The sequence below is a fragment of the Chiloscyllium punctatum genome, chromosome 28 (genome assembly GCF_047496795.1).
Source record: "Chiloscyllium punctatum isolate Juve2018m chromosome 28, sChiPun1.3, whole genome shotgun sequence".
NCBI classification, from domain to species: Eukaryota; Metazoa; Chordata; class Chondrichthyes; order Orectolobiformes; family Hemiscylliidae; genus Chiloscyllium; species Chiloscyllium punctatum.
This window is the reverse complement of record NC_092766.1, coordinates 57677802-57749890: the sequence shown is the minus strand read 5'-3', so window position 1 is coordinate 57749890 and position 72089 is coordinate 57677802.

The window sequence follows — 72089 nt, the reverse complement described above, 5'->3', positions numbered from 1 at the left end:
GACTGAAGTTCTTGAAGTCAGTGGGTACTATTTCGCACACAACCATGGAGATCCTGCTTTTCAACTCAGGTCTCGGTTCCTAATCATTCTTTGCTGGACCTTTAACTCCTCTTAAGGATGTCATTCATATCAATGTGTATCACGACCGCTATCTGTTCACCCTCCCCCTTCAGTATGCCCAGAACATGCTCGGAGACATCCCTGATCCTCGCACCAACCGCTCTTTGTGTGAAGAATTCATAGAATCATAGAATCACTGCAGTGGGAAAACAGGCGATTTCACACAGCACGTCCACGCTCACCCTCCGAAGTGTAACGTACTCTGACCCATTCCCCTACTCGATTACTCTGCATTTGCCCCTGACTAATGCACCTAACCGGCATATAGTTGAACACTATTGGCAAAAAGTAAGCAACCTAGACCCATTCTGTTACCCTATGTTGAATCTGCTTTCTCACAGCAGATACTTCCATAAATACTGAGCATGACCATCAACTTGTGGTTTTGTCACCGATGATATTTGCATATTGACAAAAACATACACAACTCAGACTTGAAACAAAGCTGAATTTAAACTCTCAGGAGAAAACTAAATATTTGGTCATTCAATGATCCCAGTAAAGCTTTATTGAATTACTCCTGTTCTGTCTGTGAACGTCATTTGTTCACTCTCCCAATCCTGAATAAAGGAGATGTTTGCATCTTTTTTTAAAATCAGAAAGTTCGTAAAAGTTGCACATTTACTTCTTCATATGGGAATGTGATTGCATCTCATTCGTTCATCTCATTTCAATTACAGAGGATTATTCACAAAACACACACAATGTATCACTTTGTCGAAGAATACCAGTAACATTGTAAGCAATTAGAATAATAACTGGAAAGAAGGATTTAGACAAAGGAAGGATGAGAGAAAGTGGGTCTTATTTTGAAAAAAAAAACTATTACGTGAACTTAGGTGATCAACTTCATGGAGAACTACATAGGGCTGGTAAACGATATTGATATTGTTCTGAAAAAAGTTAAAATATAACATTTGACTGTGAAACAAATAGTGAGTCTGAGTTGTCATGGTACAAAATCAAATTCAAATTCGGCCAATCAGTTTAACTATGCCCCAACACTCTGAAATCCAATGGAGTTTAAAATATAATGTATTTAATGACATCAAAATCAATTAAATAATCCAATGTTTTTAGGTGTAAAACTGGACAGTTTGAATATTTAGGGAGAGAACTGCCAAGGGCATCCACAAAGATAGACTGCAAGCTGAAGATCTTTCTGAAAGGTATCTGTCTGTAAGACGTTTGCACAGCAGGACATCAAAGCCAACCGAGATAAAAATCTACAGAGAAAAATCTACAAAGGAGAATTGACAAAGCTGACTGGTTTTGAAACGTGATTGTATTTTTTTCTAATCTTATTTTGTTTTGTTTCATCGGACCAGTATTGTAGAGTGGGAGGTAAAAGATAGGTTTAACGAAACGAGTTCTAAATATTTGTTCATTTTAATATTCTCTGGTGGACTTAAATAACAAAATTGTTAATTTTACTTTAAATAGTGACCTCTGTAAATGGACCTTTGCCTCTCGAAATTTAACAGATTCCAGCATGAGGTACACTTTTTTCTTTGTGGCAGGTTCAGATTAGGAGAGGGGTTTCCCCTGTGTCATAACAGTTTGGGGCCTTTTGTCTGCGATTTGAACAAGTTTAGACAGATCCAGTCTGAGATTTGGGCAGAGTTAAATGGGTCTGGGGTATGAAAATGCACAGTAGAATTAAACATTTACACGTTATTATCCAAGAGCTTTAAATAAAAAGTAGATGAGTCACTTTGTTTATTATAGGTGACTTGTGGTTGGTTAAATTTAAAGTGAGAGAAATGGCTCTTTAAAAATGTTAAAGAGATTCTGGGGTTTTAAGATGATTCTCACATTTGCCGAAGGCATTTAGCAGGAAAAATAAAGGCCAAACATTTAGAATTAGCAAAGAATTTAGGTTTGGGTTTAACCAAAAACAAGAGTAAAGCTGAAATTGTCAGGAAATTACTCATACAATAAGGTGTGCCAGAGAAACAGACAAGTGCGGGAGATTTTAAAAAACTTAAATTACAATTGAAGAAAATGTAGTTTTAAAGATAAACAAAGGGAGAGAGAAAGAGAGAGAAGAAAGAGAAAGCAAGAGGGAAGAGAGAGAGGGGATTAAAAAGAGAGGAGAAGGTTCTTAGCTGAGCAAAGGGAGAGTGTATTTCAACTTGAGAAGTTGTGATTTAGTAAGCAATGTCAAGTGAACAGGCTGGAGAGTGAAAGGGACATTAGTGATGTATACAACTATGTCAAAATTCTGCCACAGTTTGGTGAGAAAGATGTTGACACCTTCTTTATTTCATTTGAAAAAAATGGCTAGGCAGGTAGAGTGGTGAAAGTATTTATGGGTAATGGTAGTTCATGCTAAGCTGGTAGGCACAGTTAGTGAGGTATTTGCTGCCCTGCCAGTTGAGGGGTCAAGAGTTTATGAAGACATGAAACAAGGTATTTTATGTGCTTACGAATTGGTACCGGAAGCATATAGATAGCAGTTCATAAACATAAAGAAGGAACAAGATCAGCCTTATGTTGAGTTTGAAAGAATTAAACATAGGCATTTTGATAGATGGGTGCAGGCTTTAAAGATAGATAAGACCTATGAGGCTCTAAGGGAGATTATTCTGCTGGAGGAGTTTAAAACTTCACTTCCAGAGATAGTAATAATTCACGTGGAGGAAAAGAAAGTTCAGAAATTGAGAAGGGCAGGAGAATTAATAGATGAATACATGCTGCTGCATAAGACAAGTTTCCAGCCAGAATTTTGTCCTGTGAGGGATAGGGTTTGGGAGAAGGGGAGATGCTACACTATAAAAGAAAGAGTAGAACATATGAGTTTACCACAGGTTAAAAAGCTGCCCAAGAGAGTGAAAAGGAGGTGAAAGGCCTCAGGTGTTTTCACTGTAATGGAGTGGGACACAGAAAATTCCAGTGCCGGTGGTTTCTGAAGGGCATTGGGAAAAGGCGTTTTCACCGACATAAGGAGGTTAATGTATGGTCACAGTGCTGATTGTTAAGAAAAGGACTGTGGGAAAAGATGTGGTAAACGAAGCTAAGCCAGTGGCATTAGTGAAAGATTTAAAGGAAACCCCAACAAGACCGAGGAGCTGCAGGAAATTGCACAGCCAAGGCAGGGGCTGGGTATGGAGTTAGTACCTGAACTCTATAAAGAATTTGCGTCTGTGAGTAAAGTTTGCTTAGAAAAAACAGGGGTAGAAGAGCAAGAAGTTATCATTTTGAGAGATACATGATCTCACCAGTCGATAAGAGGAAGAGATGAATGGATTTGCAGTCTTTCTGATCTGTTACGCGGGAATGCATTAACTTATGGGAAAGATCGACAGAAATTTAGCATTTCCCTATGTAAGGTCAGGTTGGAGTGCCTAATCAAGACTGGGGAAGTTATAGGGGGAAAGATTGACAGACTGTCACATCCAGGAATGCAGTTTGTTCTTGGTAAGGGTTTAGCAGGGTCCAAGTTGGGAGTGACATCCCTTGTTGTGGAGAAGCCCAAGGAAGACAAAGAAACGGAAGTGTTAATTTAGAAATATCCTGGTATTTTCCCAGGCTGTGCAGTAACCATATCCCACTATTATAAGTCACAGCACGAAGGACAAACTATAGACAAAGTTGAAGGAGTTGAGATTCAGTTAACGGACACCCTGTTTGCCTTAATGGTGTAGGGAAAACCTGAACAGGCAGTGGGTCAGACAGAGGTGTTTTGTCCTGAAAGGCTAAGGGACTTGCAACAGACAGACAAGATGATAAAAGATATATATGTGGAAGTGTACTCTGAAAAGGAGGCAGAGGATATTCATGAGGGTTATTATCTGAAAGATAGATCTTTAGACAGAAATGGAGACCACATCAGGTTAGTGCAGAGGAGAAATGTGCTGAGGTGCACCAGATTGTGTTGCTAGTAGCATAGAGACAGGAGGTTTTACAGGTAGCATATGAAGTACCTGTAGGAGATCCCCTAGGGGTCCGAAAGACTCGGGCTAAGGGTCAAAAACATTTTTATTGACCTGGAGTGCACAAAGATGTGGTTAACGTTTGGCATACATGCCATTCATGCCAAATGGTAGGTAGGCCACGGACAGTAATGAAAATAGCACCTCTGTTGCCAATTCCCACATTTGAAGACCATTTCATGTGACTTATAAATGAGTGTGCAGGTCCCCTCCTGAAAAGTAGAGGAGAGAAAGAATTGGAGAGACAGGTGTTATTTCCTCCCCCACAGAGTGAGGAATCAAATCCAAATGTCGTGGATTGTGATGTGCCTCAAAATATGTCAAAAACGTAGAAGTCCTTTAGCAGTGGGGTAGATTAGTAAACTATCTGTCTCAGGAGCATAGAACACAGTTGAAATGTTTGTTATTGCAATATGAGGACATTTATTAGAATCATATGGTGGGGACTATTGTATATGAAGTTGTTGTAGAGAGTACTGTTCCGATAAAACAATTCATATCGGCTTTATCCCTCAAAGCAAGACAGGTCCAGAAGGAGGTGGAGGATATGCTCAATGAGGACACCATCGAGCCAAGCCCGAGCGAGGGGATCTCGCCGATCATCTTAGTTCCCAAACCGGATGGGACTCAATGATTTTGCTTGGATTATTGGAAGATCGACACTGTTACAAACTCAGACTTATATCCAATACCGACATTGGAGGACTGTATCGAGAAAGTTGGACAAGTCATTTACATCAGGAAGTTGGAGTTAATGCGTGGTTTCTGGCAGGTACCTTTATCAGAGACAGTGAAATAAATTTCTGAATTGTAACGCCAAATGATATGTATCAATTCAAAGTGATGCCCTTTGGAATGACAAACACACCCAACACATTCCAAAGTCTCATTAACAGAGTTGTGGCCTGATTAATAAACTGTGCAGTCCATTTAGGCGATGCAGTGATCTTCACTAAGTCCTGGAAAGATCACTTGGTACAGTTGGCAGAGCTTTTTGAACGAATACGAGAAACAAAACTGCTGATAAAATTAAACAAAACACAATTCGTGAAAGCAGACATGATGTTCTAGGGACAAAATATCTGTCATGGAAGGTTGATCCCATGGAACGCAAAGACAAAAGCAACCGAGGAATTTCCACAGCCAACCTCGAAGAAAAAGGTGCTTCGCTCCTTCGGAGTCAGCGGATTCTATCGGAAGTTTGTTCCATGTATCAGCAGTGTAGTAGCACCGTTTACCGATTTGCTGAAGAAAAACACAAAGTATTGGTTGACAGAACAATGCCAGGAGGCATCCGACCATTAAAAAGAAATATTGAGCACCAAACCAGTCTCAGCTACACCAAACGCTTCAAAACATTTCAAAGTTGCCGTCGATGTGAGTGACATAGGAGTTGGAGCTGCACTGCGATGAGATGGGATCGTCCTTTTCAAAGAAGCTCAACATCCACCACAGAAAGTATTCCACGGTTGAGAAAGGACTATTGAGTTTGGTACAAGCCTTATAACATTTAAATGTGTATTCACAAACAGCGTGTTGGAGATGGTTGTGTACACGGACCCAAATCTGCTGACATTCTTTGAACGCTTTAAAGATTATTTCATTGGAGTCTTATGTTACAGACTTTTAATTTAAAAATCGTACACGTAGCGTGTCGTAAGTATGTAATCTCAGATGCGTTCTCACAGATTTAACTGATAAAGATTAGACGAGATTTGTAATTATCCAATGTTAAATATAGGCAAAGGGGAAGAAGTTAAGGTGAACTTAGATTTAGGTTATCTGTATGTTATGGTAATGTGTTGAAAGAATAGAAAAACAAATGAGACCGTATTTTCATTATGATTGTTCTTTTTTGAGAGAGAAGGGGTTATGAATCTGTAAAGGGTATTATACCTTTAAGAGAGTTGAAGGGTTTCCAAGCACAGTGAGTTCTGGAAAATTTACAATGTAACATGTGGTCCAGCAGCTTGCAGTACCTGGGTTGCTATGAGACAAAAAAATAAAATCACATTTGATCAATCCATTTAAATTATGTCCCAAGAAGTTAAACTACAATCGAGTTTAAATTTGGCATTTGGCAATATTATAAAAAAATGGAAATTACCCAATGATTTGGGATAGAAAGCGGAAAAAAAAATTGACCAGTTAGGGGAGAATTGCCACGCCACCAAAATCGGCAGACTGCCCGGAGAATAGCTCTCCGAAATGTACCTTTGTTTATCAATGACCTGTGACACAGAACTCTAAGGAGAAGAAGCGAAGACAGAGGACGATACAAAGAGAATATTCGACATCTGGCTGGCTCTGAAATTTGAATGTTTTGGTATATCTTAATTGGGGATGGGTGGGATGGGGGGATTATCGGACCAGTATTGTAGAAGAGTAAGTAAAAGATAGGTCAGAGAAAGGAGTTGCAAAAAGTTGTTAGTTAATTATTCCCTGTTAGACTTATAAAAAAAAATGTTAATTTTTGCTTTAAGTATTGACCTTCAGGATGGTTATTGGCCTTCTGAATTTTTACACATTACAGCATGGGTTAAATCTTTTCTGTGTTTCAAGTTTAAATTAGCGCTGGGTGGTGGAGATGGTAGGGGAGGGGGCAAGGTTTCCCCCGTGTTGTAACACATTAACTCAGATTTCTCTGCACAGATGCTGCCAGATCTGCAGAGCTTTTCCAGCACATTTCTGTCTTAGTTTCTGGTTTACGAAATCTGAAGTTCTCTTGACTTTCTTATGCGTATCATTGACAGCCACGGTTGAGGTCCTGGAGGACAGGAAGACAGCTAATGTTGTTACATTATTTGTAATTTGGCTGCAAAGAAAACCCAGGGAACTACAGACCAGTGAGTTTGATGTCAAGGGTGGAGAAGTGTTTGTAGGACATTCTGAGAGGCAGGATTTACATGCATTTGGAAAGGCAAGGACTGATTACAGATATTCAGCACGGCTTTATGTCTGGGATTCCATGTCTCACAAACTAGATTGGAGTTTTTGAAGAGGTGATCAGCAAGATAAATGAAGATAAAGCAACATACGTTGTCTACGTGGACCTTAGTGTGACCCAACAAGGTTCCACATGGAAGTCCATTTAATAAGGTTAGATCACAGGAGATCAGGGACATCTATCCAATTAGATATAAAACTGACTTGACTGTATGAGACAGAATGTGCTGGGAGAGATATGCTGTTCCAATTGGAGGCCTGTATCCAGCGTTGTGCCACAAGGACCAGGCTGATGTTATTCATTGTTTTTGTAAATGGTTTGGATGAGAACTTTGGAACCGTGGATAGTAATTTGGAGATGAAACTCACAAAATTGGAGCTATGGTAGACAGTGAAGAAGGGTATCTTAGGGAAAAAAAGATATCTTGATCTACTTGACAAGTGGGCTGAGGATTGGCTGATGGATCTTCATGCAGATAAATGTGAGATGTTGCATTTTGTTAGACAAACGAGTGTCGGATTTATTCAGAAAATCGTAGCGCGCTGGGGAGTGTTGCCAAACAGGGAAATCTAGGGTCCAAGTACATAGTCGCAGATTGACAGGACAGTGAATAAGGCATAAGGCAAGCTGACTTCCATCGGTCAGAGCATTGATTATAGGAATTAGCACATCACATTGTGGCTGTACAAGAGAATGGTCAGGCCACATTTGAAGCAATTCTTGTTGTCCTGCTATTGAAAGAATGTTATAAACTGAGAAGGGGACAAAAGTATTTAAAATGATGTGATGGAGACGGGAGATTTTGAGATATAAGGATAGGCTGGGATTTTTTTTCCATTTGCGTTGGAGGCTGAGAGGTGACCTTTATTACATCATGAGAGGCATGGATTGGATGAATAGACAAGATCATTTCCTCCGGGTCGGTGTGTCCAGAACCAGACAGGATAGGTTTAAGGTGAGAGAGAAGACATTGAAAAGAGATCTAATGGAGAGTTGTTTCTCACAGAGGGTGGCGTGTATATGTAGCGATTTTTCAGAGGAAGTAGCATTGGGGAGTACAGTTACAACATTTGAAAGACAATTGGATGTGTACATGAATACCAAAGGTTTGGAGGGGTGTGCACCTAAAGAAGAAAAATAGTAATCATTCAGTTTAGAAAACCAGGTGAGTACGGACGAGTTGAGCCAAAATGTCTGTTTGTATATTGTATGATTCGAAGAGTCAATGACTTTTTCACTCCACCTTCATCTCTAGTCTTTCATTGCATTCAATTCATTTCCAAGTCAAAGCTGATCTGCAGATATTTTAAATGACCTAACTCTCCAAACTTTCTTAAATAGAGAATTCCTGACATTGATGTGGTTCTGCAGACCACAGCAGCAGCAGAAACAGAATTAAATTCAAGCACAATCTGTAACGTTTTTCCTGGGATAATCCCTCAGTCTACCATTCCAACCAAGTTGATCTATGGTTCAGTGATGTATAGGTGAACGTGCCAGTGTCCCAATTGTGTGTACCTAAACCTGATGACAACCCGTTAAAGTTACCATAATTGACTGTCTGCATTCCAAACTGCAGAAATAACATATGATAGAGAGGGTGTAATGAACCCAACACCAACAAACCAACAGTACTGTCACATCCTGCCATAAGTGGTGATGGACGGTTAAACAATTTCATGGAGGAGAGGGCTCACTATTATCCCCATCCTAAAGAATGGAACAGTCCTGTACATCATTGTAAAAGATAATGATGTAGTTTTGGCAAGATACTCCGCCAGACATGTTGAGTGGATGATCCACCTCACCCTCGCCATGATGCCCACAGAATCACAGATGCCAGTCTTCAATCAATTCAATTTGCTTCAAGCGAAATGAAGAAACAGCTGAACACAGTAGATACGACAAGGGCAAAGGGCCCTGACACGATTCCTGCAACCGGACGAAGACTTGTGCTGCACAACAACCGTGTCCCTGGGGGAAGCTGTTTCATTCCAGCTCCAACTCTGACATCTTCTTGGCAATGTGGAAAATTAATCAACTATGTCCAGTCCGCGCAGAGGAGAATAATTACAATCTGATCATTTGCCACCCCCTCAGTCCCATCACGATAGTTAAACTGGTAGAAGTTCTTTTTGACAGATTTGTCAAACGGGACAGAAATAACCAACTCAGTGTGGTTTCCAATAGTGGAGATGGTGCTGTTGTGGAAATATCACTGGATTACTATTCCAGACCAGGCTAATGCCCTGGCAGCTGATGGAATTGAATAGCAATTAACAACATATCGAGATCTAAAATCTGGTATCAGTAACGATGATTCTGAAATCAATGCCGATTGTAAACTCCAATTTGCTTCATCAATGTACATTCAGGAAGTGAATTCTGGCCTGGTGAATTCCATGCATTCCTGGTCTGGCCTAAACGATACTCTATACACACATGCATGTGATACACCTTTCAATAGTCTCGAAAACGGCAAAGTAGGACACGAAATTGTATCAAACTGCTCTGAAGTTTGGAAGGATAAAACTGACAGAACTCCCGGCACCAGCCTCAGTATCCGAAAAGGGATTGGGAAACACATTCCTGTTGACCCTGCAGAGGCCTCCTTCCTAACGTCTGAGAGCTTGTGACAGCCATACTCCAGATGCCTCCCGCTCCCTTTCGTGTCGAGAAATCCTTATTCATATTCACTTCCTTGTGTTCCACAGCTTATGTGGGAGAAAAATTCCCAGAGTCACCAGTCACTGAGTGCAGACATTTATTCTCATCTCAATGCAGAGTGGCCTGCCTGTACCTAATACTGTGGCCTCTTGTTTTAGACGTCCCAGGCAGGGGAATTATCATCTCACACTGTCAGAGTTTTATATATCTCACTGAGATCCCCACTCATTTTCCTGAAGCCCATGGAATACAGGCCCAAACGCCCCAAACTCTGCTCCCACAACAAGCCTGTCATCCCAGAGATCAGTCTGGTCATCCTTCACTGCTCTCCCTCAATGTCAGATTTATCCTTTATTAGGTAAGGAGACCAGAACTACACACAATACTGCACAATGTTCGAGATGGGCTCTCACTGAGGCCCTGTACACCTGCAGTAAGACACCCTTAATCCTGTCAGTCAATCCCCTGGAAATTAAGGTCAACACACCATTTATCTTCCTGCCTGCTTTCTGCTCTTGCAATATTGCTTTCAGTGACTGGTGTACAAGGAGATACAGATCCTTTTAAATGTTACAGCTCCCCACTTGCTGGGTTTGTGTACACTGGTCAGCGTGCCAATGCCATTCCCAGTATTGACTTCTGGGTTCAGAACTCACTGCCCTGCACTGACCTCGGAGGGCTGCGCAACAGGAAAAAAAGAAAGAACATAAATCCCTTTAAAGACCAACATGTTTCATGCAATCCCTTTTCAAATGATAGGTTGCTGTTCTATTGTACCTATCAAAGTGCACACCGTCACATCCACCCCTATTGATCTTCATCTGCCACGTATTTACCCATTCACTCCACTTGTCTCAATCACTTTGGAGCTTTTTAAAATCCTCCTCACCCACGAATAATCTGACATCATTTAGTGCTGTCAGCAGACTGAAAAATATTACATTTGATTCCCTCACCTAAATGTTTGGTATGCATTGAGAATAGCTGTGTCACAATCACTAATCCCTACGACACGCCATGATCCTTTAACCTCAAAACAGATTGTTTTATTCCTGTTCACTGTTTCGTGTCAGTTCTCCTATTCTAAAATCATGTTCATATTTTAGTCCCAATGCCATAACCTTTGAGTTTTCACACTCGGCCATAGTCTTTATCAAGATCTTTCTGAAACTGTAAATGCATTGCATCCATTTCTTCACTGTATGCATCGACCAATCAGTTTGTCAAATAGAATTCCCATTTCATGTTGACCCATTACATAAGAACGTACAAACTAGGAGCAGGAGTAGGCCATCGGGCCCTTCAAGCCTGCGCCACCATTCAATAAGATCATGGCTGATCATTTCATGGCCTCAGCCCCACTTACCCGCCCACTCACCATAATCCATCATTCCTTTAATCTTCAAAATATTATCTATAAGAGTTCAAACACATTCAATGACAAATCCTCAAGAATTCCACAGATTCACAAGCTTCTTGGTCAAGACGTTCCTTCTCAATTCTGTCCTAAATCTGCTCCATATAGTTTTGAGGCTTTGCCCTGTTACCTAATTTCACATGCTTCTGGAAACATCCTTTATATTTCTATCGTACCTACTCCCTTCACAATTATAAATGTTTCTATACCTTCCTCCCTCATTCTTTCAAATTCCATTCAATATATAATTCCAATCTATTCAGCCTCTCCTCATAACCAGACCCCTCACCTCTGGAACCAACCTAACGAGCCTCCTCTGCATACATTGTTGTGCCAGTATTTCCTTTCTCAGATGGGGAGACCAAAACTGCACGTACTACAGGTGTGGTCTCCCCAGCATTCTTTAAATCTGTAACATAACCTCCCTACTTTTACACTCAATCCCTTTCGCAATGAAGGACAGAATTCAATTTGCCTTGTTAATTACCTGTTGCCCCTACAGACCAGCTTCTGTGATTCATGCACAAGGACACCAAGGTCCCTCTGCACAAGAGCATGCTGCATTTTTTAAAAAAATCCAATAAGAGTCCTTTTTAGTATTTTTCCTACCAAAATGGATGATTTTACATTTATTATAATTGTACTCCATCTGCCAGACCTTGACCCACTCATTTCAACTCTTTATATCCCTTTGTAAAGTTTAACCATTCTCTGCACACTTTACTCTGCCACTCATGTTAGTATCGTCTGCAACCTTTGAAACACTATACGTGCTCCCCTACTCCAAATTATCTTTGTAAGCTGTGAATAATTGCAGTCCCAGCACCGATCCCTGAGGCACTCCACTAGTCACTGATCAGCAACCAGAAAATCAATCATGTATTCCCACTCGTTGCTTCATGTTAGTTAACCAATCCTCTATCCATGCTAATACATTGCCCGTAATGCCACACCTTACGCAGCAGCCTTTTTGGCGTCACTATATTGAATGTCTTTTGGAAATCTCAGTACACCACACCTACTGGGTCCCTGCAGTTGTAATGTCTTCACAGAATTCCAGTATGTTAGTTATACGTGGCCTGCCTTTCATTAACCAACACTGTGTCTGCCCAACAAGACAATTTCTATCAAGATGCATTGCCATTTATTCCTTGATTATGGATTGAAATATTTTCTCCTACAGATGTTCGGCGAACTGGTCTATAATTCCCCACGTTTTGTCTATCTCCCTTTTTAAACAGTGGTGTCTGAACTCCTGTATTCCAATTTGCTGGAATTGTATCAGAGTTCAGTGAAATCAGAAAAATTTCCACAAGTGAATTTGCTATTTCTCTCATCACCTCTGTTAGTACCTTGGGATACATTCCATCAGGGCCAGGAGACTTATCTATCTTTGGCTCCATTAGCTTGCCCAACAGTAACTCTCTCTTGGGAATGGTTGTTTCCAGGTACTCACTTACCTTCCTGCCTTTGAAAATTACTGACATATTATTACTGTCCTTCATTGTGTAGACCAACTAAATAACTCTTCAATTCCTCGTCCATTTCCTCATATCTCATTACTGGATCCCACTTCTCACCCTCGAAAGGACAATTGCTTACCTTAGCTATTCATTTCGTTTTGTATATTTATAGAATATCTTGCTTTCTGTCTTTATATTCTGAGGTAGTTTACTCTCATAACCTATCTGATGTGTCTTGATAACTTATTTGTTGCTTTATTTGACATTTAACGGTTTTGACATTATTTTGACATTTAAAGTTTTCCCAATCTTCTACTTTCCCACTGGTCTTTGCCATTATTTATACCATTTATTTTAATTTGATAGACTCCATTATTTCCTGAGACATTTATGGCAGATTACCCTTTTCCTACAGTCCTTCCATTTCACCATTATATGCTGTTGCTGAGAACGTTGAAAAATCGTTTTGAAAGCCTTCCACTGTTCATCAATGGTTCCACCGTAAAGTCTTCACTTCCAGCCATCTTTAGCCAAGATCAAAGGGTTGTACAAGCCATGCACATGAATTGTACACACACCTAAGATGACTCTTAAGTACTTAATCAGTTAGAAAGGAGATGCGAGTTTGATTGATTAAAATGCAAATCACTGCCTGGAGATACCTTCAGGTACTATCGATGTAAATGAAGTAACACCTGCGGTCAGATAATGTATTCTAAGCTTGAGGCCTTGTTTGGACTCTGTCTGTGTCTTGCCCTGGAGTCAGACTGGTTTTATTTACAAAGTAGGAGTAGCGCGTGTGCGTGTGTGTGTGAGAGAGGGCGTGTCTGCGTGAAGGGGAGTGAGAGACACATTCTGTATGTGAGAGAGAGTGAGATGGATTGTGCATGTGTGTGCGGGAGGGAGAGAGAGAGGGTCTGTGTTCATACGTGTGTGTGACAGAGTGGAGTGCCTATGTGGAACGTGAGAGAGGGGCAGTGTGAATGTGTGTGAGGGGAGATAGGGAGAGTGTGCATCAGTGTGTGTAACGGGGAGAGTGAGAGTGTGTCCTCGTCCAGACTAAGACACAGACACTGATCACTTTCCCCACACACACTCACTCCGTGGTTTCAGAGCCTCCCCTCTCTGTCGCCTCTGTTCCATTTGTTATTCATGTTACAGACCCAGATGCTGAAAAGACAGTCCCCTTGTTCCATTCAGAGTTGGGTCACCAAATCCTCAGATTGTCCGGAATGCCTGAGGTTGCTCACAGCACAACCTCCAGCAAACCGTCCCCAGCAGCTCCTCTAACTTTTCAATAACAGGGGTCAGTCACAAGCCTCTCAGCTACAAGTTAGATGCCTGGTCCTTTACGATTATACTCAAGGGTATTCCTCGTTTTGCTGACTGCACAATCAACTGAGAGAGACAAACAGAGGCATTCCGCCATCAGGCACATACCAAGTTTCAAACACGTGAGTCAGAGATGCTGGAGCACCGCTGTCCATGGAGCACCATTTGGGACACATCGGGAAGTGAACAGCCTGACAAACACCATTTCAATGTTTCTGAAGTTCACCATGCCAGCACTCGATACACGAGGGAGTCAAAAGCCAAGGCCAGGGAAAGATACAGAAAAAAACAAATAATTAATTAACTGATAACTTGGTGAAAATGTGGATAAGGAGATGGGGGGTTGGAATAACTGGATAAGTGAGACAACAGTGGGCCCAATCACAAGAATGCATACATTGAAGAAAGACATTGCCAGATCAGCTGGAATGGTCCATTGCCTCGAATTTTGAATCTGCTTCACAGAATCAGCACAGACACCATAAACTGGGGTAAGGTAATGGCTAAGATTGAGAGCTAAGCAGACCGTGCTGGTGGACTACTCCATAAAGCGGACTATCTGCACAGCATGAAGAACATTGCAAACTTTGCCAGGATATTGCAACCTTCTACCACCACCCTCGGTCTCCGACCTTTGAACCAATTTTGTATCCAAATGGCTAGTTCTCCATGTATTTCATATGAACGAACCTTGTTAAACAGTTGACCATCCACAATGTTGTTCAACACCTTACTGATGTCCATATCGACAATGTACACCTCTCTACCTCAATTAATCTTCTTAGTTGCTTCTTCAAAAAATTCTGTCAGGTCTGTGAGACACAATATTGCTTGCTCAAAGCCATGTTGACTATCCCTGATCAGTCGTTACCTTTCAAAATGCGTGAAAATCCAATGCCTTGTAATCCTCTCCAACAACTTACCCAACACTGACATCAGGTTCACTGGATTTTCCTTATTACCCTTCTTCAATCCCTTAAGTAATGGCACCACGTTAGCCAGCCTCCAGTCTTCCAGCACTTTACCTGTGGCTATTGAAAGATAGCACGGGGCTCAGCGATCACTTCCCTAGCTTCCCACAGAGTATAGCGTACATCTAATAAAAGCCAAGACATTTTCCTTCCTTTGCATGTTTTAAGACCTCCAGCAGCTTCTCTGTAGTACAGACACTTTCCAAGATGTCACTACATATTTCCCAAGTTCCCTCGCTTCCATATTCTCCTGCACAGTAAATACTGATACAAAATATTCGTTCAGTACCTCCCCCATTCCCTGTGGTTCTGCACATGGGCAGCCTTGCTGATCTTTAAGGATGTCGTATTCTCCTCACAGATACTCTTCGTTCTTGACGTATTTGTAGAATTCCTTTGGATTCTCCTTAACTGTATTTGCCAAAGCTATCACACGTCTACTCTTTGTGCTCCCAATTTCCCTCTTAAGTATACTCTTGTTGACTTCAGACTCTTCTAGTGATTCACTTTAAATCAGGAATTAAGAGGCTAATGATGACCATTCCGATGTAAGAAAAATCCATCTGGTTCATTGACACCCTTTAAATGAAGCAAACTGCCATCCTTACCTGGTCTGGCCTACGTGAGACTCCAGACCCACAGCAATGTGGATTACTGTTAACTGTCCTCTGGGCAATTAGGAATGGGTAATAGATGCTTGCCTAGCCAGGGACGCCCTCATCCCATGAATGAATTAAGAAAACAAAACTCAATTCCTGCTGTCAATACCTGACATATCCTTCCCTTTTTTCCGTGACCAGAACCTCAACTTCTCCAATTCTCCACCATTGCTTACACCTACCAGCCTTACCCTTCACCCTAACAGGGACATACTGTCTCTGTACTCCTGATGTCTCATTTTTGAAGGCTTCCCCCTTCTCTGCGAATATTTGCCCCAATCGACTTTGAAAATTCTTGATTAATATAAAAATAATCTTTTCAACAATTTACAACGTTAAGTTTTAGACCTGGTTCATCCTTTTCCATCTCTATTTTGAAACTAATAGAATTATGATGGCTTGCCATAAATTGCTCCCACACTGATACCAAAACCACACCCTCCCCACTGCCTTATTCCCAACGGTAAGGTGATGTTTAACTCCTTCCCTGTGATGAAGAGCATTGGACAAACAGCTGCAGCGTAGTAACTGGGAATGGGGTCAGCAGATTCTTCGACTCATTGGGTTGATTCTAACAACAATTTGTCTCAGTGACATTTTCATTGTGTGTGACAGAGGGATTGTCAGCACGAGGCTGAGCTAGATTCTTGGAACTATCTTATCGAATGCACCTCATTAACTACCCACCCTACCCCATGGTGACCCTCTCATCATGGCTGGAGGTACTCATCATTTCCCGGGTACCCCTGGATATTCCCTAATCCCTGACATTGATGCCAACTTTAAACGTCCAATGGGCACACGGTTGAGCTTTCTCAGTTTGGAGCTTCCCTGCACGTTTTACTCCGAGAATGGGGGATAAGGGGCAATCACACCACAGTTTGTCGACAGGGGCACGGAGGTACAGAAGAGGATTATTCTCTTCCCAGAGGCGGCCACATTACCAGACCCACCGAGCATAGTCTGAGCTCACCACCAACTCAGTGCAGTATCTGCGGTCTGAGGAAATGCCCAGCAATACAGGACAAGCATCAATAACCTTCCCTGCTCTGTCAGGATAAGTATGACCGTGTTCTCTCTGCTCCCTCACAATCACTGTATATCTGTTATAGCACCGACACACGAACAAGACTCATGCTCCACTACTCTCACTGCTGCAAATCGCACCATCCTTCTCTCTCTCTTTCCCCTCCACTATATCTCCCACACTAATAACACTGTTTGGATACAACACTATGGACTGACTCCCTCTGGACACATCATCATCTCACCTCCCTCCTCACCCACACCAGCACGAACAGCAGGTACCCCCACTCCCACCTTCACTCCCTCCCTCCATTTCTCGCATTCCAAGAGAAACAGCCTGGAATAGGATGGAAAGGGACAAGCTGGGTGGTGGAGTGCCCAATATCCATCTCTCCACTACCACCCAATACTGTGTGTCTGTATTTGACTCTGAGTATCTGTATGTAAGTGCAGGTCTGACCGTCTCTGTGGTGCTGAAAATGAAACAATCTCTCCCTCACCTGGCCTCCCCACCCGACTGCAGTGACAGCGGCAGAGAGTGACAACCCTCGAGGATTCAGTCTGGGTGGGGGAGACAGTGAGAGAGCTCATAGCACGATGAAAACTGATAGCACCTTCAACACACACACACACGCACACACGTGCAGGCTCGCACACACAATGCTGGTACATGGAGGGTTGCAAATATACTTGGGCCTGTCAGAATGGAAATGCTCACCTCCAAGTGAACCATTTTTCCAGACGGTGCCATGAATTGATTTTCATATTCTGTGAGATGCAATCTTAAAACTTATTTGAGAAAGTATTGAAAAGTCCTGAAAAAGGCCCAGTAGTGTTGCTAATGACGCAGGAACAACACTGCTCAGTATCGGACAAAACAGCTCTATGCTTCCAAAGATATTATTGGAAAATCAAACGGCCGTACAATTTGAGAGATTCACAGAAGATTTGTTATCTTCTGAGAGAGTAAAAACTCTGCCATTGATGCAGTGGTGTGGAGAGTCCAGCAGAGGGTAGTATTGTATGAATCTATTCACCAAACTCAGAGGCAAGCGCTGCTGCCTCACAGCGCCAGGCACCCGGGCTCGTGTCCACCCTCAGGGGGATTGTCTGTGTGAAGTTTCACATTCTCTCCGTGTCTGCGAGGGTTTCCACCGGATTCTCCTGTTTCCACCCACAGTCCAAAGATATGGATGTTTGGTGAATTGGCCATGCTAAATTGTCCATAGTGCCCAGGGATGTGTAGGTTAGGGGCATTAGTCATGAGTAAACATAGGATAGTATTTCAACGGGTCTGGGTAGGTTATTCTTCGAAGGGTCAGTGTGGATGTATTGGGTCGAAGGACCTGCTTCCACACTGTAGGAATTCTATGAACTCTGTGAACAACAGAGACAGACAGAGAGGGAAGAGGGAGACTTTGATCCCAATTTCCATCTATTTACTTCAAAAACAACTCTACACAGAGATGCAGACAGAGGTACACACAAACTGAGATACTGACACTAACACACATAACACAGGCCCACAGAGATACGCACACAGATATGAACGTTTACACACAAACACACGAATATAACCCCACATACAGGCACACACTGTCTTTAATACAGAGATGTATACGTTTTCATAAATAAGTTATCAATGGTCAGTCGAAGAAGGCAGGAGAATGGGGTTGTGAAATATTTTAGCCGTGATCAAATGTCATGGCAGACAAGATGGGCAGAATGGCCAAATTCTGCTCCAAGGTTCATTGCTCATATGATCTTGCGGTGCCTGGAATTGTCTTTCCACGAGGTCAGTGGAGGCTGAATTTGGTAAGAATTTGATTTAGGAGAGTTAATGAGAATGTGGACAGGCTTGAGGGGCTGAATGGTCGATATATGTTCCAAATGGTCGACTCTTTATAAATCAAAAGAGTGGTGATTCGTTTGAGGGAACGCATTTTGAGAATAAGGACCTTCGCATTTCTGACTGAGACAGGGATGTTCCTTTCTCTTTAGGTTTGTATGATCTGTGATGTTCTCATGCCGAAGTAGCAAGGTTCAGTTCCATAGATCTTTGATGAACAAGAGAATCCATATTTATTAGGAACTGACAGGAAGGGGATGTTTAATCACAATCACATCAACAATGCACATTCTGAATGGTGCAGCAGGCCCGAGGGGCTGAATGGACAGATGCTGTTTTCTCAACCACTCAATAATGTTACAAAGGTAAAGAAAGATCCCATTCAGCCAGTCAAAATCATTATAATGAGACAGGCGGAGAACATTCTGCCCTTTAAGGATTTACACAGTAATAGATTGAAGTCATTCAGCCCACTAAGTACATTACACAGTGTGGGATGAGGCCGTCCAACCTTTCTAGCCTGGAGCCCAGCAACAGGGGAAACCTGGTAAACTATCAGGGAATAAACATTCGGGATAAATGTTTATATTCAGGTTGTAAAGTTGCAACTTGGTGGAATGCCTCAGGGATCAGTGTGACATTATCAACAATTGACAATTTATACCAATGACTTGGATGAGGTGACTGATTGGATTGGAACTCAATTAGTGCATTTTCCAAGATAATCATTTAACAGCATATGGAGACTCTGCAATGGAATACCGACAGGGGAAATTAGTGAGCAAAGCTTTGGCAGAAAACAGTATAACAAGGGCTAAGGGAAGGCAGTGCTCAGAACAGATAAAATAACAGGAACCTACTTAAATGGAGAGAACATCACAGAACGCATTGGTCCGGAGGGATGTGTGTGTCTCGGTACATGAGCCATATAAACCTAGTCAGCAGATTCAGCAAGTGATTAGAGAAGGGTATCGAATGATGCTGTTTCATGCAAACGCTATTTGGTATAATCATCGGGATGTTTTACTGCATCTGTACATGACAATGCTGAGACTACATCGAATGTATTGTATGTAGTAATGAACCCTAAAATTGAAAGAGAAAAATTTGCAATTGTTTTAGAAGCTTTTCACACATGCTTCACTTTACTCCTTGCTAGAATGAATGCCTGATAGAACCATAGTGTCATACAGCACAGAAACAGACACTTCAGTCCAGCTCATTTGCACCGACCGGATATTCCAATCTGATGTAAAACCATTTGCCAACATTAACCCATAACTCTCTAAACCTTCTTATTTATTTACCCATCCATTGCCTCTTAAATGTTGTAATTGTACCAGCCGCCACCACTTTCGCTGCCAGCTCGTCCCATACATGCACTACCCTCTGTGTGAAAAGGTTACCACTCAGGTATCTTTTTTAATATTCCCCTCTCACTTTAGATCTTTGCCCTCTGGTTTGGACTCCTCCAGTCTTGGATAATAACCTTGGCTGATCCCGCATCCATGGCCCTCATGGACTCTACAAGGTCAGAGTACTTCAGGTCTGAGAATGAGAGCTGATCGTATTGTACCATATAAGACCCTGAGGAGAGTGTATTGGGCCGTAGCTGAGGATTAGAGAATAAAACTAAGGATTTAATTTTAAAAACAATATACTCATTTTAACACAGGTACTATGAAGACTTTAATATATTGTACAAAAATTATACAGACACATCTAACTATACCTGCAAATGAAAAATTACAAATTATTCCGAAATGGAGCAGGTAATGGGGATGGAGTAATTCAATCAGGAGAATGTTTACCCAGACTTTACCTAGTTCAGGTTGGTGTTTGGGTCACATTATTGCATGTTTCAGATCAGGGAGGGAGCAAATGCGACCTGTCGTAGAAGCAAACGACCATTGCTCCATCTCTACTTGTACTTCTCTACAGTAACATATGAGAGCTGAAAACCAATGAGCCATCTTTAGATCTCTTTGAGGGTTCCTGTTGAGGATTCATTGGAATCTCTCCTCTGCCTGCAGCAAAGGGAATTCAGCCAAATCCAACTGTTCCAGGGGAAACCTCAGTGCTAGCAGCTTCTGTGAGGCAGAATCACTTCAGAGGCAGAATAACAATTGAAACTATCTCAATTTTGCTATTGTCATGAAATTAACTGTTATTTCGACAAAGCTCTTTCGAATTAATATTCTGCAGAGCTTCTTTTTTTTCCCCATTTGCCTTCAGACGTGTGTGTGTGTGTGCGTTCGTGTGTCTTTGTGTGCATATTTCTGTGTCTCAGATTTACAGAAAAATAAATGTTGATGTAGGTATTGTCAATGTTCAAACTCTATATCATTTATGTATCTACCGTATTTCGAGTAACTTTGCTTTGGTCTTAGATTTTTTACAAATTTAAGAAACCTGTCTGACTTGTTCCTAACACTGATCCTGACCCAGTCTGAGACGGATATCATTTACCATATCACAAACGTAGTTACACGGATAATTTGTCGTGACGTCTGGAGGAGTGGGACTAGAAAAAGAAGCAATGACTCTCTTACCTCGGTAGGAACAGGGATAAGGAGAAATTCTCAGAAGGCCATTTGAGTGGGAATTTCTTCTCCCCACAGGTTGTGGTACCTGTGTGTTTGCATTTATGCAAAGGTGTGTTAGTTAAATATTTGACGGGAAAGTGACTCAAGTATAATGAACTGCAGATAGGAACGTGGGGCTGAGACCACACTCTGATCAGCCACAAACTTAGTGCTTGTTGGGGCAGGGACCCATTCCTGTATCTCAGTCCTATTTCACCCCATTCCATTCAGCACCTCAATCTGCTACACAAGAGCAGTTGGAGATTACTTGCTCCTACTACCTGGTGCACAGAAACCGAGGAGACCATTTAGCCCCTGAATACAGTCAAACATGATATGGTGTGGATTGGAGAACGTTCTTGGGGAAAAAAGAGTTGGTGTTACTGTGAAACAGTTCCCTCCTCACTCCTTACAGAAGGTCCCCCCTCTCCAATTATTTGTCATGTTGTTGATCCAGATTCACAGTGCATAATGACCCCTTGCTCTACCCAGATATTGCTCACAAAATCCTCTGGTCTCTTTGACTACAGCATTCCTTCACAGGACAGCGAGGAAAATAACAACGATGAACTTTCCAATAAGAGAATTTAACAACATGAGAAGCAGGATAGGTCATTCAGCCCCTACTGCCTGCCTTTCCATTCAATAAGATCATGGCTGATCTGCTCTATGCCCCAACTCCCGGAGTGCCTGCCGTGTCAAACATCCATCCATCCCTGTCTTCACACTATCTCAATGATCTATCTCCCCAACCTCTCTGAGATAGAGAAGTCCCAATGGTGACACCCGTATGTGAGAAGGAAACACACCGCACACATACAACCGTGACCTATTGACATGAACAAACTATATAAAAAACAGGTAATAGTGACTGGCCCTGACAACAAGGAAGTGTTTACCTGAGGGTGGTATCAAGGAACCTGAAGAAAATGGAACTTAATGGAACTCAAGGGTAACCTCCCCACTGGGTGGAGTGATTCAGCACAAACAAGATGTTTATGGTTCTTCGACATATATCACCTCAGTCTCGGGACATCTCTGAGGGAGATGTACAGCACAACCATCCTCATTTGCGCCTCGATGTCTTTCCCCACATCAGAATCTCAGAAGTGGAGATTGTGACTGAAAATCATGTAATGTTCAGAACAATGTGCCCCCCTCAGCTCCTGAAGCAATCTGTGTCCATGTGGAGGAAGACCCGGACAGCATTCAGGCTTGTGCTGTTGAAGTGTCAGTAACATTCATGTAACAGTCCTGCTGGACACTGTGTGTTACCAGAGTAAAGAGAGGTGCTCGTTCAGCACCTCAAGTTAACTTCACAGGAATATGAGGAGGTCATTCTGCCCATCAATGTTATTGGATAAGAATAGGCATAGCCCATTCATTCCCTCCTGACTATTACACAGGAAGGTAAGGAGTCCAGTCAAACACATTGAGCTGCTAAACATGAACCACGGGTTGCCCAGTCAGGTTCTTGAGCGTCTCCCATGACATCATGCGGTAGACATTCAACCGCTCAAGCCCCTTGTACAGAAATAGGACGATGTTATCTACAACCAAACATGACAAACCAATGAAACAGACACTGCATGGATAGACTGCTCCATGTCGTTCCTCCTGGCTCCATTGCTAATGGTCCACAATGTATACATTAATATGGTTTGTTGATGGTGAGGAGAGAGGACATCTCCGAGAAGGCAGACCGGTATTCTCTATGGAGGTCAGAAGCTGTTGGGAATGGCTAACATTTTCAGGAGTAAGGCATTGCAACTGCTGACAGATTGGTGAACAATGTGACTTTCAGTGCAGGGTCACACACCAACAGCACAGTGAGGCAATGAGAGTTCATTCAAAGCCTGAAGCTCTCTCCCAACCAACATAGGAGATTCACAGAGCTACATAAACTACCAAGAAGCACGTATCATGGGCAAAATGTAATTTCTTATGCCACCAATGTCTTTCTCTGGACATAATGTGTGTTCGTCCATAATCTTCAAGTTTCAATACAATCAACTCTTATGCTCTCACCGTGCTACCAACTAAACATCTATTTTGTTCACACTCGCTTTATATTACCATCATCCCAGAGATTAATCTGATAAAACAGCTTTGCACTTCCTCTGTGACAAGGTGATCATTGATTTATAAAGGTCAGAAAGTCTGTCCACAATAGACCAAATACTGCCTCAACAACATTCCACAACTCCTACACATGATTCATTTTGTAATGAAGGCTGCCATTTCATTTCCTGTTCTGATTAATGGATGTCCTTCATGAATTCTCTTCCTGACTTGTGGCCAAGGACATTCCGATCCTTTGTACCAAAAGCACTTCGCAGACTTTCACCTTTAAATAAATCCAACATGAAAAGGACTGTGTGTGTTGTTCACATTCAAATCAGTTCTTTTTGTTACAAATAGCGATGCTCCAAGCACTGATGCATGTGATATCCAATCAGTCGTGACCTTCTGTCCAATGGAGGACCCTAGTCTCTGTGTTCTCTCCATCAACCAATTCTCAATCCATGCAGGATACCTTCCCCTTACCCAAGGACTGTAACGTTCTTCTCTCATCTGTGTGCAACCGTGTCAACCTTCTTCTGAAAATACACATACACCGTTCACATTTGTTCTCACTCGTCGATGTCACAACCAACATCGGCCATAAACTCCAGTCCGTTTTTCAAAGGTAGTTTTCCTGTCCTGAATCTGGTTGACCCTACTCAATCATATTATTATTCTCCAATGATCAATTTATGATTAATTACAAAAATTGCTCATAGTTATCTCACTAATGACATAAACCTATCCCTCAAATGGTTTTCTGTTTTCACTCTCCGCCCTGTTGTAAATATGTGCGGTCACAATTGCTGCTTTCCAGTCTGCAGGATCCATTACAGATCATAAAAAGCTTTGATCTCTTTCATATAATTACGGAAAAGGCAGGAAAGAAGGAGGTTATTCATCCATCGTGTCTGCACCAGCTCCGAAAAGAGTTATCCAGCAATCTCAATTCTCCAACCTTATCTCTGGAGCCCTCTACATTCATCACTGATCTGGTCCAGCAGCTTACCAACCTTCAACACAATGAGTTTTTCCAGTACTTCAATTCTACTAATTCCAAATTTCTTAATTTCCTCACTTTTGCCAGTAACCATGTTCTCTAATATTTCCGAAAAAGATTTTCTGTTGTTTCTTCTGTTCAGACAGAACCAATGTATTCACCTGACTGGACAGAGGTGGCCACTGTCACCTTGTGAATGTGTGAGATGATGGGACTCTGGCATAATGGATATGTCCCCTACTCCTGCCTAACAAGGTCCAGAATCAAAATGGTTGATGGACATTTTGAATATAGTCCTCTCCCTAGTGTGAGACTGCACAGCTCTGTGACCTCCTCATTGTTGAAATAAACCGGATTCACTCTTTGCACCTGGGAAAGGTATACCATTGGGAAGTATTTGTGGAAATCTCAGAAAGGATAATGCAGTGCTCTACTCTTCCCTATCCATTCTCAGCAGACTCAGATACACTATAAAATCTATCCTCATACCTTGCACAGAGTAGGAACACCAGGCCCTCTGGTCTCCCTAAACGAATGCAGCAGCTGACAACACAAATCCAAGAAAACCATCCAGAGAAACTACACTGACTTTCCAATGTCAGGGGCAAGTCAATACCTATTTATATGGCACAGTGTTGAAAATGCCTACATCTCCTCTGTTTGTATTCCTGGCTGATAAACTGTTACATTTCTGTGCCGTCCCTGAAATATGAATAGTTCTGCTCTCGTGGAAATAGTTAACAATGTAAGTGCACAATTATCTGTACGTCAGTCACGATAATAGCAACACTGCTATTGATGGTGGAGATGCTGGGGGAGGTGATGGTCTAGTGGTATTTTCTCTAGACTGTAACTTCTGAAATTTCCATAAATATTTCCCAATCGTATACCTTTCCCAGGTAATGACCCAAACCCGGACTTCAATCCCGCCACATCAGACGCTGGAATTTGAATTTAATAAAATATTTGGAATGAACAATCTAATGAAATATTGATGGGCGCTAAAACTAAGAACATCTGGCTCACTGGTCTCCTTCAGGGAAGGAAATTTCATTTCTTCACAGTTCTGGCCTGCATGTGATTCCAGGCCGTCAGCAGTGGTAGTCTCTCAAATGGCCATTGAAATGGTCAAGTCAGACATTCAGTTATAACACTACAAGGTCTCAAAGAAGTGTAACCAGACAGACGGAACCACTGCCAGTCTACAGCACGTCGATGTGCACTGGTTCAGAGAAGCAGTTCCCCAGCACCTTCTCAAAAGCAACTCAGAAAGTGAAATAAATGCTGGCCCAGCCAACAACACCCATGTCCCACTAATGAAGAAAAGAAGATGACCACACTCAGGATGGGGTGATAGAGGGTACAGAACTCACTTGAAACAGGAACTTTGACATATACCTACATGGGCATGATACACAGGAATATGGGAAAAGGTGAAAAATAAATGAAAATGATCTCCCAAATTATTTCCATATCAGCTGATTATCCACAGTCCCTTTGTTTATTTTTTTCAATGTCTCTATTTCTCCATATATTCAATTCAATCCACCAACACACAGTGCACAATTTCCCAGATGCTTCCACATCTGATGCATGGTGAGTCGACTCAAAATGCTAACTCTCGACAGAGGCTACCAAACCTGCTCGGTTTCCCCAGCATTCTGTTTTTTGTTCCCACCCCCCTGCCATACTAGTTTAAACCCATGTGAATAAGAACGTGAAAGGTATGAGCAGAGTGAACAGACAGCAGCTGCTCCCCTTTGCCAAAGGGATAAAAATAAGGGTGAACACGCTTAAATCTAAAGATAAGTCACTAAGAGAGGATTAGTTGAATCTGTTTTGATCCCAGATTGCCTGAGAGGGTGGATAAGGAAGGAAACCTCACAAACTTTATAAAGCACTTGTATCAGCACTGGATGATGTAGACACGATGGGCCTTGTCTTTATAACATGATTTCATGTGGTAGCAGCCACGAAAGCTCTGATATATTCTGAAGCAGCAGCCAATTGGACTTATTGGTTTGTTCCATCGAACTGTGTCCAGTCAGTGGCGAGATTATAAACCAGCATCATCCCATGGAGTATCAACACTTATTCAACCAAGGACACGCCAGTCATCTCAAAGAACATCTCGGATTACACGCATGCTTAGTGAGGAGTCATTCAACGACAGCACCAACATTATTCCAACTGCTTGACACCATTATTTTAAGGACACCAATGACATAGAAATAGACTTCCTTTCATCATTATATAGACTTCTCGTGTAAGGTTGTTATTTCCCTGAAGAATAGTAAATTCCTTCTCATATATTCATATTGATAAAGAGTCCGTTTTCGTGCGAGTTGTTCGTCACAGTAAGACAGCTTGTGTAACACTCCATCCACCACAGTACTATTTACTCCCAGCTAAATCAGCACATGAGATGCACTGCTGGTACTCCATCCCACCAGCCACTTGGATGGACCAACACCAACTGGACTGGAACTTCTCAAGGACAAATTATTTCTGGTCTAGCTCCATGAAAATCCCAAATGAACGAAGAAGACAATCCAATTTTCTAATAATTATTAAACAATGAGGACATTTTGTTGATCTGATGAGTTGGTCGTGGTCTTTGAAGTTGTATGATCTATTTCCGTGAAAGCATTTCGTGCATGTATTGAAAGAACAAAAAAGCTCAGGTCACAGATACACGGTAACGCAGCGTTTAAACACAAATTGCCAGGGAATAGTAGGGTATCGATCTTCAGGTAACTGGGAATAATGTAGTTTGGTGTTTCTGGCTGGCATAGTTGTACTGGGCTGAAAGGCCTGTTTGCATGCTGTATGACTCTATCACTTTAATTGTTGGAAACAGAGGATGTAGTCCCACTATTTCCATAGCTTGTGAGTATCAAGTAGTGAGGAATACAGTCTCGAAGGGCACATAGGATATGCAGTTATATCATTATCCCTTCACTATCAAACTGTTCAGAACCCTTTTCTCTCTTTGTAACATATCTGTTAGTGTTCCTGTAGCACAAGAACCCCTGGGGTCAATCACCATACTCTGAATAGAAATTATACACAGGCAACTGAATGCTGGCCTTGGTAATGAAACGCAGCTCACAAGAGCAACTGAAAGGAATCTGAAGTAGTAAAGTTCTCTCATCGACACAATCTGATTCTTAAAGCAGTTTCAAGGCAGGCTTTCCCATTGTCCTATGCTCTTGACCTCTCTACAACATCATGAACCTTCCCTGAGTGCTTTTACCGTGCTCTTTAAAAGTCACATTTGGAAAGCTGTGCCCAATATTCTGAAAGGAGAGTTTTCATGTTCATAAGAATTGTGTCAGAATTTTTCAGTATTTAAAGACAACAGAAATGCAGAAACTAGCATCAGGAGTAAGGAATCAAAACAGCTGCATCATGCGATAAGATCGTGGATGATCTGACTGTGGCCTCAATCAGACATTCCTCCTTTGCTCTTAAAACATTAGTGCGTCATTCTTAGTCAAGAATCTGCCTGCGTTTGCATAAGGAATTTTCAATGTCTTATCCTCCATCGCTCTCTAGGAAGGGAGTTCCACAAAGGCACAATACTTTGAGATGATTACACCAAATCACCATCTTCTTCACTGAGATATTCTTCAGCTTTACAACCCATCCACTCATGGTAATCACTGACACAAGCTGAAACATTGTTTCAGAATTCACCTTGAAAAGACTACTTGGAATATTCTGGGGTTAAACAAGATCACATATTGTTCGCCTAAACTCCAGCAGATCCAGGGCCAGACAGTTCAAGATGTCCCCCATAAATAAACGCTCCTCCCAGGAGTCAGCTGCGTGAACGTTCTCTGGATTGCATTTCATATCATTGTGGCCATTCAGTCTCTTGGTGTGGTTACATCACAACATTATAAATCTGCACAAAATCGTCCCCACTTTTAAATGTATTCTGTTTCAGAAAGTTTCAACGTCTATTTTACCTCAATAAAAATTTGATGTACATGGAAATTTTTTATTTTGTAATCGAGGTGCCCGGTTCCTCTGTGCCTCAAGCCCAATCTCTCCACTGAAATAATACCCTACTTTCCATTCAACCCGCGAATACCTTTCAGCATAGACACATGTTTCTACTATGTTCCATACACCAATTTTTGCCTGTTCACTTGGCCCACCTTAATCTTCTTAAGGTGTCCTCTTCATATCTTTCTCTTCATATCTTCCTTCTCTAACAGTTTCAAAAGTTTGTATTCTTCCCTAATGCAGACAGAATATTTGGCCAAAGGAACACACTGTGGCGACATTTCAAAGTAATTGACAATGAAATATTTTTTACTCCATGTCTAAGCTATAAAGTTGATGCAAAGCTAAAGTGTTTTGCAGTCCCATCACTCAGTTCCCACTACTCAAAGTAGGGTCAGATGGTGTGGAGTGTGTGTGGGTAGATTTAAGGAACCGCAAAGGTGGAAAACCACAGTTGGAGTAATGTCTTGGCCTTTGAATCGTAGTCAGGAGCTGCGGCGCATGATAGACCAGGAGATAGAAAAGATATGAAGGAGAGGCAAAGTTACAGTGATAGGGGGACTGGGAAAATTAGTGGCAGTAATTAGCAAGGAAAGGAATTTGTGGAATGTCTACAAGATGGCTTTTTGGAGCAGTTTATCGTGCAGGCAACAAGGGAACGGGTAATAGTAGATTTAGTGTTGTGCAGTGAGGCAGACTTGATAAGGAAGCTTAAGCTTAAGCATAAGAGAAAGCAGATAACATGGCAAATAGCAGTGGGAAACCAGAGGATTAGGAAGCTTACAAAGAGGAACAGAGGGCAACAAAATAAAAAATAAGGATAAAGACAATTAAATACAAGGGTAAGCTATCCAGTGATATAAAGGACGACTGTAAGAGTCACTTTAGATAGATAAAGGGCAAAAAAGAGAAGCAGAAGTGGATATTGGGGCACTGGAAAATGACGTTGGAGAGATAGTAGTATGGAATAAAAAATAGATGAGAAACTGAATAATTATTTCACGTCAGCTTTCACGGCGGAAGACATGAATAATATCCCAAAACATCAAGAGAATGAGGAGGTAGAGCTGATTAGGAGAAGTTGCTCGAAAAACTAAATGGGTAAATAAGCTGGATGGAGACGTTAATGGGGATTTTCATATTTTTATGAAAAAAAGAAGATTTTTGAATTTATTTCACAAAATTGCAAAAATAGTACAACCTAGTGTATTCTGCTTTACAATATAATCACAACCCCAATATAGAATTTTTAAAAAACGACTAATCTATTCTCCAAACTAGCAAACCATAAAATAGGATATCCTACAATACTAACAATAAAACAAAAGGGGAAAAGAAAATAAATAAGTAAATACGTAATAGATACATTTTGTTTTATTTTTATATTAAGTCTTAACAGAACCGATATTGATACAGGATTCCTCCTTCCAGGGGCCCCCGAACCAGCCAGAACCATTCCCACGGCAAAGCAAAGGCTCTGATCAATGTGGCCGATATATCTGTGTCAATGTATTTCAAAACGGACTGCCATGTTCTAGAAAATAATTCCGTCTTTTGGTGCCCCACATTCGTAAGGAAGTCAAGGGAGATATATTTCATGACTATCCTGTGACAATTTGAAAGTCTTGGGGGACTTTCACATATCGAATTCACTAAAATGCTTTTCCCACGGACAAAAGGAAATAATAATAAATAATTTCCTCCCGTAGACATCCAAAGAGGGGAAATTTGGGGAGGCTAAAAGTAGAGGAACTGGGCCCAACCCAATCTCCGTACCTAAAATCTTTGCCAAGGCATTTGCTATTCTGTCCCAATACATGCGGATCTTATGGCATGTCCACAGACAATGCGTGGAAGTACCAATTCTTAGTTTGCACAGAGGACACATTGGAGGTGCTCCTGCCTTGAACTTTGCAAGTCGCTCAGGTGCCATGTGAGCGCTATGAAGTATCTTCAATTGGATAGCCTGGGTTCTGTTACAGATATGGATCTTCCTGGCGTTTTCCCAGAAGTCCTCCCACATCTCGAAAGATATTTCCATCCCCAACTCTTGACTATTATATAACCGTTCCATGCCCTTTGATACCTTATTAACTAGTTCGTGGTAGAGAGTACTGACCGAGGGTGGATGCATCCGACGAAGCACTCTCCTTTCCCTTTCAGATTGATATGGGTTTATTATCAATGTTTTGTATAAAGTCTCGTATTTGAAAATATTGAAAAAGATATTTGCTAGGCCGCCCAAATTTCTAACGCAGCTGTTTGAAGGACATCATGACCTCCCCATCAAAAAGGTCTCCCAACGGGAGATACCATTGGACTCCCACGTTGTTTTTCCAGCATCAGTCAGCCCTGGCTAGAATCTCAACGTTCCCACTATAGCAGTATAAGGTTTTATAGGTTGCCCTCATCCTGTTGCATTATGCTCCAGGCTTTGTTTGTATTTAATACAATAGGATTTTTACAATGATCGTAATAACTCTCAACTTGTCCATAAATAGTAGATTGATGAAGGGATATTTTGCTTGGCAGGCCTCAGTATCTAACCAGATTGACTCAATCAGCAATGTAGAATAATAGAGAGCTCAATTGGTACCTACTATAATCCAGAAAATCCAGTCCACACCTGACTTGTGGAAGCTGCAGCTTTTCTAATTTAACAAGGGGCCGTCTATGACTCCAAATAAAACAGCCAAACCAACCATAAAGCTTACATAGCGCCTGTCTCGGCAGCATCAAGGGGAGCCTTCTCATAGCTTAGAAAAGGCCAGGTAGGATATTCATATTGACCAAAGCCAGGATATTGGGAGATCTTCCCAGCATTGAAAGTCCTATCTTATTTTCTCCAATAAATGTGTATAATTGACTTTATATAGCCGACCAAATGCCGGAGTATTAAAAATACCGAGGTAAAGAAAGCCCCCCAGTGACCACTGAAAACGGAAACAGGATCCATCTGGAAAATTGAATATACTGGCAAGACCTCCCAGCGGCGTGGCCTATGATTTCACAAAATTGAGTTTATACCCTGAGAACATGCCAAATAAGTTAACCACTTGAATTAAGCGGGGCACAGAAGTCAATGGATCATTTAAGAAAAGGAGGACATCATCCACAGAGAGAGCAATTTTGTGCTTAACCGATCCAACCTGTGGAGCCATTATATTATGGTCAGCTCGTATTGCTTCCGCCAACGGCTCAATCACTAGCGTAAATACTAATGGTGAGAGAGGGCAATCCTGACGACAACCTCTGCCAACGCCTAAGCTATCTGAACTTGAATTGTTGGTGATCACCGCTGCTTTAGTAAAGACCTCTCCAACACCAAACCGTTCCAGTGTATAAAAGAGATATGGCCATTCTACCCGATCGAATGCCTTCTCTGCCACGAGGGAGACAACTAATCCTGGTATCGCTCCCTGCTGGCAGGCTTGTACCATATACAAGGCTCTTCTAATGTTATGAGTTGATCTGCGACCCTTTCTCAACCCCATCTGGTCCTCTTTTATAATAAATGGTAAAACCCTCTCCAGTCTTAATGCCAACATATTTGAGAGAACTTTAAAATCCACACTCAGCAAGGATATATGTCTATACGAAGAGCAGTCAACTGGGGCCTTTCCCTTCTAAAGAATGAGAGAAACATTTGCATCTCTCAGAGAAGGCAGCAGACAGCCTTGACTATGTGAATAATTAAGCATGTTTATATGTGTCCCAAACAATTCCCCAATCAATTTTTAATAGAACTCAGCCTGGAATCCACCTGGTCCGGGATCTTTGCCACTTTGGAGCTGCTTCACCTCCTCCTGTGCTTCCTGGGTTGCCGGGGGGCATTCAAGAACAATACTTGCTCCGAGGTTAGGCCCAGGAGGGCCAGAGTTTAAAAGAAGACTCTATCTTCCTCGTTCTACCCTCACAGTCCTGTGATCTATACAATTCGAAATAAAACTTTCTAAAGACTGCATTGATCTTTTTACGATCACAAGTCAGGGTTCCAGCACTCCTTCTAATACACGTAATGACTTGGGGAGCCTTTTTCTTTCTGGCAAGGTATGCAAGATACCTGCCAGGCTTGTCATCGTATTCAAATAATCTCTGCTTCGCAAGTAATAGCTCCCTCTTTGCTGTTTGAGTAAGTGTGGTATTCAAGTGTGGTAAAGTTGCCCTAAGTGCTGTGATCAGCTGTTGTTTAGTAATGGAGGGTCTGTCAACGTGCGCTGTCTCACCCGCCTTCAGGCTAGCCTCGAGCAGACACTGTTGTTCTCCCTTTTGTCTTTTCCGGATCACAGAATATGGGATAATCAAACCTCACACATATGCCTTAGCAGTCTCCCAAATCACCGAAGGGTTACTGGCCGTGTTGGAGTTGATATTCCAGAAGGTTTTGAATTCCTGCCAGAAATATTTTATGAACTTACTATCCTTCAATAGGAAAAGGTCCATACGCCAATGTCGGGAAGCTATCTCATCATCACTAGTCTTAACCTCCATATATACTGCGGCAGGGTTGGAAATATTACCTACTTCACAAAACAAAATTGAGTTCAAAAGGATTGAGGGGACAGAAACATATCGATTCCGGTATGTCACTTGTGAAGGTTAGAATAAAAAGTAAAGTCTCTAGCCTCCGGGTGAAGACACCGTCACACATCCACCAGCCCCAACTCCCTACTCAGATCCGCCAACTGCCTAGATCACATAGATATGCCCGCAGAGATCTTAGATATTCTGTCCAGCCCTGGGTTGATGATACAATTACAATCTCCCCCTATAATTGTGTGGTGCACCCCGAGAGCCATCAACTTACAGAACACTTCCATCACAAATTTAAAAGGGTGCTCCGGGGGGGCAACAGAGATTCAAAATCTCAAATTCCTCTCCATATATTAGAGTTTTAATTAATATATACCATCCAGACTCATCTTTTATTGGCTCAGCATTTGGAAGGGAAGACTCATCTGAATAAGAATGGCTACTCCCCTACTTTTTGAGCTGAAAGATGAAACGAACACCTGGCCAAATCCACCCTATTTCAGCCTTAAATGCTCCTTAGAAAGTAAATGTGTCTCCTGTACAAAGGCTACATCCACCCTATCTTTTTTCAGACTTGATAATATCTTTTTCCTTTTGATTAGTGAGTGGCTCTCCTTGATATTCCCAGTGCATCACCTAAACGAATGACTAGCCATGATCGTTCAAGCAAGTCCGAGACCCGCCAGGAGGAAGAACCCCACCCAAAAGACATTGATTAAAAAACAAAAACGATTCACACATAAAAACACTCTTTAAACAGCGGTACCAAAACAACTAAGAACTACTCCTAAAAACAAATAACATAAAACATACTTAAAAGAAGACTTTCCCTCTTGTTCACAGGAGGCACTACTACCTTCCAATAATCCCGCCATAACACCTCCCAGCCAGAACCATGACCTCGGCCCAGGCATTACAAAGTAGAACAAATAAATTCCAATATCTTATAAAGCAGACGTTAAAAATGTGCAAGCTAAGCCAACCCCCCAACACCATCACCTAGATACACTTAGCAAAACAACACAAGATGAAAATATATAAAATTACAAAATTACAATCCCAGCAAGTAATAAGCAACCAAATAAAAATAACACTCAGAAACGTCCCCTAATAATCAAATAAACAGCACGAGCTCTCGATAAGAGTCCATAGAAAGGATAAGGAAGGGGACCACCAGCCCACACCCCCTCACCAAGGAAAACTGGAGACGAGAAAGAGGAAGAAAGGAGGAGGAAAAACAAAAGGGGGGGAGCAAAATAAAGTCATTATCATATAGTTCAAGTACCGCAGTCTATTTGAGAGAAGCCAGGAATTATTTCATTTTTTTCCGGTGATCCAAAGTTATATACAGATCCTCCATGACTGTAGCGCATAGAATACTGAATATTTAAATCCCTCAGATGCTTCTTCGCTTCATCAAATGACTTGCTCTTGCAGACCACAGCTGGAGAGAAGTCCTGGAAGAACTTTATCCTAGACCCCTTGTATATCATGGCATGAGAATCTTTCCCCAAGACTCTGGAGGCCTCTAGCAGAATCTGTTTTTCCCTGTAATGTTGAAGTTGAACTAGGACAGGGTGGGGGCGCTGGTACGACCCGGGCCGGCGCACAGCAACCTGGTGGGCCCGTTCAACCCACACCTGACCCAGCTCTGACTCCAGTCACGGCAGCTGTGGGAGCCATTGCTCCAGGAAATCAACAAGTTGGCCTTCCTCCTCCCGTTCGGGAAGGCCCAGCAACCGAATATTTTTCCGATGACCTCAATTTTCGAGGTCGTCAATATGTGCCTCTATGGTCGGGACTCGATGTTCCAGAGCCCAGACCTGACCCATGGATACCTCAGCAGTGGTCTCGGAGGCCATAGTCCATTGCTCTGTACCTCCGACACGCTGCCCATGTTTCTCGATCTCTCTGTCATGTTTCTACAGCATGACCGAGATCGACTACCACCTGGACAGGGTCTCTTCAATGGACGCATCAACTTCTCTCGGAGTTTAACAAGCTCCAAGAACAGGGTCACCCCTGCAGGTGAGTCCCCCAGGACAGCCATAGACAGTCTTGCTGCGGGGTTGGGGAGAGCGGTCCGTCTCTGTTGTGAACTTCGAGACCCGTTTGCAGAACAATTTAAAAATCATCAAACTGTTAAATGGCAAGGCTGCAGGGCGAAAACTATTTTAAACTATTTAACAGGTAAGGTGAGAATGAGTACCCCACTTTGCCTGAGTCTTGGGCAGAGCTCTGTAGACTCAGACCTGCTGGGTCGCCGTCATCTTGGATCTCCCTGATACCTTGCTTAAAAGGGAATAAGGCAAAAAACAGAGAATTACACACTGATCAGCCTAACCTCGATCGTGGGTAACTTCCTGGAATCCACTGTGAAGGATGAGATTTGTGTATAATTAAGTAGGGCAAAGTCAGTATGGTTTCATCAAGGGGAGGTCATGCTAATGAATCTGTTAGAACACTTTGAGGATGTAACAAGCAGGTTAGATCAAGGAGAGCTAATGGATACTATGTGTCTGGACTTCAAGAAGGAAGTTAACAAGGTGCTTCACAGGAGGCTGCTGATTAAGCGCCCATGGTATCAGAGATAAGATACTAGTGTGTTCAGGAACTTGACAGTCTGGCAGAAGATAGAGAGTGGGAATAAAATGCTCCTTCTCAGGATAGCAGTCAATGACATCTGGTGTTTTGCAAGGGAACCACAACTTTTTACTTTGTACGTTAACAATCTAGATGAAGGAACTGAGGGCAATCCAGCGAGGTTTTTAGATGATGCAAAGGTAGATAGAGGGACAGGTATCATTGAGATGGCAGGGAGGCTGCAGAAGGATTTAGACATGGTAGGAGAGTGGGCAAAGACGTGGCAGATGGAGTACACTTGGGAAAGTGCGAGGTTATGCAATTTAGTCGGAAGAAGAGAGGCATGGACTATTTCATCGCTGGGGAGAAATACAGAAGTCTGAAGTACAAAGTGTTGCGAGTTCCAGTCAGGATTATCTCAAGGTAAATGTGCAGGTTGTGTCAGTAGATAGGAAGGTGCTGTATCTGCCACACAGTGTGCTTGAAATCTTATATTCAGCAAAAGAACTGAGTCAACTTTTATAAACAATGATATTTGTTTATTGAATGCAATTATAATTAGAACAATAAAACGTATTATAACGTAATGAAAAACACTACAATCTATCTTATGGTTTAACTTAAACTTGGATGATCACATACCACCCCACCAGAAGTTGACCGGATTCCACGTGGTGAAGTCTTCGTTTTCTTCTGATTGCCTTGTAGGTGTCTTCTCTTTCAGTGGTTATTCTCGACTTACCACTCTCGGAGGGGTTTTATGGTGATTCTTATCCTTACAAGTCTTCACGCCTTTTGGGAGGGTGTGGAGGATCTGCCAATGAAATGATCAGGTTCATTTACCCTGATCAATTAAATCCAACCTGGGGTTGTCACATTGATGGCCCAAAGGGGGAATTTCCATTGCCCCATTCAGGTCCAACTTCAGGTTGGTATTACAGGGTCTGGAGCTGTCAGGTTTGTTTGCAAACCATCTCTGGGTAGCTGCAGCCGGTCTGGATTCTGCAGCATGTGGACGACCACAGAGAGTTTGGTCAAGGATGGGTTCTACTTCCCAGCATGCTTTAATCATTGTTCGTATTTGTAACTCCATGGTAAATTTATTATTGTCCATTGTCAGATTATTATTTCAGGTGGTCAATCTGGTCAGAAAGGCAAATAGAGTGATGACATTTCTTTTGTGATGACTTGAATGGATGGATTTTCGCTGCTCTATAAGACTCTGGTCAGACCCCATTTGGTGGATTATGTACAGTTTTGGGCCACATAACTCAGGAAGGATGTAGCTCCCCGGAGCGTGTTCAGAGGAACTTCATAAGAATGGTCCGAGGAATAAAGAGCTAAACATATGAGGTCTCTGGGTCGATACTCGCTGGAGTGTATAAGGGTGAAGGGGGCTCTAATAGAAGCATACAGAATACTGGTTGCCTGGTCAGAGTAGACGTTGGGAAGATGCTTCCACTGTTCGGAGAGAAAGCACTCAAACATATAGCCTGAGAGTCAAGAGAAATTCTTTAGAACGGAGATAAGGAGAAACGTCTTCAGTCTGAGAGTGGTGAGTCTATGGTAAGGATGGAAGTTTCTTTCCCTCAAGGACATCAGTGAACCAGGTATGTTTTTCTTAGCAATCGAATCATAACCAACATCAGTCTCTTAATTCCAGATTTGAATTCAAGCTCCGCCACTTGCTGTGGCAGGATTTGGACCCAGGTCACCAGAACATTATCTGGGTTTATAACAGAAGAATTCAGTTATAAAACCACGAGGCCACTGACTTGCCCAATCCTCCACAGTGTGACTAACGTGTTTGAAAGATATTGCCTAATACCGTCAAAATTGGCCTTTTTTCAATTTAGAACTTCAACTTTTAGATCTAGTCTATTCTTTTCCATCATTATTTTAAAACTAATCGAATTGTTGGCAAATAACTGAAGCTCACACATTTCAGGTGAGAAATTAAATCGATTGATTGTATTTAAATGTGTAAGAGTTATAATTCTATTTGATTGTTCAATCACTTGCTCACTCTGAATATGCAATCAGTCAGTGGTCAATCATTTTGCAAATGATGGAGCGACAATATGTGCATTTGAATACTGCGATTCCATGTGTAATTGTGATCACCAAAATAGTCAGACAACATATTCTTCTTCAGTACAAAACAAAATGTAGTTCTTTACTTTTGTATCATAGAACGTTGTTCGGTGTTTATATTTTAGTTCCATCAAATAAAATTAATTTTATTGTTTTCAGAGACGATGCCGTTATTGTTCAGGAAAAAAAATTATAGCTCAAACCTTATTATTGCCCAATTCACAAACATGGTAAACCCCTGATCATTGTTCAGGTCAGTAAACCCATCACTTTGCATCATGATCGACATTAAAAGTGGATTTCAAAAGGGTGAATTCGGGTACAGTGCTACTGGAGCTCACAGCTGCCTGTGGCACTAAGTGAGACACTGGCCTGCTCCTGAATCTACCCAGAAAGTTTCCATCCTGGGTCAGGGCAGTCATTCAAACATTCTCTCACAGAAACATTTAGGATCCGGCTTGAGCAGGATTAAAGAAACCAACAGGCTATCACTGCTCTCGGTGCAGGTATCAATGCTGTATCAATTAGATACCAATGACTGACCAGGAATCAGGTCTAACAAATGGATCTTCAGTCAGAGCCTGGCACATGGAGCACCTGTATGGACATGGAGTGTCAGAATCACAACGCACAAGATACTTGTGGTGATGACATCTGGCATGTCCTCCAGAGTCCATACATCTGCATCCTGGACCAGACACTGGGTGTAAATGTTCACAATTGACAGTCTATTGCAGCATTTTGTGTCTCACAGTGAACCCTCTGAAACTATATTCAATAAATGTAACTTCATATTACCTAGTTTCAAAATAAAATTGTACATGTTTGTGGATGGTCAGATAATAATTGATAGGACACCCAACAGAATGCTTCTGAAGAAACCGGGAGCAAACGGAAAGCCATGAATAATTTTAATAACGGAACGTGATGGATTTTGTCTGGTCTAGGTAACCACGCATATTGTGCTGGCACTTAGGTGAATGTAACAATGCACATCAAAACTGAAAGTCTTGGTCTAACGCCCTGCCCCAGCTTCCTGACCTCACACAGCTCACTCCCTCAAACAATCACCAATTAATGAGAATCCAGAAACTGAGTGAAACTTGGAACACAGAACAGTACAGCACAGTAAGAGCCCTTCAGCCCTCAATGTTTTGCTGGCCTTTTATCCTACTCTTAGATCAGACTAACTTACATACCCTTCAATGTACAAACTTCCATGTTCCTATCCAAGAGTCTTCTTAACTATCCCTGATGTATCTGACTCTACTACCACAGCTGGCGGTGCATTCCGCCCACCCACCACTCTCTGAATAAAGAACCTACCTCTGGCATCTCCTCTAAACCTTCCTCCAATCACTTTAAAGTTATGCCCCTTGTTGATAGCCAATTCTGCCCTGGGAAAAGGCTCTGGCTATCCACTCTATGTCTCTCAACATCTTGTACCTCTCTGTCAAGTCACCTCTTATCCTTCTTCACTCCAGTGAGAAAAGCCCTAGCTCTCTCAACCTTTCTTCCTAAGACATGGCCTCCAGTCCAGGCAGCATCCTGGTAGATCTGGTCTGTACACTCTCTGAGACATCCACATGTGAGTGCGAGCAGCAGCGGAGGAAAGACGAACCCGAAAGACTGCAGCTAAGGTAAGGCAGTTTTTCAAAAATTACTTACTAGTAGCGGGCAGCGTTGTTTTCTCTTTCACAGAAGGAGCGGGAGCAGCGGAGGAAGTGACGAGGACCAGAGGGGTAGCCGGGAAGGAAAGCAGTGAGTACATATATCAGCAAAACATTTAAAAAGAATAGGGAGGGGGGAAAAGAAGAGTGGGTGTAGCACTACTATTTGGAGAGTGTATCACTGCTACAGAAGTTACCATTGTCGAGGAAGATCTGCCTACCCAAGTTAATATGGGTAGAAATTAGGAACGGCAAGGGAGCAGTCACCTCGTTAGGGGTTTACTACAGGCTCCCCAATAGCAGCAGGGAGATTGAAGAAAGCATAGGTCGGCAGATTTTGGAAAAGTGTGGATGTAGTAGGGTTGTTGTAATGGGTGACTTTAACTTTGCCAATATTGATTGGAACCTCCTTCGAGCAGAAGATTTGAATGGAGCTGTTTTTGTAAGGTGTGTTCAGGAGAGCTTCCTAACTCAGTACGTTGACAGGCTGACGAGGAGAGAGGCCATTCTAGACTTGGTGCTCGGAAACGAGCTGGGGCAGTATCAGATCTCGTGGTGGGAGAGCATTTGCACGACAGTGACCACAACTGCCTCACATTCTGCATAGCTATGGAGAACGAGAAGATTAGGCAAAATGGGAAGATAATTAATTGGGGAAGAGGAAAGAATAAGACATGAGTTAGGAAGGATGGACTGGGAGCAATTGTTCCATGGTTAAAGCACTATAGACATGTGGAGACTGTTGAAGGAACAGTTGTTGCAATGATGAATAAACATGTTCCTCTGAGACAGGCAAGACTGGGTAATATAAAGGAACCTTGGATGACGAGAGCGGTGAGACTTCTCGTCAAAAGGAAGAAGCTAGGGTCAACCTCCGCTCGAAAGAATTACAGGCAGGCGAGGAAGGAGCTCAAAAATGGTCTGAGGGGAGCCAGGAGGGGTCACGAGAAAGGCTTAGGTGAACGGATTAGTGAGAACACAAAGGCATTTTACACTTATGTGGGGAATAAGAAAATGGTCAAAGAAAGAGTAGGGCCGATCAGGCTTACCATAGGGAACATGTGTGTGGAGTCTGAGGAGGTAGGGGAAGCCCTAAATGAGTTTTTTGCTTCTGTCTTTATGAAAGTAACAAACTTTGTAATGAATGAAACATTTCAAGAGCAGGTGTACATGCTGTAATGGATAGAGATAGAGGAAGCTGATGTGCTGAAAATTTTGTCAAACATTAAGATTGACAAGTCGCCATGCCCGGACCAGATTTGCCCTCGGCTGCTTTGCGAAGCGAGCAATGTGATTGTTTCACCACTTGCGAAGATCTTTGCATCCTCGCTCTCCACTGGAGTCTTACCTGAGGATTGGAGAGAGGCAAATGTAATTCCCCTCTTCAAGAAAGGAAATAGGGAAATTCCTGGCAATGACAGACCAGTCAGTCTCACGTCTGTCGTCTGCAAGGTGTTGGAAAGGATTCTGAGGGATAGGATTTAAGACAACCAGGAAGAACATGGCTTTATTAAATGCAGTCAAGACGGCTTTGTGAGGGGCAGGTCATGCCTCACAAACCTTATCGAGTTCTTTGAGGATGTGACTAGAAAAGTTTATGAGGGTCAAGCTGTGGATGTGGTGTAAATGGACTTCAGCAAGGCATTTGATAAGGTTCCCCATGGTAGGCTCATTCAGAAGGTCAGGAGGAATGGAATACAGGGGAACTTAGCTGTCTGGATACAGAATTGGCTGGCCAACAGAAGGCAGCAAGTGGTTGTACAAGGGAAATATACTGCCTGGAAATCTGTGGTGAGTGGTATTCCTCAGGGTTCTGTCCTTTGCCCTCTGCTGTTTGTAATTTTTATAATGATTTGGATGAGAGACTGAAGGATCGGTCAGCAAGTTTGCAGACGATACAAAGATTGGAGGTGTCATTTACCGTATAGAGGACTGTTGTAGGCTGCAGCTGGACATTGACAGGATGCAGAGATGGGCTGAGAGGTGGCAGATGGACTTCAATCTGGATAAATGCGAGGTGATGCATATTGGAAGGTCGAATATGAAAGCTGAGTACAGGATTAAGGATAGGATTCTTGGCAGTGTGGAGGAACAGAGGGATCTTGGTTTGCAGGTACATAGATCCCTTAAAATGGCCACCCAAGTGGACAGGGTTGTTAAGAAAGCATATAGTGTTTTGGCTTTCATTGACAGGGGGATTGAGATGAAGAGCCGTGAGATCTTGTTGCAGCTTTATAAATCTTAGGATAGACTGCACTTGGTATACTGCATCTAGTTCTGGTCGCCCTATTATAGGAAAGATGTGGATGCTTTTGAGAGGGTTCAGAGGAGATTTACCAGGATGCTGCCTGGAGTGGAGGACTTATCTTATGAAGAGAGGTGGACTGAGCGCGGACTTTTTCATTGGAGAAAAGGTGGAGGAGAGGGGACCTAATTGAGGTATACAAGATCATGAGAGGCATTGATAGAGTCGATAGCCAGAGACTATTTCCCAGGGCAGAAATGGCTAATACGAGGGGTCATAATTTTAAGCTGGTTGGAGGAAAGTATAGAGGGGATGTCAGAGGCGTGTTCTTTGCACAGAGTTGTGAGAGCATGATATGCGTTGCCAGCAGCAGTTGTGGAAGCGAGGTCATTGGGGACATTTAAGAGACTGCTGGACATGCATATGGTCACAGAAATTTAAGGGTGCATGCATGAGGATCAATGGTCAGCACAACATCGTGGGCTGAAGGGCCTGTTCTGTGCTGTACTGTTCTATGTTCTATGAAGCAATCAGAACTTCATACAATATTCTAAGTGTGGTTAGACCACAGCTTTATAGAGTTATGCATTAACCTCACTGATCTTAAACTCAATACCCCTGTTAATGAAAGCCAACACACTATATGCCTTCTTAGCAACCCTGCAAACTTGGGTGGCAACTTTGTGGGATCTATGGACATGGAGTAAAATATCCCTCTGTCACTCTACACTGCCAGGAATTCGGCCTTTAACCCTGTATTGTGTGTGCAAATACAACCTTCCAAAATAAATCGCAATTTTTAAGGTCGAACTGTATCTGCCACTTATCAGCACTACTTTGCATCCTGTCAATGTCCTCTTGTAACCTCTACCAACCCTCCATACTATCCACAACTCCACCAACCTTCATGTCATCGGCAAACGTATTAACCCACCTTTCTACTTACTCATCAAACTCATCTAAAAAAATCACAAATAGCACAGGTCACAGAGCCAATCCCTATGGAACACCACTGGTCACTGAGCTCTAGGCTGAATACTTTCCATCTGCTATCACTCTCTGTCTTCTATGGGCCTGCAAATCCATATCCAGACAGTCAAACTTTCCTCTGTCCCATGCCTCCTTACCTTCTGAAGACGCCTACAATGGGGAACCTTATCAAATGCCTTGCTAACATTCTTGTTCACCACATCTACTGGTCGACCATCATCAACATGTTTTTTCACATCTTCAAAGAACTCAATAAGTTTCTGAGGAATGACCTGCTGCTAACCAAGCCATGCTGACTACCTCTAATCAAACTATTGTCTTCTAGGTAATTGTAAATCCTGCCTCTCAGAATCATCTCTAATAATTTGCCCACCACCGATATAAGGCTGACTGTTCTGTCATTCCCATGGTTATCCCTATTCCCATTCATGAACAAGGGAATAACATTTGCCATCCTTCAATCATCTGGCAATTCTCCAGTGGACAATGAGGACGCAAAGGTTATCGCCAAAGACACACAAATCTCTCCCATCACTTCCTGGAGTAACTTTGCGTATACCCCCCCATCTGACCCAGTTTATTTATCTGTCCTTACGTTTGTACTTCTATCAGTCTGTACTTCCCTTCAACTTTTCTATTCCGTGTCCAACCAACTGATTCACTGCTTTCCATTTCAACGCTATATACAGTGCCGTCTGCCTGAGTAAGTACGGTTCCCAACGTCCTGTGAATCACAGAATGAAAAAAGAAGGAATGCACCAACGCCTTCCTGATGAATGGCTTATGCCGAAAACATCAACACGCTTGCTCCTCGGATGCCGCCTGACCTGCTGTGCTTTTCCAGCTCCACACTTTTCGACTCTGATCTCTATCAACTGCAGTCCTCACTTTCTACATTACTGCAGCTGTCCCGTCTGTACACTGAGTGGGGAAGTAACCATCAAAAAGTCATTGTATGTGGAGCTGACTGCTCAGTTCTGGAGAGTTGCACTTGATGAATACGTTTTTTTAAAAAAAGAAATGACAGTTCAACATTCAGTGCCAGAGTTATAATTGTGGTTCATGGTTTGAGCAGCCTTATAAGAAATAGTGAATGACTGAAGAACTCCAAGGTACAGAGTATTACAAGTGTTACGTTCCACCTTATGTTAATGCTGGGAGTATTACCAGACAGACTGATGTGTTAAAGGAATGAGTTGACATTTGGAGGTGTGACATTTTTGCCATCACAGAGACGTGTTTGATGGAGGTCAGGGTCAACAACTCAATATTCTGTTATACTGGAAAGTATGGGCAGGAGAGGAGAGGGTGTTGAAGAGGAGATGGGGTTGTATTATTAATTAAGGTGTCAATTACAGCAGCAAGGAAGGACAATATCTTGGAAGAGTCTTCAAATGAGGGTTTATCAGCCAAGGTTAGGATCAAAATGTTGACAGAACACACTGCTGGGGATATTTTATATAGCCCCAGAAAGATGGAAATACAGGAGCAGATGTATAACCAATTCACTGAGGTGTCGAGGAATGCAAGGCTGAAGATGTCAGAGATAGGGAAGCAAAGCTGGAGATGTTACCGAGATAGGAAAACAAGGGTGGAGATGTTATGGAGAGAGGAAAGCAAGGCTGGAGATGTTGCGGAGATAGGGAAGCAAGGCTGGAGATGTTACAGGAAAAGGAAAGCGAGGCTGGAGATGGCCGAGAGATAGCGTGTCCTGTGCATGCTAGAACATGTTAGTGAAATATTTTTAAATTCAATCACAGGACATAGGGAGAAGTGTAGCAGCTGGAAGGTATAGAGATAGGGAGACATGTAAGGGCTGGCAGAAGTTGCAGTCATAGATGGGTCTGGATTATGAGATAAAAATTGTGGAGATATGGAGGGTTGTGGAGATATTGAGACACAGATGAATGTAGCGGCTGGAGAAGATGACAAAGAAAGATACAGATATCCAAGTAGATAGTTTAAAAATGGAATTGAGCAATGTCTTAATAGAGAAAATATTAAAGAAATCTTTGGAATAGAGAAGGCACTGGGAGGAACTGAAGGAGTGAGACCTTGGATTGTCCAATCACGACAGAAATAGAGTCAGTGTCATACAGCACAGGACAGGCCCTTCGGTTGACAGTGACACAAATAAAAAGCCCTGCACATCCTGGAAACCCCTCCTTCCTAACGTCTGGGGGCAAGGGCTAGATTTCGGAGAGGTATCCAATAGACTGCTTAAACAACAATGTGACATAACAAAACCAGACGGTGTCAGATCAAACACTGACACAGAAACCTCCTGCTGACTCCCCTCCCTCAGCCTCACGGGGTCAGATCAAACACTGACACAGAAACCTCCTGCTGACTCCCTTCCCTCAGCCTCACGGGGTCAGATCAAACACTGACACGGAAACCTCCTGCTGACTCCCCTACCTCAGCCTCACGGGGTCAGATCAAACACTGACACGGAAACCTCCTGCTGACTCCCCTCCCTCAGCCTCACCGTGTCAGATCAAACACTGACATGGAAACCTCCTGCTGACTCCCCTACCTCAGCCTCACGGTGTCAGATCAAACACTGACACGGAAACCTCCTGCTGACTCCCCTCCCTCAGCCTCACGGTGTCAGATCAAACACTGACACAGAAACCTCCTACTGACTCCCTTCCCTCAGCCTCACGGTGTCAGATCAAACACTGACACGGAAACCTCCTGCTGACTCCCCTCCCTCAGCCTCACGGTGTCAGATCAAACACTGACACAGAAACCTCCTACTGACTCCCTTCCCTCAGCCTCACGGTGTCAGATCAAACACTGACACGGAAACCTCCTGCTGACTCCCCTCCCTCAGCCTCACGGTGTCAGATCAAACACTGACATGGAAACCTCATGCTGACACCCATCCTCAGCTGGTGGATCAGTGTCCCTCTACATTGAACAACACTTGGTGGAAGCACTGAGAGAGTGACAGAGCTGGAGAATGTATAATGGGTGGACCATTTCAAACCCAACACCAAGAGGGGCTCAGCAGCAGCATTGCTGATGGAGGTGGTCGTGTCCAAACGGACATAACTGCTTCACTGCGTCTGGACTGAGTCGGGGGGAATGACTGACAGGTAGAAACATCCTTGACCTCATCCTCACCAACCTACCGGCTGCAGACACATTGTTCGATAACCGTATTGGGAATGGCGAGTACTGCATACAGTATTTCTGGAGACAAAGTTCCACTTTTACATCGTGAAGACCCCTGTGTATGTGTGATACCATCACTGTGCTAAACAGGGCAGAGTTTTAATAGATTTTGGAACTTTGCACTGGCCTGTGTGAGGCGGTTCGGTTGATTACCAACAGCAGTAGAATTGTACTCCAGCATAAGTTTCATTATCACTGCTTGCTGTATGCTCCACTTTATCCTGACCATCAAGCCAGAGATACATCCTTGTTAAATGGAGAATACAGGAGGGCCTGCCTATAGTAGCACCAAATACACCTCAGAATGAGATGAAGTTACTAAATTGAGCCACTTACTCACCACACGGTATAAATAGAAATTGATACACAGATCCATCCAATGAATCAGGACTCATCTCTGCAATCCTCTCATATACAGTCTGGGTGAGTAGTGGTGGGCAATCACACAACTCACCGCAGGAGGAGGATCCACAAATACCACCTTCCTCAAAGATTGAAGAGCCCAGCACAATAATAGGAAAACTAAGGCTGAAACTTTCACAACAATGTTCAGACAGAAATATCGATGTGAGGATCAACTTTAGTCTCCTCCAGATGGCAGTCTTCAGCTAAACGATTTACAACAAGAGAGGTGAGGTGACAGGGACTTCACTTTTAACATGATCATAACGGCATTTGACCAAATGTCGTATCCAGGATTAACGGCAAACCTGGAGCAAATAGGAATCGTCTGCATTGGCAGAAGTTATACCTGGTACAAAGGAAGGTGGCTGGGGTTGGTGGAGAGCAACCATCTTAGCTCTGCCGCAGTTCCCAAAGGGAGGGGTTTCTGGGTAATCCTGTAGATCAGAAATGGAAAGGTAGGGCACCATACCCCGACAGGATGATTGGGCTGCTCTCTCGTTAGACAGAGACAACTGGCGGTAGATTTTCTGGACAGTCATCATGCCTCAAGTGAGGGAGAGCTTGAGTAGGACAGCCCTTATCATACACCTCAGTCAGTGCAGGAATTGAACGCACACTGTTCGTATTAATCTGCATTACAAACCAGCTGTCCAACTAACGAAGTCATCACTCAGCTCCATGTGGGAGGTATTGTAATATTATTCCATTCAGATATCTTGCTAAACACCTTTGGAGCAGGTGGAACTAGAAGCCTTCCTAGCTCAGAGAGAGGGACAGCATCAGTGAGCTAGAAAAGCACTCTCTGCCCTAGGCCCAATAATTTTCAGCTGCTTCATAAATGACCATCCCTACTCAAGTGAAGTCACAACTGGTATTGTTTGCCAATGATTGGACAATATTCACCACTATTAATGATTTACTCTGATACTGAAGCAATCCTTATCCAAATGCAACAAAGACCTGGAAATATAAAGGTGTGTGTTTAACAGTGACAAGTCCCATTCCCATTGCCACATGCCAGACAACAACTACCTCTAATAATTGAAAATGGAATCATATCCTCTAATGTTCAATGTCACCACCATCACTGAACTCCCAACGACCAATATCCCGCGGATTACCATTAACCAGAACTGGACTGACCATATACTTTCGTACTCAGATGCTGCCTGACCTGTTGTGCTTTTTCAGCGTCACACTTTGACGCATATAAATTAATTGGCTACAAGAATATCGCAAGGGCTACGAATCCTGCAGAAATAACATACCTCATGATTTCCAAAAGCCTGTACACCATCAATAAAACCATCTCCACATTGAATGTGTGTGCGATGAAATACCCGCCCCCTCCCCATTTTCCCTGTGAATGCAGCTTCACCCATCAACCACTGACACTCAGGAGCATCAATACCTGCCATCTACACGGTGCTCTGCAGAAATTTAACAAGGCTTCTTACAACGTAAATCTGAAACCATGACTATCAAGATGAACAAGGGAAACAGACACATGGGATTATCATCATGTTCGCTTTCCCTTCCAAGCCATCCACCATCCTGATTGGGAAGTATATTGCCATTCCTTCAATGTCACTATTTCAAGGTCACCCCCCTAATGGTATTCGAACATAGAACATAGAACAGGACAGCACAGAACACAACAGGCCCTTCAGCCGACGACGTTGTGCCGACCATTGATCCTCATGTATGCACCCTCAAATCTCTGTGACCATATGCATGTCCAGCAGTCTCTTAAATGTCCCCAATGACCTTGCTTCCACAACTGCTGCTGGCAACGCATTCCATGCCCTCACAACTTTCTGTGTAAAGAACCCGCCTCCGACATCCCCTCTATACTTTCCTCCAGCCATCTGAAAGCTATGACCCCTCGTATTAGCCATTTCTGCCCTTTGAAATAGTCTCTGGCTATCGACTCTGTCTATGCCTCTCATTACCTTGCATACTTCAGTTAGGTCCCCTCTCCTCCTGCTTTTCTCCAATGAAAGGAGTCCGAGCTCAGTCAACCTCTCTTCATCAGATAAGCCGTCCAGTCCAGGCAGCATCCTGGTAAACCTCCTCTGAACCCTCTCCAAAGCATCCACATCATTCCTATAATAGGGCGACCTGAACTGGACGCAATATTCCAAGTGCGGTCTAACCAAAGTTTTATAGAGCTGCAACATGATGTCATGACTCTTAAACTCAATCCCCCGTTAATGAAAGCCAAAACACCATTTGCTTTCTTAACAACCTGTCCACTTGGGTGGCCACTTTAAGGGATCGATGTACCTGCACAGAAAGATCCCTCTGTTCCTCCACACTGCCAAGAATCCTATCCTTAATCCTGTACTCAGCTTTCAAATTCGAACTTCCAAAATGCATCAACTTGCATTTATCCAGGTTGAAGTCCATCTGCCACCTCTCAGCCCATCTTTGCATCCTGTCAATGTCCCGCAGCAGCCTACAACAGCCCTCTATACTGTCAACGACACCCCAACCTTTGTGTCATCTGCAATCTTGCTGACCCATTCTTCAATCCCCTCACCCAAGTCTTTGATAAAAATTAAAAAAAAAGTAGAGGCCCAAGGACAGAGCCCTGTGGAACACCCATTCACTTCCAGGCAGAATATTTTCCTTCTACTACCACTCGCTGTCTTCTGTTGGCCAGCTAATTCTGTATCCAGACAGCTATGTTCCCCATATCCCATTCCTCCTGACCTTCTGAATGAGCCTACCATGGGGAACCTTATCAAATACCTTGCTGACGTCCATATACACCATATCCACAGCTCGACCCTCATCAATGTTTCTAGTCAGGTCCTCAAAGTATTGTAAGTCTAATTACAGCACATCGACTGCAGTGGTTCAATGTGGCAAATCACCCTCACCTTCTCAAGGGCAACAAGGGATGGACAATAAATACTGGCCCAATCATATTCCATGAATAAATGAAATGAAAATATTGTCCAGACCTGTCCAATGTTGGACACTGTACTTTGGGTTTTGTGAGCTCAGGCTACTAGTGTCTAGGCAGTAACCTGTTTGTTGTAAATAACTGAAGGGATGTGCTGTTTTAAACAATCTGTCAGTCTCTCAGAGGCATGGCCTACATACCGAGCATCACACAGACACTGCCTTTCACATCCCATATTACTTAGCTCTTAGATAGACAGAAGCAATTCAAAATGTACCCAGATCTGACTGTAACATGTTTAAACATGCAGTGATATTGTTGCGATGAAAGTAATTATGGGTGAATATTAGCAGGGAGAAAAGGAAGGACTGCAGATGCTGGAGATTAGAATCAAAAAGTGTGGTTCTGAAAAAAAAACACAGCCATTCATGTAGCCGCTGAGGAGCAGGAGAGTCGACTATAATTTTCAATAGTAATTAAAGGAAAAATAAATGTATATTTTCAAATTCCTTGTATTTATTCATAATTTGGTATTGGGTGCGGAAATGAGACTCATTTTTTCAATGCTCCTTACTGTGAGTTCGGCACTGTTTTCATCATATTGTTGTTATAAAAGTGAACTGAATACATGGGTGGATTTTGTGCTTATTGGACAATGTAAAAGTCGGTATTATGAAAGGATGTCAGACCTTTAGTAAAGAGAACAATGCTGCAAACATTTACACAGAGATTTCCAGCTCAAGTCACACACAAGAACGTTGGTCTGGGATGATGCCGGCCATCAATGGAGCTGCATAATTCTGTTTGGATACTGACATTGTGGGGCTAACATACACTGGATATGGTTTATGAAGGATTCAATGTAAGATGCCATGTGCTGCAGGAGCCCATCACCTTTATAACACCTCCACTCAGAATCAGGTCCAAGGTGCAGAATTACAGAGTTTAGATGCCATACCAGAAGCGATATACTTGCAAGACATGGTTGTTTATCGATCTTTATTACAAATGTTGAACTGCGCCATGTGCTAGTCCATTGACCAGTCTGCCCCACACACCTCTCCCCGTTGTTCAGGTATGTCTCTAACCAGTCTACTGAGTGAGTAACTGCCCAGCTCCAATTTGGAAGCACTCTGGACAGATTTTGGAGATGGTCAGTATTTTGGAGGTCATGTTGAGGGCCAGTAACACTGTGTCTGAATTCAGGCTTTGCCTCAAAGTCATTTCCAACAGCTTTGCTGCCTGGAAGATGGTGTGTTCACTGATCTGACCATGAATAGGCCGTTTACTATAGTCACTAAATTGAGTAATAGTCAAGTTTGTGCTCTGGTATTTCAGTTATTCTTCACTTCAATTGTTTTCAATTTAAAAAAAAATGATGTTTGGGTTATTTAAAAATATGTAAGAAACAAAGTGATATTAACACTTCATTATACAAAATGGAAAAGTGACCTGTTGTATATTTCCCACGAGCTAATCAAAAAACAGTCAGATATTGCCTGTAAAGCAGGATTCTGTGAACAGGGCTATGTCACTGGCAACTTCACCATCCTCTCTGGTAGTTTCTGTCCCACTGACAGGACATAGCCAGGCTGAGGGGGCAGTTCTAAGCATATAGTCAATACAGTGCTCAGCATTAATGCTGGATCCTGTAGCTGCTAGACTGCTCTGCGACAGGTTATGGGGGAATCAGTAAAAGGGAAACATATCATTGACCACATCATCACCGATCTGCCTGCTGCAGATACACCATACATTTCATATACCGGTAAGAATGGTCACTGCACAGTCCTTATGGGGAGCAAGGGCTACTTTTACATTTTGCAGACCCACCTCACCATGATATTGATTTCTATTGGGACAGGCGTTCAACAGATTGAGCAACAAATTATGATGCATCTATGAGGTGCAATGGGCCATTAGCAGCAGCAGAACCATACTCTGTACAACTCAGTCTGAACCCTCACACGCGCCATACCTCCCACTGTATAGTAACCATCATGGCCCGGCATACCTCCCACTGTACAGGAACCATCACGGCCTGACATACCTCCCACTGTACAGGAACCATCACGGCCCAACATACCTCCCATTGTACAGGAACCATCACGGCCCAACATACCTCCCATTGTACAGTAACCTTCACGGCCCAACATACTTCCCATTGTACAGGAACCATCACGGCCCAACATACCTCCCACTGTACAGTAACCTTCACGGCCCAACATACCTCCCACTGTATAGTGACCACCATGGGCCGACATACCTCCCACTGTACAGTAACCTTCACGGCCCAACATACCTCCCACTGTATAGTGACCTTCATGGCCCGACATACCTCCCACTGTACAGTAACCATCACAGCCCGACATACCTCCCACTGTACAGTAACCATCACAGCCCTACATACCTCCCACTGTACAGTAACTATTAAGAGCTCAGTGCTTGGCACTGCTGCCTCACAGCACCAAAGTTCTAGGTTCAATTCCGGTCTTGGTGACTGTCTGTGAGGAGTTTGCACATTCCCCCCCATGTCTGCATGGGTTTCCTCCGGGTGCTCCGGTTTCCTCTCACAGTCCAAAGATGTGCAGTTCAGGTGAATTGGCCATGTTAAATTGCCCATAGTGTTAGGTGCATTAGTCAGGGTAAATATAGGACAGGGGAATGTGTTTGGGTGGGTTACTCTTCGGAGGGTTGGTGTGGACTGGTGGGGTGAAGGACCTGTATCCACACTGTAGGGAATCTAATCTAACCTCCAAGGTTCAAGTCAGGAATATGATGGAATAATCACTTGTCTGAATGAGTGCAGCTCCACAAATACTCTAATATTGACTTACTAGCAACAGGCAACGCAGTTGTGTGGGGAATATCCTGTCTCAAAAACTTGATTGATTATTTTGAGGAAGTGACAAAATTTATTGATGAGGGCGTGAGGCTGGATGTTGGCCGATTGGACCTTAGCAAGGCCTTGGATATGGTTGCTTATGGCAGGCTCATGCAGAAGGTTAAGTGAAATAGGATCAGCGTTCAGTTAGTAAGATGGAGAGAAAGATAGAAAACTGCTTGGTCATAGAAGACAGAGTAGTGGTGGAACAGTGTTTTTGTGACTGGAGATCTGTAAATAGATTGGCGGAGTTGCAGATTGTGAGGATGATTGCCAGAGAATACAGCAGGATATAGGTCAGCTGCAGATTTGGACAGAGAAACCACAATTTAACTTTATTTGGACAATTGTGATGTGATGCATTTTGGAAGGTCTAATGCAGGAGAGAAGTATAAAGTGGATGGAAAAACTACTGGCCACATCAACATCCGAAGGGACCTAGGTGTACAGCTCCACAGTTCCCTGAAAATGGCAACACTAGTGGATGGGGTGATCAAGAAGACTGATGGCAAACTTGCAGACATGCATCGGAGCATACAGTATGAAAATTAGCAGGTCACATTACAGCTGTAGGGAAACTTAGTTTGGGCACATTTAGAATATTGTGTGTAGTACTGATTGCAACACCAGCAGAACAATGTGAAAGTGTTGGAGAGGGTATGGAAAAGTTTTACCAGGATGTTGTCTGGTTTGGAGGGTATTAGCCAGAAGGAGAAATTGAACAAACATGGTTTGTGTGCATCAGGGCATCGTTGGCTATGGGGGCTACCTGATAGATATTTACAAAAGTATCAGAGGCATAGAGAGAAGGACAGTTAGAGGCTTTTTTCCCCACAGAGTAGAAATAACAATTACTCAAGACCGTAGATTTTTGGTAAAAGGAAGAAAGTTCGGGAGATATGATCGGCAAGGTTTATTTTTGCTGTTGCAGACAGAATGTGCAAGTGCCTGGAATGCACTGATAGAGGAGAAGGAGCTAATGTAGCATGGTCTAAGAGGGATTTTGGCACAAATATGAGTAAGTAGGGAACAGAATGACATAGAGGGTGTCGGAGCAAAAACTTTCTTTTTAACTTTAGAACGGAATCATGTGTCAGTGCGGGCTTGCTGGGCTGAAGGGCCTGTTCTGTACTGGACTGATCTCTAAAACAAGATTTGAGCAAAGGAGTGGCAAGATATTGACTGAATGATTACTGATGATCAACAGCCACATTCAGTGGGTCTCTCCTCAACAACTTACAGCATCATACCCTCCCTCCCACTATAGGGAATCTCAATATGGAGAATTGGACGTGAAAGTCAGAGCTGGTAACTGGTGACTCCATCTTGCCCCTCGCTCCTACAGCCTTCTATCCTGGACACCAACGTCTCGGGGGACACTACACAGACAGAAGCTGCATGTAATCCACACCCATCAATGCTGGAATCTGTCACATGCCAGCGTCACCATGCCATCCCAGCACATCTCCGACCCACTGAGAGTATACATTTGTACTTCAATACTGCAGCTCAGGGTGCACTCACAACTCTCATTGCAATTCTGCTGCAAGGACACTGTGCTCAGAGGCACACACCCAGCTCATGGACTGCCCCTCTGGGATGCTCACTCCGTGTTTGTACACACTCAATGCTGCTGCAAGGACACTGTGCTCAGGGACACACCCAACTCATGGCCTCTCTCTCTGGGGTGCTCATTCGGTGTTTGTACACACTCACTTTGAACTGACTTGAATGCTCACAGAATGATTGCCTTGCCTTACCATGCCCTCAGCAGTGTTTCCCCTCAGCCAGAGCTACGAGGCTCTCCCGCCTGCTGTATTGTCTTGGTGTTTAGCACAGACACAAAATGAGGAAGCCTGACATCATTGTCCACAGTCAGTCACGGTGCCCAGCACAGTGAGTCAGGGGGGAGTCTCAGATCCCAGTCCGGGAGCTTGTACACGGTCAGTCTGGGTGCCCAGCACAGTGAGTCAGGGGGAGTCTCAGAACCCAGTCCGAGAGCTTGGACACGGTCAGTCAGGGTGCCCAGCACAGTGAGTCAGGGGGAGTCTCAGATCCCAGTCCGGGAGCTTGGACACGGTCAGTCAGCCTCTCATGGTTGTTAGGGTCAGAATCATTCCCTGTGATAGAGTGAGGAGCTGAATGTTGGGGAGCCCCCATCCCTCTTGGCTCTTTCTGCTCTTGTGTGGGTTGGTTCCTTCCAAAATGTGAGAATTACCAAACAGTACTAAGGGAGGTGGAATTATTTGTAACAGCAGGGGGAAAGGTAGCGAGGTGTCCTGAGTGAGTGAGTAGGCTCTTTCTCTTGGGTGCCTGAACTAATCCAATCAAAACCAATATTTCCACCTTCATCATTTCCCTTCCCTTCTATAATTTCAGAATCCCTGATACTCAGCAATATTTAACACACAGTCCTGCCATTCCTTGAGCCAGCTTTTGGTGATCAGTCGATCAGATTTCCACACACCAATCTGCATCTCGAACTCTCCAAACTCCGAGTATTCATGTCCATGCAGAGTACCTCAGATTAAGGCTTTCTTTCTTGTTCCATCTTCCACTGATTAACTTGTTGTTGTAAATTAGTACCAACTGTATCTCCCATTATTTTGAGAGTCCTGGTAGTCTCCTCTACTATTCCTTTTTGGATCCTATGCACCCGCCAAGTTATTTTCAATCCCTCCCAAACACAGCACAAGGAACTCCGTCCCAGCTCTGTCACGTTAGCCCATCCAGCTTGTACAGTTGCTGCCTTCCCCAGAACCAGTCCCAATGTCCCTGGAAACCCAGGCCCTTCCTGCTGCACCATCATTCCAGTCACACTCTCATCTACCTAAAACTCCTAGCTCTGTTCTCACTTGGACACGGCACTGGCAGTAACCAAGAGATTGCTACATTTGATGTCCCGCTTGCTAACCATCCACCTAGCTCCCTAAATTCTGATTCCCAGACCGCTTCACCCTTCCTATCAAGGTCATTCCTAGTAACATAGACATGACCTTTGACTGCTCACTGTCCCCCAGACGAATGTCCTGCAGACACTGTTATATTCTTACCCCCAGAATCCTGGAATTACAGAAACACTGACACCTTCTTCAATTTCCTGAATCCCCTGTGACTATTGATCCTCCTTCCTTTCCTCCCCCCCACTCCTGCACAGTTAGTCTGCTTGTGATGCCGCAGACATGTCTCCGACAGTCCTCCCCTGAACGGCCCGCACCTTCATCAACTTCCAAACCAGGAAACTGAATTGGGAGGGAGATATCAGGATATCCTTCCATTCCCTGAATGTTTCTCTTTGATTGTCTAGTCCCCTATTCCCTTTCTTCTTCTTGGCTGTCATGTCTGCAGGGTGATCTGCTCTCTGTGTGAGCTATTCACCTAACTCTCAGCATCACAGATGTCCCATAGAGTCTCTAGTTACTATCTGAGCTCCAAGACCCAGTGTTCATCTAGGACACGAGCAGGAGCTATGACTTCCCAACGTAACAGAACATATTTTCCACCTAACAAACATGTCTTGTTTGCATGCTAAGATGCAACATGTCTAGAGTAACTTAATTACTTAGAATGAAATTAACATCAGGGAAAAAAAACAATATGGTTAACTCCCTTATACAACTGCGGCTTACTGAGGGTAATATATATATTGGCTCAGAATTTCACTTCTCCCTCTTATTTCTGAGTTCAACCCTTATTTCAGAAGTTGAAAAAATAAATTTGCTAACTTCTATCAATTTACTGACAGTCGCTAATAACGGTGTATTATCTGCCAATGAATTTACAGCCTTTTCTGTGAAGGCTCTTGTACTTCTTCCAAACTCAGTGCAGGCAGGTCCCAGCAGCAGAAAGTTATCTGTGCGACTCCCAGGTACGTGTAATTCTACAGCTCCCACTCCACTCTGCTCCCTCACACGGTCACCATCTCTGTGACTCCCAGGTACGTGCAATTCTCCAGCTCCCACTCCACTCTGCTCCCTCACAGGGTCACCGTCTCTGTGACTCCCAGGCACAATTAGGCCGTGAACCTCAGTACTGATTTATATCCTCCCACTTTGCTGCCTCTGTAACTCTCAGGTGTGAGTGAGCCTCACGCTCTTGCTCCAAGTTGCTCCGTGACATGTTCACTGCCTCTGTGATTCGGTGCTGATTTTGAGCCTCCTGCTCTGCTGCTTCTCCAACTCCGATTCCTAGTTGACCTCGATCCTCGCTACTGATTAATGTTCTCCCGCTCTGTGCTGCTGTCTCCCAGGTTCTCTCCCTTTGTGACTCCCAGGTAATGAAAGGCCTCGAGCCTCAGCTAAGATTTATAACATCCCATTCTGTACTGCTCTCTTATAGGATCGCTGTTGTGCCTGGAAGACAGTGGGAAAGAGGAGGATTAGACAGAGCAGAGGGTGTTACAGTGATTGATCGAGCTATATGGGATGAAACAATTTATCTGGGGAGATCGGCAGATCTGCAGTGTCGAAAGCAGGTCATTGGAAGATACAGTGAGAGTTGCAGACACTGAAGAAGGTGAAGGAAGTAAAGATAGTAGCTTGTTCATGACAGAGCTATGTAGAATCAAAAGTGTTTTTTCTGTGCTGCTTACAGAGATGTGTAGACTTCAACAAATACAAATTGAGAGCCAGCAAGTGTTGTATGGTACTGGAGACTGTTGGATGTTACAGAGCGTGAAGACTTGCAATAACTGGGGGGAATATAAACCTTTGGAGCACTGGTGGTGTTCAAGGACCCTCAGGACATAAGGAGATGCAGACAATGTGAGCATTCCAAATAATGGGATTGTGGGGGCTGGAAGTCCCGAGATGGATAAGGAGGATGAAAAGTTCCAATTTATCACACGCAACCATTGTAATTATAGAGATTTAAGGAAGGGAACTTGTGCTGTCATTGATTACAGTTATATGGAGAGTTACAGAAATTGAAGGTGTTACAAATTTAAAAAGGGAGAGATTTTAGTTGATCAGAAATTTAAACAAGAATAAAGAAATGTTAGAGATCTCTAACATAGATGGGAATGGAAGAGGTGAGATATTTTGAAGAATTATAAGAGTTATAAGTTGGGTAGGATGTCAGATATAAAAGGTACAGCTGCATTGTCTGTGTGCAGTTAGAGACATGAGGAGTGTTGTAACGCCTGCTGGAGGCTACATGGATAACAGCAGTTCCAACGGCTGGTGCAGTGCCTCAGGAAGGCAGCTCACTACCACCTTCTCAGGGACAACTCAAAATCAATAATAAATGCTGGTCCAGCCAACAAAGCTCATGTTCACCAATGAATGAAGGAATAAAAGATCTACAGGTAGCACTGTGTGAATCAGTGTGAACAGTGGGCAGAAAATACCGACACCGACACTGAGCCGCGCAAAACGAGCTCTTCACTCACTTGCTGTCTCATGCCTCCCAGTCATCATTACCTTTCACATTTTCCCACATCCCCGTTCCACTTCTCAAATTATTCCCGATCGCTTGCAGGTGTTCTCTTAGAAACTGCAGTCTTTGAAAATTATTACTGAGATGCAGTCATCACGCAATGGGATGGCATGCACCGCCCATCCCCTTTTACCACAGATATTGCGATAACGTGTTACTCTGCAGAACCCTGGAATGCCCCAATACAGAGGTACAGCCATGATGCCATGAGGAGAGAGGGAGAGAGGGGGCATGAGCGGGGGCGAGAGAGGGGGCGAGAGTGAGGTTGCGACAGAGAGAAGGCGAGATAGAGAGTGGGCGAGAGAGCGAGCGAGGGCAGTGGGGTGGGAATGGGGACATTCAGTATTCACCTCCCAGTGATGGTCATTCTGCAGCTAAATCTCCGGATGACAGTTCCATCATATCTGTTCCCTGTCATTCCATCTGCCTTATGGCGAATACAGGGAGTCATTCCTCAGTAGTGGGGGGTTGAACAGATGGGCAGAGGTTACAGAGATACGGAGGCTTACAGGGACTCGAGGATGTTAGAGTTAAACAGAGTTACATCAGGTCAAGAATGTCAGAGGGACAAAGGGCTTTGGGGATTGGAGGAATTTACAGAGATAAGGGAGCTGGATTAGATTGTGGAGATAGGGATTGGGATGGATGTAGGGAGAGGCAGGCACTCTGAGAGGCACAGACGGGGAGTGTGTCCGGTAGAAGTGTATTGTGAATACTAACAGACATATGGAAGATTGTCGTGACTGAAGACGTTTACAGTTATAAGAAGGCTTCTCTGATCTTAAGGTTACAGAGATCGGAAGGCAATGGAGATTGCCAGGTTGCTGGGATGGAGACAGTTACACAGATGGGGAGGGTTGCACAAACTGAAAGAGGTTCCTGTGGTCGTGAGGGGTATGGTGTCGGGAATGAGGGTGAAATTTAATCAGATAAAGATCAGAGAATTGGAGAAGGATTAGGAGATTACAAATTTTTCACAGCCAAGGAAGGGTGGTAGGAGCTGGAGAAAATTACATAGATAGGGACCGATGGAGAGGTTAAAGACAAATACATTGATATGGAGGGTAGTATTGGTGGGTGTTACAGGGATAGACAGGACTGTCAGGGTTTACCGGGATGAAGGAATTTAGTATCTACTGCAGACGTTTAGGAATTAGGGTGTTAGGGAGTGGAGAACCTGAGAGAGACAAACAGAATGGTGTGGACTAGAGTAGATTCCTGACAGTGGTAGGATTATCGGGACTGGAGGATATTACAGAGATCACGAACATAGCATGGGCCAGGATTGATGCCTGCGATCCCCTGTGCTGTCGCATTGAGGACCAGTACAGCAGAGGTGAAAGCAGGACCCTCACAAGATGGTGGAAATGAAGCCTAGAATGTTGCTGTTCCTTGCCCAGCTCTGTATCTATGTCCTGTCTTCCACGTCTGAATATAGAAGTCTACTACCTCCACCCTGTGCTGTTTACTGTGAGTGATCTTACCGGCTGCAGGATTTACTGAAGGTTCCAGATCTCCCTCTCCATCTCTCTCTGGCTAACCAACCAGCTTCAATGAGGTGATGGATGAGACAGGAGTTGGGAATATCCTGATTACCTGTATGAGACAGAATGGGAAATTAGACTGATGCAATGAGGATAACTCATGCAGAGTGGCACAGAGACCAGCAGAGATCTCGAAAATCCCAGTCTCCGTCCCATGCGCCCGTGCTGCTCCATATCTCTGTTGTGGAATTTTCTGTTGACTCAGGATCTCAGACCATCTGTAAGAGGGAGAAATGCTGACAGAGGCAGCAAACAGACCGACACAGCGAGGGATACCACATGCAGAGATACTGAGAGATATTCGACACTGCATTAACAGGGAATTGTTTGAATTTGTAACAAAGGCACTGGGATAATTGTGAGGGGATTCAACCTTCCTATCTCATCAACTCTTTGGCGGTGGGTCACAGACGAGGCTGACTCTCTCCCACTCTGGGGCGGTGCGGGTCCTGAGTTGGCTGGACAGACCGATGTTGCCCTTCACAGATTCTGTTACACTTGGGGCAGAAGGTGGCCATGGGAAGGGGGTGGGTGGGGCGTTGGTGTGGCAGCACGCTCCTTGTACTGTTTTCTCCTGGATTCCTATTTTTCCCCACAGCAAGTCTCAATGTGCTCAACACCTTAACAATGCTCCTTCCCCACTTCAGACGGTCTTGGCCCAGGACTTAACGGATTTGATTAAGAGATGAAAAAAACCTATCAATTCTGAAGAAGCCAACATTTAGAAATGCGGACACATTTGTGAAAGAGATCACTAGGGAGTCTCCGAGCAGGAGGAGTGCAATAGGAAGAGGAAACGTCAGCGTTTAATCAGATGATCAGAACAGGGAGAATTGAAGCTGCTGGAGGTGGTGAAGGTGTTACAGAGAGGGGCAAAGGCCTGAAAAATGTTACAAAGCCACTACGAATTGCTGCAGCTAGAGCTGTTTGCAGAGGTAGGGATGGACATCTGTACTTTCATTGATTCATTCACGGCCTAAGGATGTCACCGGTTGGACCAGCATACATTACTCCACTGCTAATTGCCCAGAGGCAGCTCAGAATCAGCCATATTGCTGTGGGACTGGAGTCTCATGTGAGCCAGACCAGGCAAGAATGCCAGATGCCCCTCCCTAAAGGACATACGTGAACAAGTTGATTTTTACCAGATAATCAACAATGCTTATATGGTGGTTTCACTAATATCCTGTACAGATACACCATGACATCCCAACTCCTAGTCTCAATGCTCTGCCCAATAAAGGGTAACCATCTCAAACTCCTGCTTCACCAGCCTGTCTACCTGTGACGCTACATTCAAAAAACTGTGTAGCTGCATCCCTGGGTCACTGATCGACAACAGTAGAGGGCCCGAACATTAATTATACAAGTCCAATCTGGTCTGCTTTACCACAATAAAACATCTTGCATTTCTCCACCTGTTATTTGTAACCTCACTGGTCCAGCAGTACTGTTGATTCCACATTTTCTTCGATAACCCTCTTCACTGTCCACATTATCACCAATTTCATTCTCACTCACAAACTTGCTAACCATGGCTCCTGTATTCTCATCCAAACTGTTCATTTAAATGATGCACAGCAGTGACCCTGCACCGAACCCCCGGGCACACTGTTGGTCACAGGCCTGCAGTTTGAGCAGTAACCCTCTATGAACATGCTCTGTCTCCTACAGGCAATCCTGTTTTGTATCCAGTTGGTGAGCACTCTCTGGTTTTGTGTGATCTAAACTTACTAACCAGTCTGCCATGCAGAATCTTGTCAAAGACCTTGATAAAGTTCATGTGGACATCGTGTACTGCTCTGCTTTGATCTCTCACTTGTCTATCGCCACACTCACATTTGAGGCATGATTGCCCATGCACAAAGCCATGCTGACGATCATTATTCTGTCCTTACCTTTCCAAAGGCATGATGATCGTTTCCCTCAGAATCTCCTCCAATAACTTACCACCCTGCCATCAGTCTCACTGGTCTCGAGTAGCTGTTGATGATGCAAATATCTCTGGAATGGGCCCTGCAATTTTCTCCCTCGCTTCTCACAAGGCGCTGGGATACATCTGACCATGCCCCAAGGTTTTATCTAACTTATTGCATTTTAAGACATCCAGCACCTCCTGTTCTCCAATGTGAACACTTTTCAAGACATCCCTATGTATTTTCCTAAGTTCCCGAAATCCGAACACAAATATTTGTTCAGTATCTCCACCATCAGCAGTGATTCCACACAGACAGCGTCATTGACCTTTCGCGGGCCCTATTCTCTCATGAGCTAATTTTTAGCCCCGGTTGAAACTTGTCAAAATGCTTCTTAAACTTCAAATACCCCTCTGCCGCAACTAGCCTTCCCCATCCTTATCTATTCAGCCATTTAAGGTCACACCAAAATATAGAATCCAACAGATTTAAAAATATTCCCCTTTTATAAAATCATACATCTCCCATTGTTTCTAAGTGTCTAGTTATCATTTATTGTCATAGTCTTTATAGCACATTCCAGCACGTTCCCGACTTACTGTCAGGCTAACACCGTTTGGTTTCAGACTGACTGCACAAAGGGTTTTGGGAATCCTTGTGAATCAATCTGAAACAGGGAGCTTACAAGATCAGCAGGTCATAGAGAAGGCAAATCAAATGTTGCCATTTATTACAAAGGGAATAGAGTCTAAAAATAGGGAGGTCTTGCTAAAACGATGCAAGGCACAAGTCAGACCACACCTAGATTGTAATGAACAGTATGTGTGCCATAAGGAAAGGCATTCTTGTATTAGAGGCAGGCCAGGGAATGTTCACTCGGCTGATCCTGGAGATGGCAGAATTTTCCAATGAGAAGAGGTGGAGTAGATTGCCCTTGAACCGATTGGGGTTTTGAAGAATAGGAGAGAAATTCAATGAAACTTCAAGGATTCGGAGGGGCTTTGACAGGTTAGATGTCGTTAGGTTAGAAAATCGAACAGTACAGCAGAGTAATAGGCCCTTCGGCCCACCGTGGCTGTGCTGACCATGATGCTATTCTAAACTAATCCCATCTGCCTGCACATGGGCGATGACCCTCTATTCTCTATATGTTCATGTTTCTGTCTAAATGCCCTTCATATGTTTGCTCTCATTGCCACCTCTCCCACCTCCTGAGCAGCTTCTACCCTCTCGGTAAAGACAACTAGCCTCATTCATCTCACTTACAACCTCTCACTCTCACCTTAAACCAATGCACCCTAGTATTTGATATTTCTTCATTGGAAGGAGGATTCCAACTATACACACTATCCACGCCTCTCCTAATGCTACATACCTCTTCCAGGTCACGCCTCAGTCTCCGATACTCTCGCAAAACAATCCAACTGCGTCCAACCTCCTTACAGTAAACACATTGTCATCCAGGCAACAGTCTGCAAGACCTCTGTTGCAACCTCCCCAAAACCTCCACATCCTTCCTGTGGTGTGTGGATGAGAACGACACGCAACCCTCCAAACATGGCCGACTGAAGTTTCGTTCAGTCAGAACATGACATGCAAACGTCTGTACTCAATACTGTGCCCAATAAAGGTAAGCATACCATACTATCCCTCGACCAACACATCCTGTTGTGTTGTTATTTTTTGGGAGCTATGGATTTGCTTCCAATGTCTCTCTGTTTATCAATGTTTCCAATTAGTCAATTAGTGTACTTCAATCTTCCATTTGACTTCATAAATACATCACTTCACATCCGTCCCGATGAAAATCAATTTGCCACATCTCTGCCCAGCGTTCCAGCTGATCTACATACTGCTGCAATCTTTAACACTCTTCCTCCCTATCCACAATTTCCCTAACTGTCCCTAATCATTACATGCCTTTCCAAATGTCGTCTGCAAAATTACCACTCAAACTGCTGACCTTTTCATCTGAATCACAGATATAAATTACACACAGATATCGCAGCAAAGATCCTTGTGAAACACCATTGACCACAGACGTTCAGTCAGAAATTGACCATTCCACATACCTCTGTCTACTATCACCAAGTAAATATTGCACCCAACGTAACAACGAGCATGGATTGTGATTTGATCTTCCAGATCCCCTTATCAATTTGGAAGCTGTCCATTCAAAATGACTCTATATTTTGATTCCCAGATTAAATTGGCTGTCTCACTAATGCACTGACTGCGTCCTTTCTTCACAACAAAACAGGACCTTGTTTGGTTTTTTGCTGATCCTGCCTAAATCCATACAACCCGTCAATAATCACATTGCTGTCGTGATCATTCTGCAGCCACCCCTCCACAATAACAGTTCGATCATATCTATTCCCTTCAGTTAATGCTATCATTCCATCTGCCTTGTTGCAAATGCATGGCGCGTGGCACCGAGAGTGGGCCTTTGAGGGATGGATAGAGGCCACAGAGTAGGACAGATGTTTGGGGGCGTGACAATGTTGCAGGATTAAACATAGTTACAGTTGCTACAGAATGTTCGCAGGAGAAAACATTTTATTGTTTGGAGAAAATTAGAGAGATATAGCGTCTTTGACTGGATTCCAGAGATAGGGACGTGTATAGGATTGTGGATCGTTACATGGACTATGTTGATCAGGGCGTGGAAACGTTCACAGGATTCCAGGATGTTGTACACTTAACAATAGTTGTGGGATCTGGAGAATATCACAGTGATAGGGAGGATGGTATGGACTGGAGAATATTACAGGGAAAGGGTGGGTAGTATGGACTGGAGAATATTGCAAGCACATGGTAGATGATATAAGCTGGAGACTGCTGCAGCAATAGAGAGGAGTATATGGAATGGAGGATGTTGTACGGACAGGGATGAAGTTGTAGACTGGATACAGTTCGAAGGAGAGATGAATTTATGCACTGGAAGGTATGTCAGAGAGAGTGAGTGGTGTGCATGCTGCAAGATACGACAGGGAGCGGGAAGCTTGTAGAGACTGGAGGAGAGAGTGATAGAGTCTTGTGAGAGACCAGATTCACTTATAAGCATAGGATGTGCTACAGTGAGCAGAGCCTTTTGCAGATATAAATGAGGATACAATGGCCACAAAGCAGGCACATCGATTAATAGGTATATAGGAACTGAAGGAATTGAAGAGATTACACATGCTAGGAGTGTTGTATGCAGTGGAGGAGATTGAACTGATAGGGAAGCTTTTAGAGACTCAACAATGTTAGGAAATAAGTGAGTTGCAATGGTGAGAGCAGGTTTCAACAATTCGGAGGATATCGACCTGAAGGAGCTTTGACAGATAGCGATGGTACAGTAAAGGGAATTGTAGTGGCTTCCCTTTCATAAGCAATCCATAAGCACTGAAAATAGCCTGTTTGACATGTGCATTATCACTCGACCATTCGAGAGACAGCGCTGCAAATATTTCACTGGCTCTGCCGATCAGCTTAGACTGAACCAGCATTACCCAGAAGACCTCGGGCCACTTGACCTGTCTATGCAATTTTTCAAATGAAATACAGAGTTCCTTGACAGTAGGTCCTTGACAGGTAGTTAGGATAGTGAAGAAGGCGCTTGGTATACATTCCTTTATTGGTCAGAGTATTGAGTACAGGAGTTGGGAGGTCATGTTGCGGCTGTACAAGACTTTGGTTAGGCCACTTTTGCAATACTTCATGCAACTCTGTTCTACTTCTGATCGGAAAGATTTTGTGAAACTTCAAAGGGTCCAGACAAGATTTACAACAAAGTTGCCAGGGATGAGCTATAGGGAGAGTTTGAACAGGTGATGGTTGTTTTTCCTGGAGAGTCGGAGGCTGAGGGTGACCTTATAGAGGTTTATAAAATCAAGAGGGGCATGGATAGAGTAAATAGACAAAGTCTTTCTCCTGGGGTGTGCGAGTCCAGAATTACAGGGCGAGGTTTAGGGTGAGAGTAGAAAGACATAAAAGATAAAAAGGGACAACTATGGAATGAGCTGCCAGAGAAAGTGCTGGAGGCTAGTACAACTGCAACAGTTAAAAGGCATCTGGATGGCTATATGAATAGGAAGGGTTTAGAGGGAGATGGGCCGGGTGCTAGCAGGTGGGACTACATTGGGTTGGGATATCTGATCTGCAGGATGGGCCCATGAATGGGTTGTGGAACCTGGAGGATGTTATGATTTGAACCACAGGTAATATTTGATTGGATCTTTCAGCCAATCTTTCAGATGGTACAATTGCAACATTTAAGAACCATTTGGATGGATATATGAATAGAAAGGGTTTCGAGGGAGATAGGCCAGGAACTGGCAGGTCGGACTAGATTGGGTTGGAATATCCTGTCAGCATGGCCGGGTTGGAATGAAGGGTCTGTTTCCATGCTGTACATCTCTATGACTGTAAGATCGGCTGAATGGTCCAAACAAAAATTCAAATCATAATATCCTCCAGGTTCCACAAGCCATTCCCTGTCCCATCCTGCAGGTTCAATGAATCCCGAAACTCTAACCTTTTGCAAGTCCCACGTCCCTTCCGACATTTGTATCAGCCTCCAGGTTCTGCAGCCCTCATACCTCGTAACATGGCCCAGACTCTCCAAATACTCCTTCCTCTGCAATGTTCCCCAGAAGAGCACTGGAGGATGGTGGGGGTTACAGAGATATGGAGGGACATCAGGACGGGAGGATTTTGCAGACATTAGGAATTTATGGACTTGAGAAGGTTCCAATGTTTATGAGTGTTGTAGGGACTGGAGGAACTTACAATGATAGGGATAGTTTTAGATTGGAGGATTCTGCAGAAAACCTTTACGTGGTTAAAGGCAGGATTCTTAGCAGCGTGCAGGAACAAAGGGATCCTGTGTCCCTCACGTTCCCACCCAAGTTGACAGGCTGTTAAGAAGGCGGATGGTGTGTTGGCTTTCATTAGCAGGGGGGTTGAATTTAAGAGATGTGAGATTTTGCTGCAGCTCCACAGAACTCCAGTTAGAACATACTTCGAAAATTGTGAACAGTTCTGTTCGCTTCATTATAGGGAGGATGTGGAAGTTTTAAAGACAGTGCAGAGGAGATTTAGCAGGATGCTGCCTGGACTGGAGGGCATGGCCATAGAAGGTAGGTTGTGGAAGTTAGGGCTTTTCTGATCACAGCGAAGGAGGAAGAATGGTGACTTGATAGAGGTGTACAAGGAAATGTGTGGCATAGATAGAGTGGATAACCAGAGACTACTTCCAATGGCGAAATGGCTATCACAAGGGGATATACGTTTATGGTAATTGGCGTAAAGTTTAGCTTAGATATCAGAGGGATATGGGCCAGGTGCTGGCAGGGAGGACGAGATTGGGTTGGGATATCCTGTCGGTATGGAAGGGACTGGTACGTTATTTACACAGAGTGTGGTGGGTGGGTGTAATGGACTGCCAGCCATGGTAGTAGATTCAGACACATTACAGACATCTAAGCAACTCTTGGATAGGCACATCAATGATAGTAATATGTAAGGTATGTCGGTTCGTTTCATCTTCAGAGTAGGATAAAAGGTCAGCACAATAATGTGGGCGGAAGGGCTTGTACTGGAATGTGCTATTCCATGTTCTAAATAGCAGGGTTTATGATGGCAGCAAGAGGTTTCGGGAAGCGGGAGAGGATGCGATCTGAATGAAGTGACACAAACAGGAGGCATTGCTAAAGTTGTATGAGGTAACAGAGACAGCAATGGTCTGATCCGGAGCAGATGACCAGACTGGGAGAATTATGGGGACTGGAGGTGCTTTCACAGGGAGGGAGGAGCATAGAGCCACAGGAGGTTACAGAAATGTGGAGAGCTGTCAGGCCTACAGGAGTTCATGGAGCTGGGGAGGTTGGGAGGAATGGAGCAGTTTACAGGGATAAGGATGTTGGTAGGATGGGGTGTTTTACACAGACAGGAATGTTTCAGGTGAATGGAGCTGAGTACAGAGATAAAGTGGGTTGTACAGATTGGAAAAACAGATAGACGTATGGAGGGTAATCGTGACTGAAGATGTTTATAGACACAGGAAGGCTTAGTTTCTGCAGGTTATTTAGATAAAGAGGGTCTGGAATCAGATAAATTCTCCAAGTCGAAAAGACAGCAATTTTGGTTGGAGACAGTTTGACAGATTAGGGAGCATTTGTAACCTCCTCCAGTTTGGTCAGAGTGGGAAGGGTTGGAGGGGAGGGTGATGTTTACACATGGAAGAGCTGGGGAAGATTTTGGAAATAAGTAGATGGATGGAGACACTGGAGGAGCTTACATTGACAGGGTGGGTGCTGGCAATGAAAAGATATCACATAGACAGTGGGTATTGTAGGAAATGTATTGAAAGAGTCACTGACATTGGAATGACTTCTGCAGATTGGGAGTATTACAGGGACTGAGAGAATTGTAGGGTCTCCACAGATTGATCGTGTCTTTAAGAATATGTAGATACAGAAATCTTAAACCCAATGTATGCAGTCTTCATTTCAAGACCAGAGCCTTATTCTCCCTCATCAGCCAAGGATCCCTAACCCTGCCAGCTTTTCCCTTCAACCAAATGGAGCATACTGGTCCTGGATTCTTTCGACCACACTTTGAAAAGCCTCCCATTTGCCAGTTGTTCCTTTTCCTTCAAACAGACTCACCCAATCGATTAGAATCATAATGTGGTGGTGCCGGTATCGGACTGGGAATGTACAAAGTTAAAATTCACCCGAAATTCGGTTCCAGTCCAACCGGTTTATTTGAAAGCACGAGCTTTCAGAACACTGCTTCTTCATCAGGTGGTTGTGGAGCACAATCCTAAGGTAAAGAATTTATAGCAACAGGATGGCAGTGTCATGGAATATAATATCAAACAAATTTAGTTTAAGCCTTTCATCTGTTACAGTGATCACCAGCGCTTCCAAAGCGAGTTGGATTATAGCTGGGCATTGTGCAATTTTAAATTCACAGCATTGACGCTGGCCAGATCCAGCAGAATGGCCCCAAACCTGGCCCTGTTCCAGTTTTCCTCTTCAATCTGTGGACCTGCTGATCTTTTACCAGAACTATGTTAGAACGAAGACAGTTGTGGGCACTGGACCCAAATTGCTCTCTGAATGACACTTTAGTCACTTGCCTGACCTCGTTTTCTGAGGGGAGGTCCAGTGTTGCACCCGCCTGAGTAGAATAGGGCCCTCTGCATATTGATTTAGGAATCTTCCTTGGAGACATTTGAAAAATTGCCCTCCGTGCAGGTCTTTTTATACTCGAGGTGGCCCAGTCAGTACAGTGAATATTAAAATCTCCAGCCTGCACTCCTCTATTATTCCTATAGTTATCTGCAATCTCTCTACACAGCTGCTCCTCTGGTATCTGTAGGGTCTACAACAGTCTACAATACAGTCACAACAAAATGACCACCCGCCCCCCCCCCAACCTTTTTCTTTCTAACTTCTAACCATGTGGAATTTTAAATGAATATATGTTTTAAAGTTTGGAATTAACAATCCATAAATAAGTATTGATAAAAATCCAAACACTTGACCTTCAGAGAAAGACAACAGTTCACTCTCATGTGGTCTGCACGACATACCCACAGCAAAGTGTTTGCCTCTCAATGACCCTGTGAAATGGGCGAGCCAGCTGCTTAGCTCAAGGGCAGCAAGGGATGGGCAATAAAGGCTAGTCAGCCAGAGACACCCATATCCCATACCTGATTTTTTTAAAAATCCATTCAGATGAATGCCAGCTCTGTTCCAGTGGAACAATATCCTGGCCAGTCACGTCGGTAGGTTTATGGACAGGGCTTTAAACTGACAGAGAGGATGCAGGGACAGGCTTCAGATGAAAGGAGCTTTCCAAATCCAAAGAGAAAACGTGAAGCATCAGAGCAGCGTGGGAATGTGACTGAAGACAACAGAAAGGAACAGGATGGGACAAAGTTTAACTAAAACTGTAGATCAGCAAATCCATTTGTGACAGCAAACAGTGGGAACGAGAAAATTATGGTTTTTATTAATGCACAAAGTCTCTACAACAAGGTAGATGGATTTGTGACACAGAGATAAAAGGGATTTAGACACCAGAGAGAATGTGGTTACAGGGTGAACAAAAGGTGGAACATAAATATTCAATGGTTCACAACCTTCTGCAAATTCAGGCAAAATCGACGACGCTAACAATAATGGGTAAGAAAGGCATTATAGAGAAAGCATGAAGTAGAATCAGTCTGAATGTAAATTCTGGCTACTACTTGCGAAGGACACAAGCAGCAGAACAGTTTTAGACCACCCACCGAACAGCATTTCATGGCTCGTCACTGCAATAAATAGGAATTCAGTGGAATTTTTAATACAGGCATGGTGAACATTTAGTGAAACGTCAATATTCGCAAAGTCTGGGACAATCACACTCACAACAGTGATATTGGAAGAGGAGTTCAGAGAATTTTTTTCAGTGTTTCTTAGAATAACACATTGTGCAACTGACGTGGGATGTAACTGTCTCAGAGAGACTGTGTGAGATAAAACGCAGAGAATGAGTAATGTCACCTGGAGAGATCCTCTGGGACATTGTGATAAAGGGCAGTTTAAAGAAATATAAAGTTTTAAAGTGAAAAACAGAAAGGACAAGTTATAACTAGAAACAAAAATAGCCAATTACATGAGTTGGAGAGGAGAACTGACCAAGGTAAACAGGCTAAACAGACTGAAATATGTGCCTGTAAATGGACAGTGGAAAACATTTGAAGGAACAGTGAAAAATACTCAACAAAAGGACATTCCACTGAAACAGCCAAAAACTCAGCAAGAAATCCCCACCGGTCCCTCACTCAGGACAAAATGGATCATATTCGATTATGAGGCTGGGAAGATCACCACAAAGTACTTAAAATCCTGAAGTGAGAGAGAGTTTTAGGAGTAAGTTTTAAAGGGATTGCAAAGGGTATGCTAGCAGGAGGAGGGCAGTGGGAAGGGGAATCGTTGTCAGGGTTTATTGACACGATACGAACATGGAGAGGTGAAGGTGCTGGAGGTAGTGAGAGTGTTACAGAGAGTGGTCAGGGCCTGAACGGTGTTACAAAGCCAGTATGGATTGCTGCAGCTGGAAGGGTTTGCAGAGGAAGGGAGGGATATATGTATTTTTATTTATTCATTCATGGGATGTGGGTGTCACTGCCTGGACCAGCATTCTTTGACCCCATGCAAATTACCCAGAGATTGTTGAGGCCCTGGTGGATAAATATAATACTTTGCTGGACACAGGTGAAGTGTTGAATGAATGAAGGATCGTTAATGTGGTTCCTCTGTTCAAGAAGGGCATCAGGGATAGGTCAGGTAATTACTGAGCAGATAGTCTGACATCTGGGGGAGGGATATTATTGGCAAACAATTGTGAGGATGAATCAACACTTGCAAAGGTAAGGATCAACTCGGTTTAGTCATCACGGTTTTGGCAGAGGAAGATACTGTCTGAGGAATTCAGTTCAGTTTTTTTGAAATGGTGCTTAAGTATATTGATGAGGGCAGTGCAGATGATGTGGTTTACATGGACTTGACTAAGTCCTTAAACAAGATCCAACACGGAAGGCTGGTCCAAAAGGACTGGGTTCCAAGGCAAGTTGGCATATTGGATGCAAAATTGGTGGAAATAATACTTTCACCACCGGGTGTACCACAGGGAACTGTGCAGGAACCATTGAACATAATAACTCGGATGTGAAAGCAGAAGGTATCATTAGTCGGTTTGAAGATGACATGAAAGGTGAGTGCGTTGTTCACAGTGAGCGGGATGGACTCCGTCTGCAGTCCGATGTCGATCGGATGATAATCTAAGCAGAGTTTAGTTCTGATTGATGTGCAGTAATACTCTGTGGGAGGTACGATAAGCGAAGTACAGACATAATAAACGGTAGGGTAAAAACAATGACTGCAGATGCTGAAAATCAAATGCTGGATTAGTGGTGCTGGAAGAGCACAGCAGTTCAGGCAGCATCCAACGAGCAGCGAAATCAACGTTTCGGGCAAAAGCCCTTCATCAGGAATAAAGGCAGTGAGCCTGAAGCATGGAGAGATAAGCTTGAGGAGGGTGGGGGTGGGGAGAGAGTAGCATAGAGTACAATGGGTGAGTGGGGGAGGAGATGAAGGTGATAGGTCAAGGAGGAGAGGGTGGAGTGGATCGGTGGAAAAGAAGATAGACAGGTCGGACAAGTCAAGGAGACAGTAACTGAGCTCGAAGTTTGAATCTAGGATGAGGTGGGGCAAGGGGAAATGAGGAAGCTGTTGAAGTCCACATTGATGCCCTGGGGTTGAATTGTTCCGAGGCGGAAGATGAGGCGTTCTTCCTCCAGGCGTCTGGTGGTGAGGGAGCGGCGGTGAAGGAGGCCCAGGACCTCCATGTCCTCGGCAGAGTGGGAGGGGGAGTTGAAATGTTGGGCCACGGGGCGGTTTGGTTGATTGGTGCGGGTGTCTCGGAGATGTTCCCTAACGCGCTGTGCTAGGAGGCGCCCAGTCTCCCCAATGTAGAGGAGACCACATCGGGAGCAACGGATACAATAAATGATATTGGTGGATGTGCAGGTGAAACTTTGATGGATGAAGAAGGCTCCTTTAGGGCCTTGGATAGAGGTGAGGGAGGAGGTGTGGGCACAGGTTTTACAGTTCCTGCGGTGGCAGGGGAAAGTGCCAGAATGGGAGGGTGGGTCGTAGGGGGGTGTGGACCTGACCAGGTAGTCACACCCCTACGACCCACCCTCCCATTCTGGCACTTTCCCGTGCCACCGCAGGAACTGTAAAATCTGTGCCCACACCTCCTCCCTCACCTCTATCCAAGGCCCTAAAGGAGCCTTCTACATCCATCAAAGTTTCACCTGCACATCCACCAATATCATTTATTGTATCCGTTGCTCCCGATGTGGTCTCCTCTACATTGGGGAGACTGGGCGCCTCCTAGCAGAGCGCTTTAGGGAACATCTCCGAGACACCCGCACCAATCAACCAAACCGCCCCGTGGCCCAACATTTCAACTCCCCCTCCCACTCTGCCGAGGACATGGAGGTCCTGGGCCTCCTTCACCGCCGCTCCCTCACCACCAGACGCCTGGAGGAAGAACGCCTCATCTTCCGCCTCGGAACACTTCAACCGCAGGGCATCAATGTGGACTTCAACAGCTTCCTTATTTCCCCTTCCTCCACCTCACCCTAGTTTCAAACTTCCAGCTCAGTTACTGTCTCCTTGACTTGTCCGACCTGTCTATCTTCTTTTCCACCTATCCACTCCACCCTCTCCTCCTTGACCTATCACCTTCATCTCCTCCCCCACTCACCCATTGTACTCTATGCTACTCTCTCCCCACCCCCACCCTCCTCAAGCTTATCGCTCCATGCTTCAGGCTCACTGCCTTTATTCCTGATGAAGGGCTTTTGCCCGAAACGTTGATTTCGCTGCTCGTTGGATGCTGCCTGAACTGCTGTGCTCTTCCAGCACCACTAATCCAGCATAAAAAAAGGTAGGTCCTTGCGGAGTACTGAGGAATACAGGGACCTTGGTGGACAAGTCCATAGATCCCTGAAGGTGTCAGCAGAGGGAGACAGGGTGGGAAAGGCACCTCAACTGGGAGCAGGAGAGGGACCCACATCCTGGTGGGATGAATTGC